Source organism: Dipteris shenzhenensis, chromosome 16, assembly GCF_047967505.1.
Source record: "Dipteris shenzhenensis isolate YYH24624 ecotype China chromosome 16, Dip_SZ_1.0, whole genome shotgun sequence".
Taxonomy (NCBI): Eukaryota; Viridiplantae; Streptophyta; class Polypodiopsida; order Gleicheniales; family Dipteridaceae; genus Dipteris; species Dipteris shenzhenensis.
The window spans coordinates 8,950,018-9,022,106 of NC_141611.1; the positions used below are offsets into that span (position 1 = coordinate 8,950,018).

The 72,089-nt window shown below is 41.1% G+C and overlaps 1 protein-coding gene and 1 pseudogene across 1 annotated transcript; both read left to right on the forward strand.

The window, feature by feature from the left end:
• The first annotated feature begins 1,656 nt into the window (after positions 1 to 1,656).
• On the forward strand, positions 1,657 to 49,810 carry LOC147892511 (pentatricopeptide repeat-containing protein At5g27110-like; annotated as a pseudogene).
• Positions 49,811 to 66,620: 16,810 nt separating this feature from the next.
• LOC147892512 (putative pentatricopeptide repeat-containing protein At3g11460, mitochondrial) lies at positions 66,621 to 69,159 on the forward strand. The gene has a single exon (XM_087387421.1). The coding sequence runs from the start codon at positions 66,910 to 66,912 to the stop codon at positions 69,157 to 69,159; it is 2,250 nt and encodes a 749-aa protein (XP_087243547.1). The 5' UTR covers positions 66,621 to 66,909.
• The last annotated feature ends 2,930 nt before the right edge of the window (positions 69,160 to 72,089 follow it).

Sequence of the window (72,089 nt, forward strand, 5' to 3'; positions counted from 1 at the left end):
TGACCTAATAACTAGGTAGGGACTGAGTATCTTTTTTTTATGGGATTTCATAGGGTAGCTAGGACTCAGTCATCACCTCTGAGCCCTAGGCTGAAATCGATTGATGCTACCTATATGTGCGAAGGTGTACATATGCGAGTGAGTGCTCGTGATACAATCTAATACTAACTATGGAAGACTTGGGGCTCCCAAATTTCCATTATTGTTGGGTATGACTTGCATGTTGAAGTATTAGAACTTTAGTCGGCTCCCATTTATTGTTGTGTTGAATTGGACTCTAGGATCCAATGTCTCCAGTAGCACAACTCCAATTGGGTTTATCATTTTAACTCTATAAGTTCCTTGACCGAGAGATTTCAGTTTGCCCTTCTGGACTTCGGTGTTGTAGAGCAGAACTAGGTCACCTTCCTTGATCTCTTTATCTTTACCATGCCTTTCTTCTTCATTTTTCTATTGTCGTGGCATGGTAGGCCACTAACCTTGTCTCTGTATGCTTTTCCAATTGATAGAGTCTTTCTTTGAGGGAATCATGGTCACCCATGCATTCTTGCACTACAATGCGTAAGCTTGGTATGACAAACTCCAATGGGACCATTGCTTCAAGGCCATACGCCAATTGAAAGGGCGTTAATCCTATATTGACCTTTAATGTGGTTCAATGTGCCCATAAGGTTGAATTTAGCTTTTCTGCCTAGTCAGATCTCTTGGGCTCCACTATTTTGGTGAGGACAATGCATATTATCTTGTTTGTGGACTGTGCTTGTCCATTGCCTTGGGGATAAAACTATTTATGTGTAAATTTTGAAAACCATGTAATAATCCGCTTCAATAAAACAGACAGAAAAAGGGAAAAGGTATTTTGAACCTTTCAGCAACTTGCAGCACAATATATATTTTATAAAAGATAAATAAATAAATAACACACCCACCCACACTCACCCACCCGTGGTCATATCGACGGGCAAACTGCCTTGGATCGGTGGGCATAGGGTCCACAACCGTGATCAACTGACGCACAACACGCACGCGCACACGTGCTCAAGCTAGGACACCAGGCCCAACCTTCAAGATTTGGACTTGTGACTTGAGAATTGGAAGCCCAATGCTCAAACCACTAAGCCAAAGACTTGGAGGCCTCAGTACAGTATCTATTGATGCACCCAAAGCTACATCCCAACTACTAGATCTCCCTGTGCAGCTTGTCCTAACAGTAATAAATTCAAGTAGCTAATTAAATCATTAACACGTTCCAAGCAATGCTTCATGAACGTGTATTAGCAATTGCTGCCCTGATAAAAAATTAAGCCTTGAGGCAAGTCCCGCATGCATGGCTGTGTTAGGGGCTTGGTATTTTCTCTACTCTTGGGTTAGTTATGGAGCAAGGAGTCCACATTTGAGGTGGCGTCGAATACAGAAGGTGGGGGGCAAGAGTTCTCCATGAGCTGTCAAGTGGGCTCACACAAAAAAACCACAAGAGTTCTCCATGAGCGGGCTCACACAAAAAAACCAGAGAGAAAAACCGGCACTCAAAACAATTGAAAAGCCAGTAATTAGCTCTTCAAGTAGCTCAATTAGTGTACTCTATTCCATTACTTCCCAATTACTTAATAATCTCAATTACATCACCCTCTTCCATCTCTTTCATTTCCACTCTCTTCTCTTGCAATCAATTTCGCAGTTCTATGTTGTCTGTCTGCGTTTCACTTTGTCGATACCCAGCCTGTACCATACAAGCTTCTGCAAAAGCAGATAGATCAAATACTGAGAGCTTATGGCACGAGTATTCCTCTGTGGTTGACAATAAACAGCAAAGTACGTGTACGACGAGAGGAACTAAATCCTTTTAGCTGTAGATTGAATTCTGACGCGTCTGCTGTCAGACACACCCAAGAGCCCCAGATTTCAAGCAGAAACTCCCCACGGAGTCGCTATGGATAGATGGCTGGTACAATCCAAGTTGGGTTAAAGGCACGCTCCAAAAAATGGAGATTGCAAACAAGACCATGCATAGCCCCATAGCACAACTCCCAGAGCTTAGCTTAGAGGAGGCACTCTGTTCTTTGGAACTCATGCCCCATCGGCCTTCGGTTGAAAACTTGATATGCATCTTACGCAAGTGCAGAAAACACAAAAATCTAGCGTATGCCCTGCGCTTGCATGCCTACTTGCGCAAAAATAGGTTGGAAGCTCATAAGGCACTCGGGAACTACCTCGTACCAATGTTGGTGGAAGCTGGAAGCATGTGTGATGCCCAGCAGGTTTTTGATAGGTTGATTGATCGGAATGAGTATTCCTGGACTTCTCTCATCACAGGTTATATTGAATGTGGGGAGTTAGAGCATGCTTTCATACTGCACCAGAAAATGGAGGAGGATTGTGTACATCCTAGTGGGTATACGTTCGTGGCCTTACTCAAGGCTTGTGCCAGCCTGAAAGATACAGAAAGAGGGAGAGAAATACATGCTCAGATTGCGAGACAGGGGTTGTTAGAAAGAAATCCCTTTGTTGGTAGCGCCTTGGTTGATATGTATGCCAAATGTGGCTTGCTTCCAAAAGCACAGGAAGTGTTCGACAAACTTCCAGTTCGAGATGCAGTCTCTTGGACTGCACTTATCGCAGGGTATGCTGAACATGACCTTGGTCAGGACGCATTGAACTCCTTCGAACAGATGCAATTGGAGGGTGTCTCTCCTGATGCGGTTACATTTGTTTGCAGCTTGAAAGCCTGTGGCAGCATAGGAGCCATAGACAAGGGCCAAGGAATACATGCTGAGATTGCGAGAAAGGGGTTGTTGGAAAGAGATCCTTTTGTTGGTAACATCTTGGTTGATATGTATGCCAAATGTGGCTCGCTTGCAATAGCACAGGAAGTGTTCGACAAACTTCCAATTCGAGATGCAGTCTCGTGGACTGCACTTATCGCAGGGTATGCTGAACATGACCTTGGTCAGGATGCACTGAACTGTTTCGAACAGATGCAATTCGAGGGCGTCTCTCCTAATGCGGTCACATTTGTTTGCAGCTTGAGAGCTTGTGGCAGCGTAGCAGCCATAGACAAGGGCCGAGAAATACATGCTGAGATTGCAAGAAAGAGGTTGTTGGAAATAAATTATTTTGTTGGTAATGCCTTGGTTGATATGTATGCCAAGTGTGGCTTGCTTGCAAACGCACAGGAAGTGTTTGACAAACTTCCAGTTCGAGATTCAGTCTCCTGGAATGCTATTGTTGCAGGGTATGCCCAGCTAGGGGAGAGTGAAAAGGTCTTTCTTATGCTTGACAGAATGAGAGCAGATGAAATAAAACCAGATGGGGTCTTATTCCTTAGCATTCTTATTGTATGCAGTCACACAGGTCTAGTGGATAAGGGCCAGAAGTACTTTGAGGCCCTCAGCAAGGACTATGGCATCACTCCAACTATTGAGCACTACCATGTTATGGTTGATCTACTTGGCCGTGCAGGGCAGTTAGACAAGGCAGTATTGATGATAAAGAAGATGCCATTCAATCCTACTCTTGTGCTGTGGCGTACTGTGTTGGGTTCTTGTCGGAAGTGGGGGAATGTGGAGCTTGGAAGGTGGGCCTTTGAACATGCAGTGGAATTGGATAAAAAGGATGCTGCAGCTTATATCTTGATGTCTAACATCTATGCAGATGCTCACATATAGGAGGACACTGAGTAGGTTGAGTCAATGAGATTAAAAGAACAATTCATTTTTGGTAGGGGATACAAGACATTCCCAAAGCAATTATATGCATGCAAAGCTAGAAGGTTTTGCTTTCAAATTAAGGGGAGAAGGATATGTACCAGATTTGCATTGGCTGTCCCAGGAAATATCTGATAATCTAAAGGAGTTCGAGTCATGTGGGCACAGTGAGAAGTTGGCTATCACTAGTCCCTGATTAACTCCTCTAAGGGGGAAAAACCTTCGGGTTGCAGAGACCGTCATTCGGCTACAGCACTTATATCCAAAGTAGAGAAGCGAACTTTTTTTGTAAGAGATCTTAACCGCTTTGAATGGAAAGTGTTCTTGTGGGGACTATTGGTAATCATATTTTAACTATAGTAGCATTTATTCCTCTTACTTGAAATGTTGATGCTAGCATGACAGCAACATAGGTGAGGCGGACACAAGACTGGGACAATGAAAGGATGAACGTGAGTTGGTATCATGTATGCTTAGTGAACAAGGTTGTGAATTTCCAGAAATCCAGTCTCCTTTTTCTCCTCACTCTAGTAGACCGCAAAAGACATTGATTTCTGCAAAGTGTAGTTTGAGAGTTTTCAGGATTTTGTTGATTGTTGTGTTTCCATTTTGTCTTATTACAGATTCGTGCCCACCATATTGAATTCCCTTGTGGACAAAGTCTTCTTTGAGGTAGTTCTAGTATTTAAAGGGGACAAAGTGTTCTCTGAGCTAGTTCTAGTATTTCGGTTACAATATAAACCTATCGTGTGAGTGTATTGATGCACAATTTTTTGATAATTATGCACTGTGCATGTTCTAAAGATGTGCATGTCCCACCACACAAATGATGTACAATTACTAAGAATCTTTGTGAGATGTCTTTGCAAATTTTTGTGACCATTGATAACGTGCACTAATGGTATAAGCATACCAATGCACTTTGTGCATGCTCAAATTTGGAAAATGGTCCATGTCACACCATACAAGTGAAGTCCAAATCTTCTAAAACTTTGCAAGTATAAATTCTATACTCATTAAAAGGTATTTGCAAGGTTTCTACAATTGGACACAGAGTTATTGTAAGAGCATACCAAATGTGCAATTTCTTTAAAATGATACATCATCCATGGTTGAAAATGAGGAAATGTGCATGTCCCATCAAACAAATCATGTATGATCCTTATGAAATTTTGTAAGTATAAGGGCCTTACTAATTTAACGTCTTTGGAAAGTTTCATAACCATCGATGCATACACCTATGGTATAGGCATACCGATGCACAATTTTTTGGCAACTACACATCGTGCATGCCCAAAATGAGAAAATGTGCATGTCCCACCACACAAATGATGTACATTCCTTATGGAAACTTTGGAATGTACATCATTTGTGTGGTGTAAAGTTTCCATAAGGAATGTATGATGTACGTTCCTAGTGGAAACTTGTAAGTATAAGGTTCTTAATTTGTGTCCCACCACACAAATGTAAAGTTTCCATAAGGAATGTCTGATGTACGTTCCTAGTGGAAACTTGTAAGTATAAGGTCCTTAATTTGTGTCCCACCACACAAATGATGTACGTTCCCACCACACAAATGATGTACATTCCTTATGGAACTTGTAAGTATAAGGAAGGTCCTTAATTATTGAAATGTCTTTGCAAAGTTTTATAACCATTGACAATGTACACCAATGGTATAAGCAACTAATGCAATTTTTGGGCACTTGAGCATTGTGCATATTTGGAAATGTACATCCCTCCATGGAAGTTTTGTGACCATTGGCAATATAAACCTATGTTATAAGCATAATAGTGCACAATTTTGTTGCACGTACTCATTGTTCATGTTCAAAAATGAGAAGATGTGCATGTTCCTCCATACAAATGATTTTTTGTCATTATGAAGCTTTGCACGTGTAAGGTCCTTAGTACTCATCAAAAGTGACCATCTGTAACATAGAGGTATGGTATAAGCATACCAACACACAATTTTTTGTGTAACTACATAGCGTGGATGTTTGAAAATGAGAAAATATGCATGTTCGACCATAGAAATGATGTGTCATCACTATGAATATTTGAAATCATAAGGACCTTACTCATTTACAAGTATTTGCAAAGTTTTATGACCATTAACAATCTACGCCTATCGTATATGCATACCCATGCACAATTGCACAATTTTTTGGAAAACAGTTAACTACACATAGTACATGTTTGAAAATGAGAATATGTGCATGTCCCACCATAAAAACGATGCTGATTATTAGAATTATTTTGAGTATAAGGTACTTACTCATCAAAATGTCTTTGAAAAGTTGTGTGACCATTGGCAACATACACCCATGGAATAAGCACATCGAGCACAATTTTTGGCATTTACATGCCATACATGCTCAAAATTTGAAAAAAAAGTACATGTCACACCATAAAATGATTTCCTAATCTTGTAAATGCTAGAAATTATAGAATATATACTCATTTAAAGGTCTTTACAAAGTTTCTTGACCATAAGACACATAGAAGTATGGTATAAGCATACTGATGCATAGTCTTTTGAAAGTGATGCATCGTCCATGGTTGAAATCAGAAAATGTGCATGTCTCACAACACAAATGATGTAATACATTTATCACAATTTTCAAGTATAAGGGACCTACTTTCATTGAACATTTGGTAAAATTGGCCGTTGGCAACATACACCAATCGTATAGGCATATCGATGCACAACTCTTGGCAATGACATAGTATGCATGTTCAAGAACGAAAATGCATATCCCATCACACAAATGGTATAAAAAATTATAAAAATGTTCAATTATGACTTTATTACTCATTGAAAGGTCTTTGAAAAGTTTCATGACCATCGGCAATATACATTTATGGTATAAGCATACCAATGCACAACTTTTTGGCAATTACACACTATGCATGTTTAAAAATGAGAAGATGTGCATATCCCACCATAGATATGATGTTATATCATTATGAATATTTTAGATTATATGGTAATTACTTGTCTAGAAGTATTTTCAAAGTTTTGTGACCAACACACAGAGGTATGGTAAAAGCATACCCATGCACAATTTTTGCAACTATAAAACATGGATATTCGCTGATATTTGGAACGAGAAAATGTGCATGTCCCATGATACAAATGATGATACATCAGTAATATTAAGCATTATAAGGTCTTATAAAATTTCATGACCATTGGATACATAGAGGTACAATATAAGCATACCAATGCATTGTTTCTTTATAGTAATGCATCATCCGTGATAAAAAATGAGGAAATGTGTATCACCATACGAATGATGTGAGATCCTTTAAAGTTTTTCTAGTATAAGGGAATTAATAATAAAAAAATATTTGAAAGCTTTCATTACCATACCATACCATACATATATGGTATAAGCATGAGGATTTCAAATTTATTAGCAATTGCATGCAATGCGTTCTCCAATATGAGAAAATATGTATGTCTCACCATAGAAATGAAGTACAATGGTATAAATCCTTGTGAGTATAAATGTCTTGTTGAAAGGTATAAAAAATTTTGGTGACCACTGGAAGTATACATCTATGGTATAAGCATAATTTTCATGACCATTAGTAATATACATCTATGGTATGAGCATTCCAATGCATAATTTTGGGGAAATTATGCACTTTGTATCTTAGAAATGAGAATATGTGGATGTCTCGCCATACATATGAAATGAGAATATGTGGATGTCTCACCATACATGTGGATGAGAATATGTGAATATTTTTTAGTATAAGGAACTTACGAATTTAGACATCTTTGCAAAGTTTCATGACAATTGGCAATATACACCTACGAAAAATGTACCGATGCATAATTCTTTGGCACTTACATCATTTAAATGCCTCTACATAGTTTCTTGATCTCATTAAAAACATAGGGGTATTCTATAAGCATACCAATACATAGTCTTTCGATTGTAATGTATCGTACATGTTTAAAAATGAGAAAATTTGCATGTCCCACAAAAAAAAGATAAAGTATCCTTATGAAAATTTGCAAGCATAAGGGAATTAATCATTTAAATTTCTTTGCAAAGACTCATGATCATCGGAAATATAAATCTATGGTATAATCATATTGATACACAATGTTTTGCAACTACACACCATGCATGTTTTGAAAAAGAGAAAATGTACATGTTCCAAAATAAAATTGATGTACAATAATTATGAAAATTTGATAAACATAAGTCTCTTACTCATTCAAAGGTCTTTGAAAAGTTTTATGACCATTGGTAACATACACATATCGTATAGGCATACCGATGAATAATTTTTTGGCTCATGTGCCATACATGCTTAAAACTGGAAAAATGTGCATGTCGCACCACAAAAATGATGTTTGAATATTATAAATATTTTCAAGTATAAGGAAATACTCATTGAAATTTCTTTGCAAAGTTGCTTGAGCATTGAACACATAGAGATATTGTACAAGCATATTGATGCACAGTTTTTTGATAGTAATGCATCATCCATGGTCAAAAATGAGAAAAAGTGCATGTCCCACTATACAAATGATGTAATATCCTTATGGAATTTTCAATTATAAGTTAATTACTCATTAAAGTGTCTTTACAATGTTTTGTGACCATAAGTTTATTCCTCATTAAAGTGTCTTTACAATGTTTTGTGACCAATGTACAATTTCTAGCATGTACACACCGTGCATTTGAACATGAGAAAATGTGCATGTCCCACCACAAAAATTATGTAATATTTTAATAAAACTTTGAAATTATAAGTTCATTACAATTTTAAAGGTCTTTGCAAAGTTTGGTGACCAGTAGTAATATACACCTATGTTATAAGCATATCGATGCAAAATGTTTTGGCACTTATGCACTGTGCATGTTAAAAAATGAGAAGATGTGCATGTTCCACCATAAAAATGATGTGAATATCATTATGAATATTTGTGAGTATTTGGTCCATAATCATTGAAAGGAATTTGAAAATTTTAATGACCATCAACAACATACACCTATGGCATAAGCATATTGATACACAATTTCTTGGCTCTTATGCACCGTACATTCTCCCCGTACACGTCACACCAAAAAAATGAGAGAAAAATGATGTCTAAATGTAATGAGAATTTAAATAATAATCGACAATGTAAAACTATGATATAAGCATATCGATGCATACTACTTTGGCTATTATACACTATACATGTTCAGAAATGAGAAGATGTGCATGTCCCACCATACAAATGATATCAAACTATCATTAATGCTTGAGAGTTTAACATGATTACTCAGTTATAGGTCCTTGCAAAGTTTTGTGACCATTAGTAACACACACTATGGTATAAGCATACTGGTGCACAATGTTTTTGGCAATTATGCACCATACATGTTCAAAATTGAAAAAGTCTACATGTCACACCATATAAACCATGCATAAATCTTATGAAACTTTGCAATTATAAAGAACATACTAATTGAAAGGTATTTGTAAGAGTTTTTGACCATCACACACATAGAGGTTTGGTATAAGTATGATGATGCAGAGTTTTTTGATAGCAATGCCTCATCCATGGTTGAAAATAAGAAATTGTGCATGTCCCACCACACAAAGGATGTAAAATACTTATGAAAATGTTATACGGAAATTAATTATTTAATTTTTTGTGTAAATTCCTTTGACCCATCTTCAATGTATACCTATGTTTAAGCATACCCATGCATAGTTTTTTGTAATTGACACAATGGCAACCCAATCCACAACACACTAGGTCACACCCTATCCACCACATCAGCAGCTTTGTGAGACTGCCACATCACTCTTAATGCACCAAGTCATCATTGACCTACCACACAACACTAATTACTGCATCATGACTCCACCTCATCTACAATGTCATCCTAACAACTCAAGTACCACATCATCACATTGATGCCTCACAACTACCACACCATCACTATTAGGCACACTTACCTCTCCATAGGCACACTGTGCATTCTGTATGTGGGCCTATTGAAAGATATGGTGCCATATCCACATAGTATGAGCTAAGGTATGGTGTTGTGTGAATTAAAGTAGCCACCCAAGAATGTGGTCTACATGAGAAGATGATTTAGAGCAAGGGATACCACTAGGAGAGATGTCGATCATAGGATCCCACATGGGCTGATATTCTCAAGGCTTTATCTATATAAGAAGCCTTTCTTGTATTGTTGATAAGTCCATTGGAATACATTAAGTATTTCCTACCTTATGTATCTCTCATGGTGCTTTGATCCTCCTTGATCATCTTGCTCTTCATGTATGCAAACTAGGCTTAGCACAATCCACCAATTTTTCACATGGTATCAAACCCTAGGTCTTGCTCTCCTAACTTAGTTTTTAGTTCATTGTCATTTATGTTAGGAGCAACATGATAATGGAGCAACAATGCGGGAAGAAAAATGTGTAGAATACACAATACAAAAAGTGCACAGAATGGAAGAGATAGAGAGGCACTGCTATATGTGATTCGCATAGTGTGGGCTATGTCCATGCAAAAACAACCAGTCTTCCTTTTTTCTTATCCAACAAGTGAGAAGATACAAGATACAAGAAATATATCCACCACTTTTCTTCATTTTTACAAATTTGACCACACTAATCATGACCCAATCGTGCACCGATTTTCATGCATGGGAGCGTTGCCCCCAAATCCCAACCAAGGTGGGCCTAATGCATGTCACCATCCCCCCTTGGAACCCCTCGATGATAGTACTAGGGGGGGTGTTGCCCCCCCTTCATGGAATGGGTATAAACACCTGTGGTTCCAAAGCACAGCCAAAAACACAACCTCTGAAAAAGATCAGGCTCCATATACAACAATTTGATTAGGATTGCTCATGTTCTTCTAGTCCTCATGTTTGTCAATAAGGCCATTCTATCTTGTATCTTTTTTCGCTTAAGGTGTTATATTTACTGAGGCATGTATCTTTGAGCAAACTTATGACATGATAATATGACGGAGAGTTTAAGAGTTAAAATGATAGTGTTGTATAAGCTGCTGTATTCCTATGGATGAATTTGTGCAACAAGGTACTTTGGGTACCCTAAGCACTACCAAGACATTCCAAAGTACTTAAGTAGCAATACCATTGAGCAGGTTTCATAAAAACCCAAGTCTTCATATGTTCAATTTTTTTGGAATGAACTTTTGCTCCTCCAGTTTGTATGAGCTAACTTCTATCTCCCATTTGTTCAACTTCCAATAGGCCTGGAGCTCAATTATTATGACACAACTTGATGGTACACTTTATAGATAGCAAATGGGCAACCTGATTTATTTGTGATCTACAAGGTTGGACATTGCCTATGCTATAAGGTTGCTTCGTTAGTTTAGGAATTGTCCAACAATCTGACGTTGAAATGCAACCACAAGTGTTCTTAGACATGACATGGTACTCTCACTTTTGGTTTGCATTACGCTTGAAAGTTGGGACTTTCACCTTCATAGTGCCAAATCTTCATTAGATAGGGGCCAACTATTTCCCAAAGAACTTGGTAGAATTCTACTAGGATTCCATCCTCACCTGGAGTCTTGCCTCTTGCCATTGCATTGCATCAACCACCCCTTTCAATTCTTCTAATAATAGACCCCTATCTAAGAAAAGCCAATCAAAAGTGGCCACCTTCTTGATTTTGACCTGTCAACATAGATCTCTGGCTCTGATTTTTTCTGTTGAGAGGATCTCTGCCTCACCTAGTAGTTTTTGGAAGTGGGACAAGACTATATCCATAATCTCATCTAGGTCTTGCACAATCTTGCCATCCTTCTGAAGAGCATCTAAAGATTCTTTAGCATGCTTCTTTCAGAGGCTTCTGAACATATCCTCATTAGCCCTATCTCCTTTACCTACCCACCACTCTCTTGTGTAGATTCTGGCTTATCTTGCTTCAATCTCTACCTCCACTCTCAATTTGTCTCTTATGTTCTGAAGTTGTATCTATTCCTGAATTGAGTTATCTCCCTTTATCTGTTCTTCTAGCTTCTAGTGCCTCATGAGTCTAGCTTTGTCTGATCTACATTTGATATCCTTCAATAAGTCTCTAGTATGCTCTATGGCTCTCACCTACTTATCTGACATACTAGCAGTTGCTCTGAAAGCTTTGTGCCAGATCCTTATAATCTTTTTTTGTACATAAGGTTACTAAAAGAAAAAAGGGCTCACCTTGAACCAAGATCTAAGAATCCTCCCTTCACCCTTCTCTAGGGAGATTAAAACTGGTTTATGATCAGAGAAAGGGAGGGGCATTAAAGCATTGCTCTTATGACAAAGTGCGTCATCCAAAATCCTTCTAGAGAAATAAGCTCTATCCAACCGAGCTTTTCTATGGAGATGACCTATTTGACTATTTAATCAGGTGAAAGACATGTCCTCTGAGGCATCAATCAAGATAGCTTGATCCCTAAGGCTATTCCAAGCAATCAACTCACTCCCCCTTATGACATTACCTATCATGTTCCATCCGTCCCTTTTGCATTCGACCATATTAAAATCTCCCAAAAGAATAGTATTGTCTTGAAGGATTTTACCACTCCAGAGGAGTGCATCCCTACTCCATTGCAACCAAAGATGGTTAGAACCTTGCCTACTACTTGAGCCAAGTGCTTAGCAACACCCTACATTGCACCCCTTCTACCGTCTTTGTGTTCTGTACAGACCCACACTCTCTTGTCATCAATATGGCTAAATTGCCACCTTAGCTTCACTCCTCCTACTTTGACTTCATAAAGAGCTAATAAATGAAGATTGAGTCTTCTATCACGCAACCATCTTTTAAAAATTGTTGGTTTTGAACATCTACACATAGGAAAGAAAATTTGTCTTGACTATGCATCATTGGGTAGTGCTTTTATTTCATTTCTTCTTAAAGTTAATTGGACTCCCTTGAGAGGAGAGTGCAAATCCTCTCAACATCCTCCTCTTTTCTCTCTCTATGGTACCTGGGTCCTTTGATTTATCACCCGAAGCACTCGAATGCTGACTTCTTTTTTCCACTTGTATAGCTTTTCTCCCTTTCATCAAGGTAAAAAGGGTTCTTCCTTACCCAATATGGCATGCTCAGCTTGTTCTAATTGAGCTTCAAAGTCTTGTGTGTTCTCTACAAATTCCACTTCCTCCTTTGAGCTATCCATCTTTTCCTCAGAGACCGCTATCGCATCATCCATCTTCTCTTTACTTACTTCCCTCCACTAAACATTATCCCTTTCGTGTGATTTACCTTTTGTTCCCGTTGTTGGAACCTCTTCATCAAGAACTTGTACAAGCTGAGAATAAGTCCATCAAAACACAGGCTTGTGGGTTCCCCCTTGGGCTTATGAACCTTTCAGTTTCCAGACCCAAGAACTATCCTAGAGGTGAATACAAAGCCACTACTTGCAGAAAAGAGAGAGTGATAGATTAGGAAACTCCACCCAGATTGGGCTTCGGAGGGAGGTGGTGAGTCATGGCTAAACGAAGGTTCCCATAGTTGGATAGAAAAGGGTTGACTTGTAATAGTTCAAGTGCCCCTCTAGACACCTCTATCTCGCCATCTCTAGATCCTCAAAAAGAAATACTATATATCCATTTCTAAGGAAACGTATGCTAGTGACGTTGAGACCTTTGCATGACTAAAAGCTCCTAACTCAACCTTCTAAAAACATAGCTAGTGGTCGACGGTCATGAATATAACCAACAACCGCATAGGAGCAAAGCCACTTGGTGGTTTCATTGAGAATACCATTATGGACCTTCACTGTTGGGAGCTTACCTTTGAGAGCGCCATTATCCATTCGAGCTTTCTTAGTATCTCCGACTCTTGCTTCTATTGAGATGCTCATGGCGGGCTTGTTGAAGACCTTTCTGGCTCTTAGAGTGAGGTGTTCCCAAGCCATTTGCTTTGGGACCGATGAGGCTTTAAACAAACTTTTGCCACCTCCTTAGATAGCACTATCATAGGACTCTCATCTCCCACATGGTCTTCCCTCTCTCGGCCTGCTGCACAAGATTCTAGATGGGGGCTCCATTGGCCGAGTGCTTTAGAGTTTGAGCCGCAAAAGACACTGCTTTCTCATTTTGTCTTCTATTCATATCCTACTTTAAAAATGAAAAGTTGTCTGGGGAAGATCTGAAATTTGCTAGCAACGTTCTGATTCCCTCGTTAGCTGTCCCTTTCTGTAAGCTTTGCATGTCCTTTTCTTCCAAATGTATGGTAAAGCTAGGTAGATTTGCTAGATCCAACTCAGTAGTCTTGTCTCATGAGAGCTTATACATGTCAACATCCTAAGTGATGTTAGCATTCGTATCAGGATTGGGCTTTTTTGCCCTGGGAAACTCTAGTTCTCTACTATAGGAGTCTCTATCTTTGCGGCGGTAGTGGGCAGGCAAGAGAGGTGGAGGCAACCAAATCAATGTATGGAGGAACAAACTCGTGCCTTGGGCAGCATGCTCGTTTAAAAAATTATCATGGGTGTATTATTGTGTGCCACCTCCATCCCAAGCCCGTCCTCCCCATGCTCCGTTGCTTGTCCAAATGTGTGTGAATCATATCTAGGTCCCACAAAGCTACAGGAGAGTGAGCTAGCTAGCTAGAGAGCTAGCTAAAGGCCATGTGAGAGCTTCTTTTGTCTCAACTTCATAATCAAGAAGAAGAACAAGTGTGCGGGGATGAGAAGCAAGTAGTAGGCTAGTGTGTGTTCGTAAATATGAAGCTCTTGCAAGCTTGCAATCTCCATAGCCAAAGCCATAGTCTCAAAATAGTCTTCGTCCCCGGCCTTCATGTGAAATCAAGCTCTCGTTTTAGCCCCTTATCTTCTTTCTTTCTTCCTCCAACCCCCTTGGTATCCTCCTTCCATTTTTCTTACACAGTTTTGAGCTCCCATGGCTATGGCTTCTCCATCACTTGTTTTAGCTCCCACCAACCCCCTCCTCCTCCTCCTCTCCCTCCCTTTTACCTCCACCTCCTCTCTTTTGCCACCAACCTTTACCCCCTTTACATCCTCATCGGTGCCTCCCTCACCTTCTTCCATCGTTCCTTCTTCTCTAGGTTTGTCATCCGTGGCCCCTCTTCTTACAGCTTTGTCCCTAGCTCTGTATGGGTTGTTGCATTTCTATATGACTTCACAAAGTTGTAGTTAGATCTTGTCAAAGGAGATTGCAAAGTCATTGATCAAGCCAATGCAAGTTAGGCCATGGAAGTAGTATGTTTGATTGAGATAGCCTTTGCAACAAGCATTGTCAATATTCAACTAGATCTAGTTGTCCACTTGGTGGAGCAAATTGGCATGTGTAAATATTGTAAAGACTCAGTGGATATTCTTCTTAGATTGTTTCATAAAGTATTGAAAGGCTTCATGAGTCAAGAGAGCACTTTAAATGCATGTTCTTCTTAGAATATTCCATAAAAGGTTTATAAATCAAGGGAGAACTTCAAAAGTATTTTTTTTAAAACAAACACTTGTTGATAGTAGATGGGCATGCTAGTCATGCGACGACAGAGATGGTGGGGAGTGAAAATTAGTAGTGACTATTCCCATTGGATTCACACTTTAGATGTCAGCAAACATTAGCTACACTATTTCCTAGGGAATGGAGGGGCAATGTTGGCACATTAGGCAATGGAGAAGGCAACTCACATTCTCCAGGATTTTGCAGCTTCCTAGCAACACAATTTAGAGAGAACCAAGAGAAGCTCATGTTATTATACAAACTACTTCATAATTGAGTAGTACGTAGAGGTAATCCTAACCTAAACAAATCTTATAGCTCTTGCCACTAAGGTCAATGGTTGGAGCGATGAGGGTTGAGTGCAAAACCATGGAGTAGCTTGAAGAGATATTCATAGCATCCAAATTGGGGAACAAGTGAGATAATCTCACTTAGCCCTTGCCACCTCTCTATGGTGATCTTCCTTGTCCCATTTTTTGTGGTTCTAGTGCTTGCAAGTGTGGCCATGCTTTTTGTCTGAGATCTACTTTGATGGAATTCATTTACCTGTTGGGAAGCATGTGCTCAAACTGCATTTAATTAAAATGTTATACAAAGGGAGCAATACCTCTATTGTTGTAATCAACGTTAAGGTGTGGCTTTTGGCCTTCAATGTCTTCAATTACCTTCTACAAGCACACTATTATTTTTGGATTACAATGCAAGAATAGCTCCAAGGGTTTGTGTATGCTTGGCTCTTACAATGGAAGTAGTTGATCTTCCAGGATTGTTTGGCCTCCCCATAGGACCGCCCTCATCAGAGTCTCGAATTCCATCTATCAAGTTTTCCATTCCTTCCTTGCATGCTTTGGTTAGCAATATGACTCATATGTGCAAAAATATCATCTGCCTACCATGCCTCATCCCTCTTCTTTAGTTTCTTGTTAGCCATTTCTTGTGCCTATAAGCCGCTTTTGGTCATTTTGCAATGTCTTTCCTCCACCTTCAGATGCTCCTCCTAGTTCTTATTCTTTTGCTTGCCATTGGCATTGCTTTTTTGCCAAACATCTAGCGTCTTCTAGCTGGGCAAGATCTGCCCTCAAGCTTTGCACAATAGATGCCTTCATCCATTGGGCATAGGACTTCAAACCATCTTCTCTCAATCTTGTCTTTGCTTGTTATAGGACATGGTTTGTACACATTGAAAACACATGCATCCTACAATCACCTTCCTAGTGTTCACATTATCAATTTTTATGGATAAATTTTTCTAAACAAAGTGTTTCAACTTTTTAAAAACATTTCTTGAGAAATTGCATGGTTTTAATCTAAATTTATAGCCTCAAATTTTGCAAATTTTTCAAAATTGAGAAAATACTTTTTACAAGTGAACATGAATTGTACATAGTGTTACGAGAAAGTATTTCTCAAAGCTCTTGTTTGAAATGATGTAAAGTGTTTATAAGATCACACCAGACATGGCAGGGTTTCTATTTAATACTTTGGTTTAGTCAAGGATGCCTAACTAAACATGTACCATTAATAAGTATCATGGGTGATGCCATTTAGAAATACTCACGTTAATGGGTAGTCATTTGTAAAGGCCATTAATTAGCATGATTGGCTAATTATTTGATGTATATCATTGCGCTAAGTATTTGACTTGGTTTGTTGAGCACAAGAAATGACATGGACGGATGGGAGTAAACATGCTTAAGGGAATAAAGGCTAAATGCCATGGTTTTATGCTAAGCGCCTTGTAATGTATTAAATGGCCAAGAGTCATTACATTTTGATAAGGGAGAGTGTTTAAAAGCGTTCCACTTTTGACATGTAATTTTGGATGAGTACCTAAGAAAAGGAGTGACAAAGAGAAAAGTAAGGTAAACAGATGCTCAAGAGAAAAGTATGGAAAAGGAATGTTCAAGAGATCAATATGTGACTTTGTATCAATGGCTCATGCTCTTATTGAAATATTATAAATACTCTTGGTGTGCGATCACGAGCCACACACCTCAAGGGGGGAGATTGTACCCAGTGATTTCCTCTTGTCTTTTCACGAGTTTTCGTGCATATTCAATTTTTGGTGCTATTGTATGTGTTAGAATTGTTATTCATGTTTCAGTGGTATCAGAGCTCTTGCTACACTCCATGAGGCCCTGAGATTGAGAGGTACTTCTCCAAAGAATTATTGGGAAGAGAGCTGAAGGAGCCATCGACTCAGATTTCAAAAAGGGAGCTCCAAATATACTTGGAGAGTGGTAAATATGAGTCAAATTTTCAAGGGGCCTTATGATTTTGATTAAAGTCTTCTTCGTTTGAAAGGAAAACAGAGAGACTCTCGTCTTTGTTACAAACACTGCGCAATGAGCCGCCTCTAGATCTCTTGCTTTGCAATCATTCTCCTCTATCTCTTGTTCCATTACATAAGCCTTTCAAAGCCTCCCTCCAAGCCTCTCCAAATAAGTAGAAATGGCTTGTGGGCAAAATTCGCTGCAAGTAACGATTCTTGTCGTGGACAGCCATGCAAGTGGAAGGGGATTTAGCCCGAAAAAAATTCGGCAATGAATTGGTCTCCAAAGCTGGTTATAGGGTTTTCAAACCCTCCGAATGCATTCCCCCAATCTGTTTGAGCTATGGTGGAGCAAACAAGCAGGTTCAAAAACACTTATCAAGGGAGAAAAGCTCACATATCATGGAAGAAGATGATAAGTGTAGTTACTTTGTGATAAGAGGATGAGAGCTTGTTTGATAAGCTATCAAAGCCCTCAACAACTTATCAAGCCCCTAGCCCTCTTTAACCCTTTTTATCTTTGTGCTATTTCCCTCATATCTCGAGCGTACAGATAGCTTTCTTCAAGCTGTTTTTTGGAGGCTCTTCTATTCCGACAACGTCATATTCAAAAACATCTAGAAGGCATAAAGATCTTGTCACTAAACATCAAGAAGGTTCTCTCACATATTGATAGCATCGTAAAATTGGTATTGCGAATCTTGGCAAAGATGATCAGCAACACTAGTGGACGCTCTCAACTTGGGTGGCGGACGCATAAGAGATAAGTACATAATTGAGTAAATTTTTGTTTTATCGAGTGTAAGAGAGTTTATTTGCTTTCACAAAATGGCATAGGATCTTCCACCATCTCCTACAATTCAAGAGCAAATTAATGCATTTCACCTTCAACTTTTGCAAGAGAGAGATCAATGAGAGAAATTAGAAAAAGTGCTTGAGAGATCTAAAAACAAGAAAAGAAAGAGACATGCGAGAGATGAGAGTACTTCAGGATCCGATTCTGAGGAAGTGATTTGTAGAGCTATTAAATCTGCATTGAGGGAAAAGAAGGAAAATAAAATTAGTGGGAAATCTTTTACTTTTCAAAAATATGATGGGAAGAAAGATGCAAATTTTGTTTTAGCAAGGATTAGTCAGCATGATGATTATTTCTAGGGTGAAAGGTTTCCTAAAAAAGACAAAATTAAATGTGTTGTTAACCATCTTGTTGACAATGCAGCACTATGGTGGAATTGTGATGATAGTGGGAGAGAGGGAAGGAGTCTCACTTGCGGCTTTCTCACAATCACAAATGGGGGAATACACACAAAGGTGGAGGCTGAAAACAGTTTTCCTCTTCTTAGTTGTGAAAGCCAAAAGAACTCTAGTACAAAGAAATAGAAGAACCCTATATGTGGGTCTCAAAACCAAACTCAACTAACTAAGGTGGCATACTAACTGAGCCACGAACTAGTGTAGATAAGGATAGCTGTCATCCAGCTATTATTCATGGGCAGTGTACCAACCGCATCTCCAGCTAACAAGTCGGTGACATAAGTACCCAACGGTCACCCTGGCATATCTCGAGTGGAGCTCGTCGATATCTCAACACTCCCCCTCGAGCTCAATCCCAAATCCTGCACACCAAGCAGGTCTCTGAACTTGCGCAGCTTCTCTGCGCCCAATGCTTTCGTGAATATGTCAGCTGCCTGATCCTCTGTGCTGACATAAACTAGATCAATAAGACCTAGTAAAACCTTCTCCCGCACATAGTGATAATGCACCTCAATGTGCTTTGTTCTAGCATGAAAGATTGGGTTCTTTGCCAAGTGTATACTGCTCATGTTGTCACAATAAATGACAACCGGCCCATCTGTAGACTGGTGCATATCATAGAGTAGCTTATGCAACCAAGCTACCTCACATGCAGCCATTGCTGCACCCCTGTACTCAGCCTCTGTGCTCGACAAGGCAACTGTAGGCTGTTTCTTGCTGCTCCAAGTGACTGCAGCACTCCCAAAAGAGAACACATATCCACTGGTAGATCGTCTATCAGAAATACTACCAGCCCAATCAGCATCAGTGTATCCATGCAACTGTATCTGAACCCCAGCCTCATAAAATAGTCCAACAGCAATGTGGACTTCACATACCTGAGTATGCGTCTAGCCGCATCCAAATGCGGTTTCCTTGGAGCCTGCATAAACTGACTTACCAACCCAACAGCATAGCTCAAATCTGGCCTGGTAATAGTCATGTAAATCAAACTTCCTACTATGCGTCTGTACATAGTAGGGTCTTCTAGAAGCTCACCTGCATCTGTGCTCAGCTTCACATTCTGCTCCAAAGGAACTGAAATAGGCTTACAGCCTGTCATCCCATATTTGGACAGCATGTCCAATCCATACTGCCTCTGTAAGAGCTGTATCCCACTTGGTGATCTAATCACCTCAATGCCCAAGAAATAACGCAGCTCTCCCAAATCCTTCATCTCAAACTTCTGCCTCAATAGCATTTTCACATGAAGGATATCTTCATCACTATCACCTGTGATGATCAAATCATCAACATAAATGACCAGTAGCATAATCCCTTTCTCTGTTTTTCTCACATAGAGTGAGAAATCTGCCTTGGAAATCTGAAAGCCAATAGTGACAAGATACTGTCCTATCTTGTCAGACCATGCTCTAGGTGCTTGCTTCAAGCCATACAAGGCTTTCTTCAACCTGCAAACAAACTCAGGATGAGTAGCATGAACATAACCTGCTGGCTGCTCCATAAAGACCTCTTCTTGCAAATCACCATGCAAGAAGGCATTCTTTACATCCATCTGATGTAAAGACCATCCCTTTGATGCAGCCATAGCAATGGCTGCTCTTACGGTTGCCATCCTTGCAACCGGGCTGAAACTTTCTTCATAATCAATGCCATATGTCTGTGCATACCCCTTGACAACTAATCTTGCCTTGTATCTATTCACAGAACCATCTGCATTGTGCTTGATCTTATAAACCCACTTACAACCAATTGCATTCTTGCCTTTAGGCAAAGGCACCAATTCCCATGTAGCATTAGCATCCAAGGCATCCATTTCTTCATCCATGGCTTTCTCCCATTTTTCATTTCCCATAGCTTGCTCAAAAGAAGTGGGTTCTGGTTCCTGTATCACTTTGACCATATAGGCATAGTGAATGGCTGTAAATCCATCATATTTCAGCCTATCCACAGGATACCTAACCCTGGTAGACCTGCGCAAAATAGGCTCACTTCCAGGTGCTCTCAAAACATCCCTGATCTTCCTTACTCCAGGTGTAACAACAGAAGGAATACCCAACTCATCATCAATGCTCTGTTCTGAGCCACTGGATTCACCATCCACATAAGAGAGACCTGCATTCACATCAAACATGGGCTGATCTACCTTCTCTTTTCCTTTTCGTGATACTTGCGTACCACTATCTGCATTGCTTTGAGGGGATTCTCCTGATCTCAATCTGCCTGTCCATGGTGAAGTATGTGAACCACTGGTAGAGGACACTCCAGGTCCACTAATATTTTGTGATTGCTGCTATGCCTTCTGTGCAGCATTACCATTTTGTGCATCTACATCAATCATCACATTTATTGGTTTATACCAGCTGCTCATCTCATCAAAAACAACATCTCTACTCACTGTGAACTTACGTGTAGAAGGGTTATAGCATCTATACCCTTTCTGCTGCAAAGAATAACCAATAAAGACGCACTTCTCAGCTTTTGGATCCAACTTGGACCTCAACTCATCTGGCACATGGACATAAGCAATGCAACCAAAAATCTTCAAATGAGAAATATCTGGTTTCCTACCAGTATACATCTCCTCTGGCGTCATGCCATGTATTGCTGCAGTGGGAGTCCTGTTCATTATATAGACTGCTGTAGCAACTGCTTCAGCCCAATAATAATCTGGTAGATCTTTTTCATTTAGCATAGCCCGAGATACTCCAATATGCCTGTTTTTTCTTTCTGCAATTCCATTTTGCTGTGGGGTATGACTGCATGAATATTGCTGCTTTATACCATGCTCCTGCAAGAACCTTGCAAACTCATTTGAGAGGTACTCTCCCCCTCCATCTGACCTTAGGCATTTTATTTGCAGGCCTGTTTCTTTTTCAACCATAGCTTTGAAAGCTTTGAAGTGCCCAAACACTTCACTTTTCTTTTTCATAAAATACACCCACAATTTTCTGCTGAAGTCATCAATAAATGTGACAAAATAGTGACAGCCTCCAATAGATGCAGCTTTTGTAGTCCACACATCAGAGTGGATTAATTCCAATGGCTTTTTACTCTCTTGAACATGCCTAGGAAAAGGTTTCCTTGCCTGTTTCCCAAATTGGTAGGCTTCACAAACCTTGTGCATTTCTGCAACCTTGAATTTAGGCAATCCTGCAACAATATTTTGGGCTTGCATTGATTTTACTCGCTGTATATTAACATGACCAATGCGTTTGTGCCAGATATCAATATCTGCAACTACACCGGTCCCATGTGCAAACATTGCTGCACTCAATTCAGGCATGTCTGCATCCAACGTAAACATCCTGCCCTTCTTCTTTCCTTTTGCTATCAAGCGACCGTTATTTTTCATATCCTCAACAAAGCATCCATGAGGATTAAATCTAACCTGCAAGCCCTCCTCAACCATTTGACCAACAGAAACCAGGTTCTTGGTGATGTTCGGGACATGAAATACATCAGACAAGTATTTCTTTTTCCCATCCTTCATAGACAAAGGAATTTTGCCAATCTGCACAATAGGATGTGCAGTATCATCACCAGTCTCCACAAATCCTGGTTTTTCCATTTTTCTTGCATCCTGCATCCATTCAGCGTGACCTGTCATGTGGTTTGACGCACCCGAATCAACATACCACTCATCATTGCTTTCTTCTGCACTTGTTACAGAATTTGTCATATGCTGCACCATAAACAAATGCTCATTTCTGTCATCGCCCTGTCTACTAGAGGATGCATAATTGCCTTGCTGCAATTTTCCACTCATAATGTCATTCTGCTTTTTATAGCAGTCTTTAGCCATATGACCCATATTGCCACAATAGTAGCATTCAACATTGCTGTTTGCATTTTGGCTTCTCTGCCATCCACCACGGCCTCTTTGGCTCCCCCTGCCTCTAGAGTTACCATGTCCTCCTGCATAGGACTGGTTTTCTTGCGTTTGCTGCATATTCTGATTTCTACCATGGCCTGCAGATCGGCCTCCTCTACCTCTGCCTCTACCTCTGCCAGCATTTGAGTAGAAGACAGTTTCTTTTGAAGTTCCTGCTGAAGAAGATGCACCCCCATTTCTCTGCTCTTCAGAAATTAGAAGAGCAATCAACTCCTCAAAATCAGGAAAGTTTTCACAGACGGCAATGGATGTCCGGAACTGTGCATAATCCTTTCCTAGACCATTCAAGGTCACAGAAACCAAATCATCATCATCCACTGGTGACCCAATGGAAGCAAGTGCATCTGCAATTTTCTTCACTTTCATGTGGTAGTCATTTATGCTCAAATTTTCTCTCTGCACATTGTGCAACTCCTGTTTGAGTTGCATTTTCCTGGCTTGTGTATTTGTGCTATACATTTTTGCCAAAGTATCCCATGCCTCCTTTGGCGTATTTGCATCCTGAATATGCACAATCATGGAGTCCGAAATACTGATAGACAGCCAGTACATAACTTTCCTGGCTCTCTCATGCCATCCTTTGAATGCCTGCATTTCCTGTTGACTGGGAACATTAGGAAGAACAGGTTCTTCTTCATTTCCTGTAATGAATTCCCAATAGCCTTTTCCCATCAAGAAATTCGTCATTCTAAACTTCCATGCCTGGAAGTTGTTCTTGTCAAGCTTTTCAGTGACAATTTGTGAAAGAGAATCAGATGCCATTACAGAACACTGCAAAATATTCTGTCACTGCAAAAAACACAGCTTTTGCCTCACACGGGCAGATCTGCAAAACTGACGAAAGTGGTATTTCACCACACAGTCACTTCCTAGTGACGATTTTGCATCAACAGGCAACAGGCATGAATCTGCAACTCCCAATATCTCTGCACACAGGCATACGATGCAATTTCTGCGGCACCTTTCCACCGACTAGCCGCGCAGTGGTCGCACAGCAAAAAACAGGGCCTTTTTCTGAGTGCCTGCGAAGAACTTCTGCCTTCAAAACGGGGGCCCCGAAACGGCCTCAAATCAGAAAAATGAAGTCACTAAGGGCTTTGCCCACTCCTGCAGCATATACTGCGCTCTCGCCACACCGCGAAGGGCGTCTCAATCTGAAACTGTGCACTCCTGCACTTCTGGCTGTGCACCTGTAGAGATTTACTCCCAAACTCGAAATAGGAAAGCAACACTGGTCCTCTTACCAAGACACCACGAACTTGGCTTGCTTTCTTGAGCTCCTTACCATGAACAAGGCTCTGATACCATGTGATGATAGTGGGAGAGAGGGAAGGAGTCTCACTTGCGGCTTTCTCACAATCACAAATGGGGGAATACACACAAAGGTGGAGGCTGAAAACAGTTTTCCTCTTCTTAGTTGTGAAAGCCAAAAGAACTCTAGTACAAAGAAATAGAAGAACCCTATATGTGGGTCTCAAAACCAAACTCAACTAACTAAGGTGGCATACTAACTGAGCCACGAACTAGTGTAGATAAGGATAGCTGTCATCCAGCTATTATTCGTGGGCGGTGTACCAACCGCATCTCCAGCTAACAAGTCGGTGACATAAGTACCCAAAGGTCACCCTGGCATATCTCGAGTGGAGCTCGATATCTCAACAGGAATTTGGTCAAAAGTAGTAAAAGATGACCAACTACTTGGAAGGAATTAAAGAAAAGATTAAAGAATGACTTTCTTCTGACACAATTCAAGTTGAAAGTCCATCAACAATGGGATAGTTTGCATCAATTAGAAAAAGAGATTGTTGCTTTGTATGTTGAAAGATTTTGCCAATCTCTCATTCAACTTCGAACCATAAATAGGATTTCTAAGAAAGAACAAAAGAGGAAATTTGTATCTGGTCTTAGGGCTAAGGTAAAAGACAAGATCAATATGTTTCATCCTCATTGAATTCAGTTCGGCTATATCACTTGCTACAAATTGTGAAAGAAAGAACGGGATACCCAAGGATGGAGAAAAGAATAAACATTTCGTTCCTTTTCAAAAGAGGGACAAGAAGTTTAAGTTCAAACCGTATTCTCACTTCACATCATCGACTACATCTTGGAAGGATCGCGACAAATCAAAAGAAGAAAAGAAGACCGACTTGAAGAAGGGAACTTGTTTCAACTATCACAAAGAGGGACATTATGCAAATAATTGTCCGAAAAAGAAGAAGGCATCGATCGCAAAGATTAACGTGATCTGGAAAAGAAGAACGCATCAACCGCAAAGATTAACGTGATTGACGAAGTCAAGCAAGAGGGTAACACTCCTAACTCAGCTAAATCATGTAAGCTTTCTCCTTATGCATTTCTCCTTATGCATTGTTAAAAATGAAGGGGGAAATAAATGAGAAAGGAATTGTTATTCTACATGATGATGGAAGTATACATGATTTCATTTTTGAACGATTAGTAAAAGCAATAAATCTTAAAGTTTCACCAACACAATATAAGGTTAAAGCTGCTTTTACTGGAACGAGATATAATTGCTTTAATCAAGTGAAAGATTTGGAATTCATGATTGATCCATACAAAGAAAATATAAATTTCTTAGTGGCTCCTATAAGTGGAAAAGATATAATTCTGGGAATGGCATGGCAACATCAATTTAATCCTGATGTTGACTATAACACTCACCAAATGTGGATCACACACAAGGATAGAAGATTTTGTTTAAAGGGATGACTAAAGAATGAAATGAATCCTTTGTTGAATCACACACAAGCTAAAAGGGCTTTTAGGAAAGGTGAAAAATCATTTTTGGTTTTGGTTAATTCAATAACGACCGCGCAAATTAAATCGAATGATGATTTCAAAGATTTTGTCTCGCAATTTTTGGATTGTTTCTTGGATGAATTACCCCTAGGTTTACCCAAGTCTAGACTTGAAGATCATCGCATAGAGATTTGACCTGGAAATTCACCTCCTTGTAGAGCTCTATATTGAGTAAACATCTTAGAAAGAAAAGAGATTCAAAGACAAATAGAAGAATTGCTGGAAAAGAAGTTTATTAGACCAAGTAGCTCCCCTTATGGTGCTCTAGTCCTTTTGGTGAAAAAGAAAACTGGCACATTTAGGATGTGTGTGGACTATATATAGAGTACTTAATAAACTCACTGTCAAGAATCAGTATCCAATTCCAAGAGTACATGATTTACTTGACAAGTTGAGAGGAGCCAATCTTAAATCTGGTTGTCATCAAGTGAGAATGATAGAAGAAGATGTTTACAAAACTACTTTTAGAATGCAAACGAGTCATTTACGAGTTTTTGGTTATGCCATTTGGTTTGACCAATGCTCCAGCTACTTTTAGTAGACTGTAGAATGATGAACTAAATCTTTCTAAAGCATCAAGATTGTGTAGTGTGTTCTTTGATGACATATTGATTTTCACAAGAATATTGAAGATCACAAGGAACATTTGAAATTGACTTTTCTCTTTTTTTTAAAAATCAATTATACATTAATTCCGAGAAGAGTCTATTGTTTCAAGATCACATTGAATACTTCGGTCATATCGTTTCAAGTCAAGGTATTAAGTAGACCCAAAGAAAGTGGAATGTATCGAAACATGGCCAAAGCCTAAGGATATACATGAGCTAAGATCATTTTTAGGCATATGTAGTTACTATCGGAAATTCGTTAGGAACTTTGCTTTCTTAGCAAATCTACTAACCTATCTCCTAAAGAAAACTACAAAGTTCATTTGAACTTCCAACCATGATAAATCATTTCAAGTTTAAAAGAAGCTTTAGTTAAATCCCCAGTACTTCAATTATGAGACTTTTCATGACCTTTCTTTGTTGTCGTAACTGATACAAGCAGAATTGGGATTGGAGCTGTGCTTATGCAAGAGACAACCATCCAATAGCATTTGAAAGTAGAAAGCTTAAGCCAACAAAATTAAATTATAGTACCTATGACAAAGAATCGATAGCAGTGGTACATGCCCTAAGGATTGGAGGCATTATTTAATGGGCTCAGAATTCTTGATCAAGACTGATCAACAAAGCATTAAGCATATTTTGATGCAACCATTGATGCTTGATAGACATATCAAATGGGCTTCTTTTATTCAAAGTTTTCAGCCAATGATTTAATATCAGGCCGGTAAAGAAAATACGGTTGTAGATGCATTAAGTCGAAGACTAGAAATCAACAACATTTCAGTTTGAAATATAGCCATTCGAGGCAATGAAAAATTCTTATCAAGATGACTCTGACTTCTCTTATGTATGGACTAAGCTTGAACAAAACAATTGGATTCCTATATCTAGCTATTCAGTTAATGATGGATATCTCTTTTATGAGAAAAGACTTTGCATCACCAATCCATTTAGATTACAAGTAATGGAGGAAATGCATCAACCCCTTATGTGGACATCGAGGGGTGACTACAAGTTATCAAAGTATTGTTAAAGAATTTCATTGGCCTTTGATGAAGAAAGATATCTCTAAGTATGTTGTTGAGTGTTTGATTTGTCAGAAGATTAAAAGTTTCAAAGGGAAAACACCAGGACTTTTAATGCCTTTGCCTATTCCTTCACAATCCTGGGAACAAATATCCATGGATTTTATTACTGGGTTTCCCTTTACTTTTAATCAAAACAACATGATCTGGACTATCCTAGATCACTTTAGCAAGCAAGCTTATTTCTTGGCTTGCAACAAGACATTATCTGCACCACAAGCGGCACACATGTATTTGAAGTATGTTTTCTTGCATCATTGATTACCAAAGATTATAGTATCAGATCGAGATTCCAAGTTTTGTAGTGCCTTTTGGAGGAATTTATTTGAAAATCTTGGCACTAAAGTGGATTTTACTTCAGCTTTCCATCCCGAGGCAAATAGACAAAGGGAGATAACCAATAATACTTTTGGATATGCAACGGATATATGTTGATTCTCAAGTTAGGAATTGGGATAAGTATTTGCATTTATTACAATTTTCTTATAACAACACAACCCATTATGCTATAGGAAGAGCTCCATTCGAAATAATATATGAAAAGTTATTACCGATTCCAATTACAAGAATTAGTCAAAAGATTGAGGCTGCTGATGATTTTACAAGAAAGTATGATCAAATCATGAGAGAAGTGACTGAAGCCATCAAGAGAGCTCAAGAAAAGTATACTAAACAAGCAAACAAGAAAAGACAACATATGATGTATAAAGAAGGAGATTTTGTCCTTCTACAAATAGAAAAGAGGCGTTTAAAGAGTGTTGATAAATGCCCTGCAGTGAAATTAGCACCAAGGTTTTTTATAAGAACACACATGTGCGTACGCGCACACACACACACACTTTTTTTTTGCTACAACACACACACATGACAACATATGAAGAGGGGAGAGGAGAAGAGTGGAGATTAGGAGAGAGGGCATAGCTAGAGAGCACACCACAAATGACTAACTGTACTCTAGATTTAGTTGAAAATGTAGAATATATATACAAACCCTTTTAGGGTTAGGGAATCTAACCCTTTCCTTTATAGCACTCTATTGGGTCAATGTTATGCACATACAGTCACATGATATTAAGCATGATTCTCAACACCTTCCCTCAAGATCAACATCTTGAAGTAGGCCTTCCCTCAAGATCGAAGAAGAACTGAGCATTACATTCCATCACATCCCTTTAATGGGAATGTCCTTCCTCTGCATCAAACCAAGATCTTGTCGGTGGAATCTCAAAAAGCTCTTTACTGAGTGGTTTGGTAAAAATGTCTACAACATTCTATTTGCTATCACAATGCTACAGTGTGATGTCACCAAGTAACACTCTTTCTCTGATGAAGTGCTCTCTAACATCAATGTGCTTTGTCTTGGAGTGATATACTAGATTCTTGGCCAATGCTTGAGCCAATTGATCATCACAGTATATTGTTGTTGGCTGCCAATAATACCTATCGTTGATAGTAGGCTTTTCTAAATCTTTAGCAAGTTTTGAACTCTGCTCCATGGGAGTGGCTACAATCTTGCAAGCTGCCATATGAAACTTCTTTAGGAGACTATCAACATATTTCAGCTGAGGACCCTGCTGGATCTTCGATATCAGAAATCGGGACATTCAAATTTTTAGCCGCAATGAATTTGTGCATAGAATATCTAATTTGCACCGATCATACATGCCTCTCATGTATGTTCTTTTGTTCCCTCGGGGGAAAGATGGTTGGCATCCATATATCCCATATAGTGATGTTCCTAATCGCACATCATTGCATGAGATACATGGACAGAGTTGTGTCACCCAGAGACAGTACTACGCATATTGTTTGCAAGTGAGATATGATACAAATGCATGTCTTTTACGTGGGGGTAGATTGCTGCAGCAATACATGGTTGATGCCTACAGTAGCATGGAAGAGTCCAGTTGGTGTGGATACGAAACAACCAAGCTTCCCTACGTGTTGAAATCTATCAAGGGTTGATGGACATGGTAAATACAACTAATGGGACATGTATCGTGCTGGGAAATGCTACAGGGCGTAGGGTGGTGTTGCCTTCTTCTTTTATGGGAGGGCCTCGGTATATGTACCAGCTATACCAAGATGCTATGGCAATTGTCAGGAAAATGGGTAAACTTGATTTATTCATTACATTCACATGTAATCCCAAATGGCCTGAAATATCTGCAGCATTATTGCTAGGGCAAACTGCGCAAGACCGGCCAGATTTGATAGCTCGTGTGTTTTTTCAAAAGCATAAGGACATGATGCAGTCAATTACAAAACATAATTTGTTTGGGAAGAGCCGTCTATCCATAGCAACTCGTTGGTGAGTTTCTGCCTAAAATCTGGGGCTCTCGGGTGTGTCTGCTACAGGTGACAGCAGATGCGTCAGAATTCAATCTACAACTAAAAATGGATTGAGTTGATCTCATCTTACACGTACTTTACCACTGGGAGGGATCGGTGTAGTACTCCTGCCATAAACGCTCAGTATTGGATCTATCTGCCTTTGCAAAAGTAGAGTAGGAGGGCGGGAGGCTGGTCCTGTGAATGCAGTTGGAAAAGTGAAACGACAACAGAAAACATGCGAAATGAATTGAACTGCGCTGTGGAAAAAAGAAAGGAGAACTCACATTTCAATGGCCAAGGTTGAAACTTTGAAGTGAAGAAGGCGAGGATAATCCGAGAGAGAGAGAGAGAGAGAGAGGGAGGGAGGAGACTCGATGGAAGTGATGCTTGTCATCATGATGGATTATTTTTGTCCAAAAGGTACTCTCTTGGAGCTGTGCATGGGTTCATACACGAGAGTGGGTTGGTCAAGCTGAGGCCACACGTCGTCCTCGCTTGGTGGTCAAAAGGTGCGTGTGCATGTTGGAGGTGTGAGTGGGTTTAACCACCAGAGTGGACCTTGGCCTACACCTCTTGCTCCCGAGCAGCATGCCCAAACATATGGACTGCCTGGGTGGCACAAGGGGGGAAGGGCGAGAAATGCCCATGATGCTTTGATATCAATATGTCATTGTCGTTGTTGCTGATAGCAAGCCACCGATTGGTTGGTTGGCATTTCGTAGGGACACTCACCGACTTGGTGTGGTCCTTGATAAGTATAGCATTGCATAGTGGGTTTGTATGTCAGGGTATTCATAACCCCGGATCTTTGCATGGTGGGAGTCATTTGGTACATCGGAATATATTGTTCATCTTGCATGATATAATGGCGTATCTGTCTGGACTGGTATAAGGAACTCTTGTGTGGCAAGGAGTCATTCGCCAAAGGGGCGTAATCTTGATCCTCCCACTCACTTGGATGGCTCCTCAATGATCACCTGGTTCATCGGGGTGATCCGAGGTGGTGGAGGTTGAGGGCCTAAAACGAGTGGTGGTAATGGGAGGTTTTGATCCCTATACTGCCCTTGGTTTGTCCCTTATCAAATTGTTTTGGTGGTGTGGGCAAGGTCAAGAGCTACCTTTGTTAGCACATTAGTTGGGGTGTAACCTGAGGATGTCAACACAATGAGATGTTTAATGATTTCCCCATCTAGCACAACGAGCACAATAGAGGGCAGGCCTAAGGTGGGGGCATTCATTAGTGGGATGGTTGCCTGTGTAGAGACCACATCACACATTATCTCTTTTAAAACATAGTTGAGGATTGCTTCGCCTTGCCTTGTTGATCCCCCCTTGAGTTGTTGGGCCACTCGGTTCAAGAGATCAGTGGCCACATCATCTATACAAGTACTGAACCCGTGCTTTGCATGGGCAAAGATGCATGACCATACTCAACCACTCCCTATCTAAGCGTGGATCATCCCTCAACTAGCCAACAAAATGATCGATTCTTAAATTGCTAATTAATTCACCTTGCATACTTGGATTGGCTTGCTGTCTTAACCCATGGCTCTAAGACCTTCCATCTCCTCCTTTCATTCCAGTGACCTTCCATCTCCTCCTTCCTCCCAAACTTGAACTTCCATCTCCTCGATTCCATTGACCTTCTATTTCCTCCTTCCCCCTAAAGCTACCTCTTGTCTTTCCACCTCCTTGCCACTCAAAGCCTACTTCTTGTCTTTCCACCTCCTAAGAGCTCCTTCTTTGTGCCACGTAGCAGGCTCTTCTTCTTCAAGCTGCCACTTGTCCTCTCTTTTTTTTTCTCTTGTCCATGGTTAATAACTTAAAGATTTGCACCCTTGGCTAGCAGAGCTGTCTCCTTTGCTTCACCTATACTAATGGTTTTACCAGCATGAAGCTAATTGCAACTTTTATGTTTGGGCCGTGTCTTTCATATTGTCATCTAAGAGCACAACAGTCTTGCTACACAACTCAAATGATGTGGGGTTCAAGGTGAAAAGATGATAATGCTGCATCCCTTAATCCAATAAGGAAGCGTGGCAACAATCGCTCATCGCTCATCCTCTCGTGAGGCTCACAACAGGAGTTCACATGTTTGATCCTCGCAATATACTGAGGTCTCGATGTCCTTCTACTTTACCTCATACAGTTGGTTGACAGGGCTCCATCTAGGACTGGTGGGGGCAACCCCCAATATAAATGCTTTTTAAAGAATTTTCTAGTTGATTTTCTCTTCAGCGCTTAGAACCACTTGCTTGCCTTACATTGAGGCTTAGCCCAAATGCATTAACCTTATCCAAATTGCCTATGTGTCTGAAGGTCTCACAAATTTTCTTGGGCCTTTTCACATGGGACATTGGATCTCCTTCTCTTAGGAATTGAGTGACGAGCTTAGACATGGTGATTGGTCTACTCCGTTGATGAGCCAGTGTCCCTTCCAACAAAGGTTGGTGGCATGGCCCCATTTCCTAGTGCTTGCACTAGGATCCTCATAGCCTCATCAGTGAGTGATATTTGTCGTGCAGGAGGAGTTGTTGGTAGGGCTAGACAGTTCCATAGCTAGGTGTTGCTAAGGGGTGGATTATAAAAGGTCATGGGTCATGTAATTATTGAATTAGTGAGTCCTAGCCCACTTGGTCCTAGAATTGGCACTCATGGTGGGCTTGGCCATACTAGCTACACTAGTGAGGGCCTAGGCATAGGCATATTCATGTTGGGCAGCACTAGCCTATAGGGTGCAGCCATGGAGTAGGGAGTGCCTTTTGGGGCTGTCACTCAAGCTGGGTACAAAGTGGGGCAAGAAGCCATTGTTTACAGGAGCATGTTTCCCCCAAAGTCTATTGTTAATTTCCTTGCATCTCAATACTAGGTAGCCAAAAGCTAGGTACCTTGGGCTCAAAGGTTCTGATGAAAGATGGCTCTCCCTCATAGAACCAAACATGATGCCCTGTAGGATTCACTACCATTGAGGTGGGCAATTGAGGTGGGCATTGGGTACACTGCACACTTCCTAATGCAGATGTTGGTGGAGGGTCCTACGGCTCCTTAGGCACTCTATTTTTCCTTGCAAAGGGGTAAACCATGTTGGGCTCAAACAAATTAGACCTCCCCATGAAGTTGGAAAGAAATTCCCTAAGCCATGAGGCTATGATTGATAGTGTGGGAGATTAGGGTTTTGATTGAGTTGGAGTTAGGAGCCAAGGAAGCCCAGGATTTGGGTTTTCACCAGGGTTTTGCATCAAATCTCATTGCATCCTCCAAGCTCAAGGTGTCTGTGTGTACGAAACCATGCATTGAATATGAGCTTAGGGTCAAGAGCTTGGAAGGAATTGACACTTCAGTATTTGCTGGGCCCGTTAGAATATTATTCGAGGCATTGTCTTCCAACAACTCTGGGTCGAGAATCCTAGCACTCTACCAGATCTCAAGTGCATGTGTTGATGATCTTGCTAGGCTGCTCCAATCAATTTTAGTCAATCACTGTTTAATTCAGGCCTTGAAGTAGCAACTTTTTTGGGTTGCTGCATTGTGTTAACCTTAAAGCAGCAACTCCCAACATGATGACTCTGATATATCAACAACTTCAATAAAGTGGTGACTTTAATCTAGCAGTGACTTCAATAAAGCAATGACTTCTTAGCGTAGTGATTGTGAAAATGTAGCATTATCCTTAAAGCAACGACCTCAATTATAGCAATGACTCCTTAATGTAATGGGTCCTCAACGCAACGGGCCGTATATGGTAACATTAATGCAATGAGTTCACCCTTTATTTGATAGTTGTCAACTCAATTAGTGCCATGTGTTAAGAAGGTGAGGTAGGTGTCTGCTGTTGCTGATAATAATTAAAACAGTGGGTTGCGGCATCATTAACGCAACAACTTCGTACAATCTCGTTGTGTTTAGCTTAATGCAACGACACCCCAATCTGGATCTCTGCTAGCTGGTTTTTAGTGATTCTTGCAAATTTTTGAGTTTTTGTGCATGGTTTGTAAGCTATGGGGATGCTACTCTGCCTATTCTACCAACTCAAAACAAAAAACAATTAAAAGCAATTACGACTTAAGAGTGCAAAATGAGATGTTTGCAAAAGGGTGACCGTCAACACACTCAAACCACTTCTAAATCTACTTGTAACTTCATTTCTTAGTGCTTTTTGTGTTCTTTGATTGAATACAACACTTAGCAATCACGTCTACTGCCTATTCCTATCAATCAACACCAAATAACAAGATTAATCAATCAAAATGCTTGAAAAATAGAAAAAGATAGCTTCTTCTTTTCTACACTCAATATCTGCTCACACTTTACCTATACTCCACTATCTTAATCTTAAAATAATGAGCAATGGGTGATTAACAGAAGAAGGCTTATGCATTGCAAAAGCATTCCTCGCATTCCCCAAAAATGGTGCCAAAAATGTGTTGTCTCCGGAGGTTGTTGAGATATGGTGCCATAAGCACATAGATTAGAGGCTAAGGTATGTGCGAAGCAAAGAATCAAAATAGCCACCCTAGGATGTGGACTACATGATGTGGAGATGTGGATTGAGGATATCCACAAGGAGAGATGTGGATGAGAGGATCCCACAAGTGTTGACTATTCAAAGGGCACTCTCTATATAAGAGGCCTATGATGTATCGTTGAGAACACACATTGCAAGAGATATAGATTTGCTATCTCCCTCTCATGTCTTATTTAGTGTGCTTTGAGCCACCTTAGTTCTTCTGCTAATATTGTGTGCACTAGGCTAGTACAATCCACACTTTGACATGGTATCAGAGCTAGTTAGCTAAGCCTAGAATAGCTAACTAGAGTCCTAGAGAAATCTCTATCGTGCATTTCCTTTCATTAGAGATTTCTATTTCTGCCCACTCTTCTTCTTAGAGAGTTTGAGAGTGTGAAAGAGAAATTTGTTTTTTCTTCGTAAACGAGAGAGAGAGAAAGATTCTTTGAGTTGTTCATTCAAGTCATTGCTTCATTTTAGAGAGAGGGACTTCGGGCTACAACTTTTTTTGCCTCCTTCAAGCTCCTTCCTGCCAAGACCGAGCTCACAGACAACTCGGCAACCTCAAGAAAGCCTCCGCAACATTGTACCAAACTCAGCAATGCAAGCTTTACATGCAAGTTCACTCTCTGGTTCAAAAAGTAGGGGTGTGCAAGATCCCAATTCGAATTACTGATGCCACTGCAGCAGCAAAAATAGAGAGTCCATAATAGGTCGGTTCAGCATGCCAAAAATATGTTGGAAGTTCAAATCCAAAGTACTTAGCAGAGCAAAGGATTGTTGGCAAAGCTCTCGCTTCAACATTGCATTCCGAAATAAGCTCATCCAAAGAGAAAGACAACCAATCTATGGCTAATTCTGGTCCAACTCTCTACAATCCAGTACGCTGTAAGGGAGATGGCTTGCACATTATCACAAAAAGGCCAACCTACTATCTGTTCTCATTCATCGTCTCAACTGCTGCTGTTGGCTTTATTCTCCTCATCTCAACTCTTCCCAATTCCATTAGGCCGAGTCCATTAGTGCAGTAAACTAATGGCGGCAACGAGCATCAGAAGCTATGGCGCAGATCCACCTGAAGAGTCCACCACAACACAGGCGACTCGATGCTAGCGAGTAGACAGGACTAATGAGGCTAACTCAGAGGTCGTGACCAAGCACTCCAACTACTTCCAGCACCACCCGTGGCTGCTCCACGAACAGAACTCCTACAACAGGCTCAAGCGGCACCTTCCAAGTTGTGAGTAGCACCTTCCAAGCTTCACAACTGCAATCAACTTAAGCTACAGCCTCTACAATAGTCGCCATCATAGCACAACCCATGCAGCTCACAAATCTATTGCCTTCTCGCAGCTTCTCCAAATGGGCTCCTCTCAACACCAAGCTCTCAGCCTCTATCTTCACCTAAGCTCACGATGCGCACACGAGCCACGGGCTTCTTCACTGTGCGACCTTCTCCAATCAGCCGCATCGCCATCCTCTCTCAAACCTCATCCACAAAGTCTCCAAGGTCTTTATTTTTATTTTTATTTAAAAAAAAAGCCATGTGGTAGGATCAAAACTAACCGTGGTTAAGTTAATCTAACCACCACAGTGAATCGTGGTTGAGTTTGTAGTCACTAGGGTTAGTTCAACCTTGATCAATGGTCAAGCAACCCAAAAGAAACCATGGTTAGGTTAACTCACCAGTAATAACCATGGTTAGAGTAGTATTATTTAAGTGCCACCTAAGCACATAGCCCTTGCCAAGCACAGTTTGGAATTCAGCATGTGAATCCCTATGCCACATCAAGGCCCCCTCTTCTTCACAAAAGCTTCGACAAAGCGTAACTTGCAATCCACGAGGAATTTGGCCACACTCCAAAAAGGAAAAGTGATCATCTTTTTGAGCTCTATGCACCTATCAAGTCAGCATCATTGTTAGCAATTAGACAGTACCAATATTAAAAGAAATTAATTGGTAAGACCTTTGCAACAAATGAAAAAGCAAAGCATGAATGCACACATCGCTGTCATAAGCATGCCAAAAGCACAAGTGCATGAGATGACCATAGCACAGAGCATGGAATCCACACATAAAGCATCAAGGCACATGGAAGAACAAAGCATTGTCCATCAAGCTACATCAAGCATCAAGCTACATCAAGCCATGAGTAGAATGACAAGAACAACATGTATTGAGAAGCAACATCCTTGCCACCTTCAGCCCATATGTTTGTAGATCAAACCTGACCACCTGAGAGTAGCTATGAAAGCACCTAGGGGAGATATTGACATGTTAAAACCACACTTGACCACCTTAGGTAGCAATGCATGCACTAAGGGGAGGTGATGGAATGTAAGTCACATCTGACCACCTTGTGGTAGCCAATGGATCATGGCACCAAGGGGAGGTGTTGAGATATGGTGCCATGAGCACATAGATTAGAGGCTAAGGTATGTGCGAAGAAAAGAATCAAAATAGCCACCCTAGGATGTGGACTACATGATGTGGAGATGTGGATTGAGGATATCCACAAGGAGAGAGGTGGATGAGAGGATCCCACAAGTGTTGACTATTCAAAGGGCACTCTCTATACAAGAGGCCTATCATATATTGTTGAGAACACACAGTGCAAGAGATATAGATTTGCTATCTCCCTCTCCTGTCTTATTTAGTGTGCTTTGAGCCACCTTAGTTCTTCCGCTAATCTTGTGTGCACTAGGCCAGTACGATCTGCACTTTGACAGAGGTGACACGTATTGTGGGGATCTTGAAGGAATGCTGAGGGTACTCTCCTCCTCCTACTCATTGTGGAAGCAATGCAAGCACGACCCATCCTTAATTGTCACACTCAAGACTTCCAGATTGTTACATTGTCTCTCCATGAGAGAGAGAGAGAAAAGAGGGAGGGGAAGTGACAGGATGAGAGAGGAGAAGGCAAACACAAGGTCACTACAATGGAATCAAGAGAGAACTCAAACACTTGGAAGAGAAGAGAGATCTCTATTTCCAATTTTCTACAAGAAACAATCAAGACCAAAGTCAACTTTGGTTTTTATACATTCCACCTTTTGAAGGGCGGGCCAACCCTATCCTTTCTTACCTCTCTCTCTCTCTCTCTCTCTCTCTCTCTCTCTCTCTCTCTCTCTCTCTCTCTCTCTCTCTCTCTGTGTCTCTCTCTCTCTCTCTCCAAGCACTTGGGCCCATACGGCTCCAAAAAGGATCTTGTATTGGCTACCTCTCATCCTCTCCTACTTCTTCTCTCTATCTTGCAAAACAATTGGTGCTTGCATGAACTATTAACCATGGTGGCAGCTAGTAAGGTCTTTCTAATTGGCTTTCAACTTTACCTCTACCTCTAGCCATGTGGGTACAGGAGGTGACAGCAGGGAACTGTCCTTGGAGGCATTGCCATAGTCATTGGTGGGCACTAGGTTCATGGATAGATGAGTGATAATCAGCATTTATAATCTGGGGTTGCCAATCTTGTATTGGTAATACCCATACACATTCAACAACTCCCCATAGAAACATTCTGCCCAATTGGTTTCCTTGGGCATGTACAATTGTGCCAGCAGGTTTGGTAGGATCACATTGTGATGCTCCGTGTATGCAACTGGATGCAAGAAGGGTGACTTCCCTGCCAACCTTGGAGATCCTCCAGTTTTGTGTCAAATCGATTGGCACCCTACCCCTTTGGATGTTTGTGTTGTACTTGACAAATCCTAGGATATGCTTGTCCATTTTGTGCAATATTTCATAGGGCTTGAAGATGAGGAGGAGGCAAAATGTCGTGTATACTATGCTAGCTATGAAGTGGTTGTGCTTTAGAGTGCCATCCGCATGTACCCAGCCTATCATTCTAGCAGCATTGTTGAACTTGCCCATGAATTTAGTAAACTTTTTGAGGCTGAGGTAACATGGGAGGCAATCTACAATTGACTGGAGGCCCATGGCCTGAATCAATGGAGCCATCTGTGGATCCTGGAAGGCCTGGGTAGCTGGCACTGTTATGATAATAAAGGTTGAAGTCTTTTGCACCATAATAGTATTGGGAGTTCACCACCACTCCTTGAACACTCTACAGGCAATCTATTCCAAGGGGTGAGAAATGGGTGGTTTGCATCCTGTGCTCTATGTGATTGGTAATGGTTTCTGAATCTACGAGGCGGCGCTTCTTTTGGAAGCGAGAGGTTGATTGTTGAGCGGGATTCTTAGGCTCAAGGTTGGGTGGTAGATCTAATGGTTGCGTCTAAGAGGGGAGGGGAACGGAGATGGTGCGGGAGCTAGAGGGAGTACTAGGGGGCGGGAAGAAGGAGGAGGCTTCATGGCATGTGTATCTCTCTCAAAGCCAAAAACTAGCACGTCAGTAGAGAAAAGGTCATCTACCCCCATAGAGCATGTGGAATCGTCTGACATAGGATGGGGCAGCAAGAAGGCAGTTTGGAAGGCAATTGGAATCTGTGGGAAATTTGCCAAAATTTTGGCAACAATTCGATGCAACTATTAAAGCAAGAATTGCAAATTGAAATGACTCCTTATATAGAAAATCTGGTAATGCAATGTGCCAGTGCTACTCATAACGCGATAGCATAGTGGGTCAACATTATAAAGCGAGTTACGAGTCATTGCATTGTTTGTATCACTTTGTCATCATGTTAGCAATGTTGTTGTGTTAGAAATTTGTGGCGTTAGAAGTCACTGTGTTAACCTTATCGTAGTGTGTCATCGTTATATCATAGTGGCTTCTGAGCCACTGTGTTCCTCGTAAAGCAGCAAGTTCAAAATCACTGCATTAGTAGTAGTCATTGCATTAGCCTTAAAGCAGTGAGTTGATTTTTTTTTTTGCCTATTTAGGGCTGTGACTGGCATGAGGCTAGCATGTTGATCTTCCTAGACTTCACCATTTGTGAGGGCATGGGGAAAGTTTGCTAACACTATGGCTGACCTTTGTGGTTAGAACAAGCTACATGACATTAAGTGTGGATGGGGATGAGCTAGGGACTCTAGAACTTGAACTTTTGCATAATCTCTAACCTAGTCATCTAAGCTGCCATGTGAAGTGTTGATCCACTTATTATGGGCTTGTAGTGCTCAAGTTTACCTATGACTAGGTAGTGCATGCTATTTTCACCTAAGAGCTAGGACTTTGTTAAGGCAACTTCCTATTTTCACCTATCCCTCAAACCTTCTATTTTCACCTAGTCTCTATTATTTGATAAATGAAATCAGAATTGTGGGTGCTTGGGGTAACTTGCCTCCTTCCCAGCCATGTATGTGTTAAGTGTGTCTATAAGTAGGTTGGATAGCAGTGCCTTGGAGTTGTGATCGAATGGCTTTGTCCACTTATGGATGTCAAATTGTGTGGTCCCATCAAGAGCATCCAAGGAGCATCCACTAGAAGTAGTGTGGCCTTGAAGTCTTGGTAGTCTCATGTCTTAGCTCGATCTTGTGCATCCCCTTTGTGGATGGCTACCTTGGAGGCTAGTAACTTTAGAGTAGGAGTAGCAGTAGGTTCTTGTGGCACCACCTTTTTAGGAGCAAGTCCTTGTGGCACTACCAAGCTTGATGTTGATGTAGAAGAAAAACCAGAGGCAGGACCTAGGGGTTTTCCCTTGGGAACCCATTGTGGCTTGCCATGTGATGCAATGCATTTTTACTTGCCATGTGATGCATCAAGTTCTTGTGTATCTGCCACAATCATTGATGACATTCTCGCTTGAAACATAAGGATTTGGGGGTATAAAGGGCTCGATTGTGACCTTGCTAAAGTGGTCCTTTCCTTTGATGGGTGAACAATAGGTCCTTGTGGGGATACCTCCTTTTTAGAGGTAGTTCTTGTGGATCTATTGCTGTGGTATCACTTGATGATGCTAGATCTTGCCCCGCGCCTTTAGGGGGGTTGATGGAAGCTGGAGTAGCTATGTGTCAAATCTTGGGTACCAAAATGTACACATTACCTTCATAGTAGCCTTGAGCTTATAATAACCACTTAGGGATCCACCTTGGGTGACTCCTTTGCTTCATTGAATGTCTTCTTCGTTGGGGATTCCTTCATCTAGGAGCTTGAACCGGATTTGGAGTGGGAAGTAAGAGTGGAAGTGTAGCCATATGTTGAAGCTCTCTCCTTGGATTTCTAATATCATTGGCTTGGAAAGAAACCTTGGGAAGCGACTGGCATCCTTCCTCCTATCGGTTGTGCTAGTAACTCAAACAAGCAGAGCTTTGGACCATTGGTTAGTTGCTATTTCGGTTTTCCCTCCGAGTGCCTTAAGCCTTGACATCCTTGAAGGATGGAAGCACTTCCATGGTACATGCTTTCCCATTTGGAGAAATGGCTGTGGTGGGGGCAGCCCCAAATCTTGCTAGGTGGGTTTCTTGTTGTCTTGAAGACTTGGGTGGATGCTATGTTAGTCTTGCATGTTGGGGAGATCTTTGCCTCTATGAGTTTCGAACAAAGTGGGGTCACATATGTGTAACCACCGCTTGTTAGCATCGTGGTTCGTGCACACCATTCAATCTGACAATTGATAGCCCAACTCCATGTTGAGGCCATGTCCTACCAGGTATTACTTGCTCATCATAGCATCTCTGGGCATCACATAAAATCAGCTTACCACACTATGGTTTTTCACCAAGATTTGTACTTTCACATACCCCATTTCTGCATGCATTGACCATTGGTAGCTTGTATAGTGACAAGGGTGGGTTCCGAGGTTACCTCTGATAATAATTGATCATGTACCTCTTGGGAGATGGGTTATGGCTTGTCCAAGGGTCCATATTAATGCTTTGGTGGAGTGGATCATTTCCTTTCACCCCTAAAATCTCATTGGCAATCTAGTAGGGGCAGTAGTTAGGTCTTCAAGAGGGTCTAGCCCTTCTATTGTTGCCTTGCAAATTCATATTAGCCTAAATTTTTTCATTTTGTCTTGGTAGGCTTGGGCCTCTTCTATTGCTTGCCTCTTCATGCAAGTAGCTTCCTTTTGAGTTCTTTTTCTTGGTGGATTGCTTGTAAGGTTTGGAGGGCCAAGGGGACATAAAACAAATAAACTCAAGAGGAGTGAGGGAAATCCTATAGAGTGACACCTAAAAAACTTCTAAGGTATTTGAGGTAGTTATCCCATGCAGAATGTATGCATAGGTTATCCAAGAAAACCTTTAGGAAGTCTTTTAAGTACTCCTTGAAGGTTGTGATCCTTAACCTTTGAAGTAGCCTTGAATAGCCAGAGCATTAGTGAGCCCATAGAGCATCACTCTGGAAGTGTAGACTCCCCATTCCGCTAATGCTACGGATACCTCATTATACCCATAGAATCCATCAAGAAAGCTATAGGCTTCTTTTCCTAAAACTCTCTCTAGCACATGCTTCGTTAAGGGTAGTGGGGAAAATGGTCCTTACGCATAGTAGCATTGACCTTTTTTAGATCAACACATACTCAGATTTTGCCATTATTTTTCAAAACAATGGAAATGGGGGACACATAGTCTATATGTTTGATCTCAGAGATGAATTTGGCATTGATATTTTTTGTATTTCTCCCCTCACAATCATCACATAATTGGGATTCATGGGAAAGGTTCGGCAGTTGGATGTCATCCATAATTGGTTTGGTATGTTGAATGACTTTGGGAGGCACAACCTTCATAGATATATACTTCCAAGCCAATCACTCTTCATATTCTCTAGGAGAGCAATCAAGGCCTTCTCTTGCTGGATTGTAGGGTCTTCGGCTATATAGACTGGTTTAGGGTCTTCATCATCAGATGCAAGGTCTTCTTCCTTAATGTTAGCTGTACCATCATAGCCATACTAGTTTCCCTCCTTGACATCTCTCTTGGCTTGCTTGATAAGTATCTTGCGGTCTTGGACCGTGTAGGATATACAGTGCTTGGGGACCTGGCATATGTCAGCATCTTCTTCTTTGTCATCCTCCAAGCCTTTTGGTTCATGTTGCTTCTCCTTAGAAGTAGTCTTCTTCTTTTTTTTTCCCTCAAGAACTTATCATCAAGTAGGCTCTTAACTTCTGGGGGAGCCTTAGCCTTTGGTGGTGGGGCTTCCTCTACCTTTAGGGACCCTAATAGAGCCTTTATCCTATCCAACCTAGCTCCCCTATTAGAGGAAAGCTCGTGGTGTGCTGTGATAGCACCGAAATACCTCAGCCAATGGAGGTCAGTCTTGACCTTTCTTATCCCCTTTATTTCTTCAAGCTCCCTTAAGATATTAATCATATACGGTGGGATCATAGTCACGGGCACCTTAGAGTCATATGCCGCCATTTGTGTTCTTATCTTGTTGACTGCATCTATGGTCGCAACAAAGTGGCTCTTTAAAAAAATAGTGGAGGGCTTGAATTTCTTCCTTCTTGGCTTGATTCCAAATAAAATTATTAGAAATATTAATATGCTTCAACTTCATGTGGTCTTTTTGAATCTTTGTTGGAGCAATTGTGCTTGCATTCTCACAGAAGATCATATTAGCTTGCCCTTGGATGAATAAAGTCAGCTGGAAGACTTTGCAACCATACTACTTACTTTTCTTTCAATTTATAGAAAACAATTTTGTCTTCCTTCTTGCTTGACAATACTAGGGAATGCTAACTGAGCAAGAACGTGGAATCAAGTACTAACTTTAACTCCACCCTAGTTTACATCACACAATCCCATAAGCTATTGTTTCTTAATTGTATTATTCAAATGTCAAATTTAAGATTCATTGTATCTTTGAGGTATTTGAAGATCCTCTTCAATTATTTCCAATGATGCTCACATGGGTTTGCCAAAAACTAACCAACTAAACAATAGCTGTCTAGTCCAATTGTTGTCATCAAATTAATTAGTATGCCAACTACTGCAACTAAAATAATGTAGCATAATGGATCTATTCACCCATAATTTTAAAGGTATTATGACCTATTTCAATTGGGCTGATGTGACAAGTTTATGTTTTGGCATATCAAACTCCTATAGTTCTAGCCTTCATCATGGTTGAGTCTGCCCTTCACCTTCTACGTGTTGGCAGAAGCTCAGTACAAATATTTTTGTATATATGGATTCTCAAGTGTGCTTAGGCATGTGGATATGTATATGTGAGGACATTTGTAAATACTTTGGTCTACACCCACACTTAGGCACTAGGCATTGGTGGGGATGTCATAGTAGCTAGTCCCAACTATGTGTGATGGAGTTTATTGTCTTCAACCTTGTGAGTGACTATCATGATATTCAAGTTGCACTATTTAATCTATTTTCAAAATATCTTCAACCTTGTGAGTGAATATCATGAGATTCAAGTTGCACTATTTAATCTTTTTTCATCTTGGATCTCTCTCTCTCTCTCTCTCTGTCTCTCCATGCATGTGTGTATGTGCGTGAGCACGTGTGTGTGTGTGTGTGTGTGTGTAAGATTTGACAACACCCCTTTGCATAGTGGAAAGACAAAAGAGCAATGCAAGACAATGGAATAGGACTAATCACATTAATGGAAAAGTTTGTATAAGTCGATGAGACCCTAGTTATAAAGGAAACCAACAATGGGCCTTTTTTGTAGAAATGACTTTGTGGAAATTGTATAGAAGTTGAGCTTGGATAAGTCCTGGCAAGCATCACTTTCATTGAAGAGGGGAGTCTGCCTACCTGTAACCATCCAACAAGCAAACATGATAAGAACTAGCTTAGCTTTGGTTGGGAAGATAGGTGCCATAAACGTCCCTCCCTTATTATCGGGTCACAATAAAAGCTTTGCCATATACTTAACGTGGTTGATGTAAAAAAAGTGTAGTGTGAAAAAAGTTTAATTTAGCAGGAACTTATAGACAAGTGGGGGAAAAAAGGGGGGAAATTTTAAGGAAGAAAGAAAGGGTTTTGGGTAGAGGGGAAAACTTGAATAAGGCAATAATTAGAAGGGGTAGGTGGGAGAAATATATAGGAGAGGTTTTAAACAATATCTTGCGAACTATCAATTAAAGAAACAAGGTGGGGGAGGGTGATGCATTATAATAGGGAAGGGGAAGGTAAAAAGACAAACTAAGCAAGGGGGATTTTTACTTGTGTGAGATGATGAAAAGAGGGAGAAGTGAAGGGGTATAGGAAGAGTGAGGAATTGGGTCTATTATTAATGATAATAATTTGAGAGAGAGAGAGAGAGAGAGAGAGAGAGAGAGAGAGAGAGAGAGAGAAGGTGTAGTAGAGAATAAAAGTTTTGGAATAAGATAGAAAGTGAAGAGGACGGGGAGCAAGGGGGGGGGGAGAGAGAGAGAGAGAGAGGGGAGGGAGATCTTTGAGAGAAAAGGTTTAGGGGATTGACTAATTAGAAGGGAAAGGTGGGCAGGGGGAGGAAAGAAATCATTGAGTGATTGTTATAGAGAGGTGGGGATTTTAATCGTGGAAATTGAAGGGGTAGTTTAATTAAAACAAGAATTTTATTAAAAATTAATAAAGTTTGAATTGATAAAGGATAGGTTAGTGAGGGACGAGAGAGGGGTTAGTGTAAGGGAAGGGGGAATAGGGGGGGAGGTAAATGTTGGGGGGATTAAAGAAAAAGAGACATGTGTAAGAAGAGGGTTCAATGTACCTGTGAGTGCATGGTTCATGGCGCAAAGGGCACAGGATTGTGTAGAGAGGATGGCGGCCTCTAGGAGTCTAGGTAGTGTGTAACGGCAGGGCTGAGGGGAGGATTTGGTGATGGCACGAGATGAAACGGAGAAGGTGCAAAAGACAAGGAAGGCCTAGGCAATGAGGAAGGTGTCAACAGTAAGGAAGGCAGAGATGGTGAGGAAGGCACAAACAACGGGGAAGGGCAGACACAGATGGAATGGGGAGGTAGAGAGAGGAAGGCGCAAACAGGGGGAAGTCACAAATGAGAGCAAGGCTCAAAGTAGGCTATAAGCCTATTTCATTTCCTTTGGAGCAGAATGTGAAGTTGAGCGTAAATGCAGGTGAGCTTCTGGAAGAACCTACTATGTACAGACGCATAGTAGGAAGTTTAATTTATATGACTATTACTAGGTCGGATTTGAGCTATGTTGTTGGTTTGGTAAGTCAGCTTATGCAAGCTCCAAGGAAACCGCATTTGGATATGGCTAGACGCATACTGAGGTATGTGAAGTCCACATTGGGGTATGGACTATTTTATGAAACTGGGGTTCAAATACAATTGCATGGATACACTGATGCTGATTGGGCTAGTAGTATTTCTGATAAACGATCTACCAGTGGATATGTGTTCTCTTTTGGGAGTGCTGCAGTCACTTAGAGCAGCAAGAAACAGCCTACAGTTGCCTTGTCGAGCACAAAGGCTGAGTACAGGGGTACAGCAATGGTTGCATGTAAGACAGCTTGGTTACATAAGCTACTTTATGATATGCATCAGTCTACTGATGGGCCAATTGTCATTTATTGTGACAACATGAGCAGTATACACTTGGCAAATAACCCAGTCTATCATGCTAGAACAAAGCACATTGAGGTGCATTATCATTATGTGCAGAAGAAGGTCCTGTACTCAGCCTTTCTCGAGCACAAAGGCTGAGTACAGGGGTGCAGCAATGGTTGCATGTGAGACAGCTTGGTTACAGAAGCTACTTTATGATATGCATTAGTTTACAGATGGGCCAGTTGTCATTTATAGTGACAACATGAGCAGTATACACTTGGCAAATAACCCAGTCTATCATGCTAGAACAAAGCACATTGAGGTGCATTATCATTATGTGCGGAAGAAGGTTCTAGTAGGTTTTATTGATCTAGTTTATGTTAGCACAAAGGATCAGGTAGCTGACGTATTCACAAAGGCATTGGGTGTAGAGAAGCTGCGCAAGTTCAGAGACCTGCTTGGTGTGCAAGAATTGGGATTGAGCTCGAGGGGGAGTGTTGAGATATCGAGCTCCACTCGTGATATGCCAAGGTGACCGTTGTGCATTTATGTCATCGACTTATTAGCTGCAGATGCGGTTGGTACACCACCCATGAATAATAGCTGGATGACAGCTATCCTTATATACTCTAGTTAGTGACTCAATTAGTATGCTACCTTAATTAGCTGAGTTTAGTTTGAGACCCACATATAGGATTCACCTATTCCTTTTGTACTTAGAGTTCTTTTGGCTTTCACAACTAAGAAGAGGAAAATTATTTTTAGCCTCCACCTTTGTGTGTATTTCCTCATTCTGTATGTGAGAAAGCCGCAAGTGAGACTCCTTCCTTCTCTCCCACTCTCTTCACATGATGCTGGGCGACATAGAAGGTCTACCCTCCACGTTATGCTGGCCCTTCATCAGAGCGGATGTGTGCTTAGCTACTTGGGGACAAAGAAATTAGTTGGCTTTTGGAAAGGGAGGCACCCAGGCTGGAACAGCCTCAGTCCTAGTCACGGACGTGACTGTACAACTCCAAGTCATGGCATTGGCTGCCTTACCCTCAGATGATCTAATGGCTGTCTATCTACGGAATGTGTCCTAGTGGCTCACATAGGCTGTAATTGCAAATCTGTGTAGGCCCAGGGTAGTTAGCCCCTAATGTAGGCCCGTTTTTGTATAGCTAAGGTCAGGGCGGGACCCCCCTCTAATAAACTCGGCTTAAAAAATTAATTTTAAAAAAAGAGAAAAAAAAAGATGAAAGGTGCTATCAAATGCTAATTCTATTTTATTCTATTACACTAAATTCTTATCAAGTGCTCCTCCTCTATTACACTTCATTTCACATGTCGGCTCACTTTGGCAATTGCCTTCACTCCTCGTGCACTCCTCCGCCTTTGAGCGTCAGCCTGTACCATACTTATGGGAGTACTTCACCAATCCCTCCCAATGCTTGAAATCAATTCTTTTTTTGGTTGTAGATTGAACTCTGATGCGTCTGCTGTCTCCTGTATCAGTCACACAACAAGAGCCACAGATACAAGAAGAAACTCACCAAGGAGTCGCTATGGATAGACGGCTAGTACAATTCAAGTTTGCTTGAAAGCATGCTCCACAAAACGGAGACTGCAAACAAGGCCATGCACAGCCCCATAGCACAACTTCCAGAGCTTAGCTTAGAGGAGGCACTCTCTTCTTTAGAGCGCATGCCCCATCCACCTTCGATTCAAAACTTGTCATGGATCTTGCGCAACTGCAGAAAACACAAAAATACAGCGTATGCTCTGCGCTTGCATGCCTACCTCCGCAAATGTAGGCTGGAAGCTCATAACTACCTCATCCCAATGTTGGTAGAGGTTGGAAATATGTGTGACGCCCAACAGGTTTTTGATAGGTTGGTTGATCAGAATGAGTACTCCTGGACTTCTCTCATTACAAGTTATATCTCTTGTGGGAAGTTAGAGCATGCCTTTGTACTGTACCAAAAAATGCAGCAGGATTGTGTATGTCCTAGTGGGCATACATTCGTGGGCTTACTAAAGGCTTGTGCCAGGCTGAAAGATACAGAAAGAGGCCAAGAAATACATGCTGAGATTGTGAGACACGGGTTATTGGAAAGAAATCTTTTTATTGGTAGCACCTTGGATGATATGTATGCCAAGTGTGGCTTGCTTGCAAAAGCACAGGAAGTGTTTGACAAACTTCCAATTCGAAATGCAATCTCGTGGACTGCACTTATCGCAGGGTATGCTGAACATGAGCTTGGTAAGCAAGCACTGAACTGTTTAGAAGAGATGCAATTGGAGGGTGTCTCTCCTGATGCGGTCACATTCGTTTGCAGCTTGAAAGCTTGTGGCAGCATAGGAGCCATAGACAAGGGCCGAGAAATACATGCTGAGATTGCGAGAAAGGGTCTGTTGGAAAGAGATCCTGTTGTTGGTAGCACCTTGGTTGATATGTACGCCAAGTGTGGCTTGCTTGCAAAAGCACAGGAAGTGTTCGACAAACTTCCAGTTCGAGATGCAGTCTTGTGGACTACACTTATCGGAGGGTATGCTGAACATGACCTTGGTCAGGACGCACTTGACTGTTTCGAACAGATGCAACTAGAAGGCGTCTCTCCTGATGTGGTCACATTTGTTTGCAGCTTGAAAGCTTGTGGCAGCATAGGAGCCATAGACAAGGGCCAAGAAATACATGCCAAGATTGCAAGAAAGGGGTGTTGGAAAGAGATCCTTTTGTTGGTAGCTTCTTGGTGGATATGTATGCCAAGTGTGGCTTGCTTGCACAAGCGCAGGAAGTCGTTGACAAACTTCCAGCTCGAAATGTAGACTCATGGAATGCACTTATCGCAGGGTATGCTGAACATGACCTTGGTCAGAACGCAATGAATTGTTTCGAACAGATGCAATTGGAAGGTGTCTCTCCTGATGCAGTCACATTTGTTTACACCTTGAAGGCTTGTGGTAGCATAGAAGCCATAGACAAGGCCCGAGAAATACACACTGAGATAGCGAGAAAGGGGCTGTTGGAAAGAAATCCTTTTGTTGGTAGCACCTTGGTTCACATGTATGCCAAGTGTGGCTTGCTTGCAAAAGCACAGGAAGTGTTTGATAAACTTCCAATTCAGAATGCAGTTTGCTGGAATGCACTTTTCGGAGGATATGCTAAGCATGACCTTGGTCAGGATGCACTGAACTGTTTCGACCAGATGCAATTGGAGGGCATCTCTCCAAGTGTGGTTACATTTGCTTGCAGCTTGAAAGCTTGTGGCAGCATAGGAGCCATAGACAAGGGCCAAGAAATACATGCTGAGATTGCGATAAAGGGTTTGTTGGAAAGAGATCCTTTTGTTGGTAACACCTTGGTTGATATGTATGCCAAATGTGGCTTGCTTGCAAAAGCAGAGGAGGTATTCTCGATGAACTTCCAATTCGAAATGCGGTCTCCTGGAATGCACTTATCACAGGGTATACTGAACATGACCTTGGTCAGGATGCACTCAACTGTTTCGAACAGATGCAGTTGGAGGGCATCTCTTCTAATGCGGTCACATTTGTTTGCAGCTTGAACACTTGTGGCAGCATAGGAGCCATAGACAAGGGCCAAGAACTACATGCTGAGATTGCAAGAAAGGGGTTGTTGGAAAGAGATCCTTTTTTTGGTTACGCCTTGGTTGATATGTATTCCAAGTGTGGCTTTCTTGCAAAAGCACAGGAAGTGTTCGACAAACTTCCAGTTCGAGATGCAGTCTCCTGGAATGCACTTATCCTAGGGTATGTCCAGCTAGGAGCGAGTGAAAAGGTCTTTCTTATGCTTGAGAGAATGAGAGCAGACGAAATAAAACCAGATGGGGTCACATTCCTTAGTTTTCTTACTGTATGCACTCACACAGGTCTAGTGGAGAAGGGCCAAACATACTTTGAGTCCATGAGCAAGGAGTATGGCATCTCCCCAACTATTGAGCACCACACGTGCATGGTTGATCTCCTTGGCTGTGCAGGCCAATTAGACAAGGCCATAGTGATGATAAAGAAGATGCCTTTCAGTCCTACTCGCGTGTTGTGGCATACTGTGTTGGGTTCTTGTTAGAAGTGGGGAAATGTAGAGCTTGGAAGATGGGCCTTTGAACATGCAGTGGAATTGGATAAAAAGGATGCTGCAGCTTATATCTTGATGTCTAACATCTATGCAGATGCTCACATGCAGGAGGACGCTAAGTAGGTTGAGTTCATGAGGTTAAAAGAACGAGCATGGGGCAAGCCAGGACAAAGTTGGACTGATGTTGGTGGAACTGTGCATTCATTTTTTGTAGGGGATATAGAACATTCCCAAAGCAATTATACATATGCAAATCTAGAAGATCGTTCTTTCAAAATAAGGGAAGAAGGATATGTACCAGAATTGCATTGGCTATATCTATTAATCTAAAGGAATTTGAGAGATGTGGATACAGTGAGAAGTTGGCCATTACTTGTTCCCTGATTAATACACCCAAGGGGGTACCTGTACATGTTGTAAAAAATCTATGGGTTTGCAGAGACTCTCATTTGGCTATAGCACTTATATCGAAATATGAGCAGCGAACTGTTCTGAGATGCTAACCGCTTTCATGTTTTCAAGAATGGAAAGTGTCCTTCTGTGACTGTTGGTAATTCCAATGTGACTACGGTAGTGTTTATTCCTCTTACTTGAAATGTTGATGCTAGCATGACAGAAACATAGGTGAGGTAGACTCAAAACAGGAGAATGAAAGGATGAAAGTGAGTTGGGATCATGTGTGCTTTAGTGAACAAGGTTGTGAGTTTTACATTCCTATGGATGAATTTGTACAATCCGGTATTTTAGGTACCCTAAGCACTACTAAGACATTTCCAGAGTACTTTAGCCATACCATTAAGCAGAAATCTATAGGAATATTACATATGGTTATGTAAACTAAGTCTAGGTAGGTTAATCTAGCTACATCAGTTTGGGGTTTTATACATAACGTAAGACTTAATATTTTCAATTGTTGCCAAATGAAGTTTTGCTCCTCCAGTTTGTATCAACTAACTCCCATCTCTTGTTTGATTTGTAATAGGCCTTGAGCTCAATAAGTATGGCACAACTGAACAATTTGATGGTAGACTGATAGTAAGTGGGCAACCTGATTTATTTGTGCTCTATCAGGTTTGACATTGCCTATGCTACAAGGTCTCTCCATCAGTTAAGGCATTGTCCCACAATCAAACACTGAAATGCAGCCAAAAGGGTTCTTAGACATGTACATGGTACTCTCACTTTTGGTTTGCATCATGCTCGAGATTGGGACATTGACCTTCGTGGGTACACAAACTATGATTGGTCAAGGACATTTTGAAACATCCCAATCTGGTTTCTTCTAGCTTTACATTGAATCACGGGCACAAGCACTAAGTTTATCCTCCCAGCCAACCTCGGTGGTAGCAAGCTTTTCTACTGAATCCAGAAGAATTCATTTCATGAAAGCTTTCTGCTTGCTTAATTCCAACGAGCCCCAAAACTCCCTAGATGGATCTAGTATGCTAGCGTCCTTGATGATAAAGTCTGGGAACACTCTCCGTAACTGGTATACGGATTCCTAGGTAGCTTCTGATAGAGGTAGACCATGCCATGCAAGCAACACCGTGGGTATCTTCCGATTGCGTTCTTGCATTGTTCCTCGGTCCAAGATTCCTGTTGGTTTGCGTCTTGCATTATCCTCTATCTCCTGAAACAAAACAACACCCTCGATTAGTGAGTCACCTGTATGCAAAAATTTCTTTAAACGAGAAACATGAAACACTGGGTGCACCTTACAACCCTGTGGCAATTCTAATTTATAGGCTACCTTGCCTATTCTTTTTAGAATCAACCATGGCCCATAATATCGAGGTGATAACTTAGCACACTCTCCTGCAATCAAAGACTTAGAGTGCGAAGGAACTCTGAGAAAAACTTTTTCTCCTTCCTTAAATTCTCTAGCGGATCGGTTTTCATCCGCATACGTCTTAGCTCTATCCATAGCTTGGTGGATGTTAGCTCTCACAAATGCTAGCATCTCCCGCATCTGAACCACAAAGTTCGTGGCACTAAGCACTCTCTGAGGTATTCCAAATATAGTTGGATTCGCTGTCCTATAACCATAGTTCAGCTCAAACGGACTGAACCCTATAAAGGAATGTTTTCTATCATTGTAGGCAAACACTAACAATGGCAACCACTTGTCCCATGTATGTTGCCTCAATGACACATATGCTCTAAGCATATCCTCTAAAATTTGGTTGATTCTTTCCATCTGACCATCCATTTCTGGATCATCCTCACTACTCATTCCCAACTAAGTCCTTAGTGTCTCAAATACCGCAGTCTAAAAATGACCGGCAAATTTGACATCTTTGTCTGACACTATGGACTCGGGTAATCCATGCAAACGAAATATATGTCTAATAAACAAATCCGCCACTTGCGGGGCACTAACAGACTCTCTAGTTGGAATAAAGTGAGCCATCTTGGTAAGACGATCAACCACCACAAGGATAGAATCATATCCACCTTGTGTCGTAGGCAGACCTATAATAAAGTCCATGGAAATGCTCTCCCACTTACCTAGTGGTATCTCCAAGAGCTGTAAAAGTCCGGGTGGCTTCACCCATTCTACCTTACTTACCTGACACGAAAAACAACGTCACATATTCATGAATATGCTTTTTCATCTTTGGCCAAAAGAAATCTCGTTTCACGAGATCATGTCTTCTCGACTCCTGGATGTCCCGCACAGGGGCTATCATGGCATTGTCGAATGACTCTCTACCTGAGATCATTCTGATTAGGTACTACTACCTTGCCATTTCTTTTCAGCATACCATCCCTTATGGCATATCTTGCATAAGTTTGGCCTTTTCTGGATGCCAAGTCATCCTTTTCCCCGGGTTTTAATACATGAGTCTTAGGCCAAAGGCTCTGGATGAACTCGTCCATCTTTTGAGTTTCTCCAATCTCGGTCATTAGAGCACTCTCTAATACCGTGAAACTCATATTATGCATAATGCATGACAACGCATCAACAACTTTATTATGCTTTCCTCTTCGGTACTGAATCGTCAAGTAAACTCCTGCATGAGTTTTGCCCACCTAGCTTGGTGGCCTCTCAAGTCAGGTTGTTTACAAAAATGTTTCAGAGTATCATGATCAACATCAACATAAAACTCTAACCCATAAAAATAATGTCTCCATGTTTTCAGAGCATGGACAACAACATACAAACTCTAATTCATGAGTTGGCCAATTTCGTTGAGAGGGAGAAAGCTTCTTGCTTTCAAAGGCTAGTGGTCTTCCCTCTTTGAGGAGAACTGCTCCTACCGCAATGCCACTTGCATCGGTTTCAAGGAAAAACGGTTTCTGGGGATCAACTATTTTTAACACCGGTCCTGAGACCATAGCTTGTTTTATGGTGTTAAAACTTTCCTGTTGATTTTGTCCCCATATAAAAGGTACTTTATCTGAGGTCAGATCAGTCAATGGCGATACTATTTCAGAATATCCTTTGATATGCCTTCGATAAAATTAGACAAATCCCAAGAATGATCGCAAAGCGGTCAGACTCTGAGGGATTGGCCAAGTCAGTATCGTAGCCACTTTCTTTGGATCCATTTCTACCCCCTCAGGAGTAATTATGAATCCTAAATATTCAAGTCTTACCATACACAGTATAGTTTTCTTTTTATTTACATAAAGACTGGCTTTCCTCAAAGTACTGAATAGTATTTTTAAGTGTTCATAATGCTCAGTAATACTCTTACTAAATACCAAAATATCATCAATAAAGTGTACTACAAACTTTTCGATATACGGATGTAGTAAATCGTTCATAAGCATGACGAATGTAGCTGGAGCATTGGTAAGTCGAAAGGGCATTACCAAAAACTCATAATGTCCAAACCTGCTTCTAAAAGCGTGAACGCATGATGAATGTAGCTGGAGCATTGGTAAGTCCAAAGGGCATTATCAAAAACTCATAATGTCCAAACCTGCTTCTAAAAGCGGTTTTATGCACATCCTCAGCTCTAATACGGATCTGATGGTAGCCACACTTAAGATCTATCTTACTGAAAATTACGGCCCCATGTAATGCATCTAGCAAATCATCGATCCGAGCCATCGGATACCTGTGCTTAATAGTGATATTATTCAATGCTTTGTAATCTATACAGAGACAAAAAGTATCATCTTTCTTCTAATATCATTGGCGAAGCAAAAGGTCAAAAACTTGGTTGAATCTTCCCCAATTTGAGGTATTCTTCCAGTTGTCTTCGCACGTCCGCCTCTTCAGTAAAACTCAACCTATAGGGAGGTCTATTTACAAGTTCTACCCCCGGGATTAGTTCAATCTTATGCTGAACATTCCGCTCTGGAGGTAACCCATAAGGTAGCTCATTCCTAAAACAATCAGAGAACTCCTTTATTATTTGATCAGCCAGCTTGGCCATCTCTCTATTTTGAGCAACATCAGTGCTAGTTGAAGAATCATCAATCGGCTCTACCGATGCTGTACAAAGAAACAAAAACTCTTCTTGAGCTTTTTGAATTTCCATCACGGAAACCAACTGTCCTTGAGGTATATCCCTTTCACCTTGTAAGACATACAGCACATCATTCATCTTGAATTGATAAATGTGCTTTTTCCAATCTATGGCTGGATTCTTCCTAGAATGCCAAGCCTTCCCCAGGGCTATGTCTGCATGAGCAAGCTTAGTCATTTCAAAGTCAAGCTTCTCAGCATAGTCCTGAATTCAAAGCTCCAACTGGGTAACCCTTTGGTCCCATACTTCAATTGAACTTCCGTCTGCCATCCTGACTGTATATGCATAGTCAGATGGGCTAGTCTTTAGTTTCAGCCTCTTTACGAGCTTGGAGTTAATTAAATTGTGCATTGATGCTGAGTCAAACAACACAATGACCTGATGATTAGCTACTTGCCCTTTCATCTTAATTCACTCCGTATCATTAAAGGTTGTATACCCCGTTGCTGCGAGCTTTGACAGGATATTATCAGGTGCACTAGTTACTAAGCAACAGACACACATAACAAAAAAGGTACTGACCTTTGAGAAGATCCCGCTAGCTGAATCTGCATCTATTCTGCTCTAGGACTTCCCTCCATTTCCACATCGCATTCTGAGACCACCATCTCAGCCATCCAACGATCTTTGTTTCGTGGACAATCTTTCCACTGATGAGGCTGAAGGCAACCAAAACACAAGCCTTCTCTCCTCGCTTTTTCCCTTTGCTCTGGGTTCAAAGAGGACCAAGCCCGGGCTGCCATTGGTGTTACCTTTCTTTTCATTCCAATGGTGGTACTTGATTTAGGAGTCTCAACTAGTTTTGCTTGCTTGGCTTGACCACTAGGCTGTGAGGCACTCCCTTTGCTAATCCACTTCTTATTAAACCCAGTTTTCCTTGGGTACCCATCCTGAGTCCCAAACTGCACAAACCCACTTGGTCTGTTCCCTTTTGCATCCTCATAGTTCAGGGCTATGGCAATTGCTTCATCTAGCGTGTTCGTATACTTAGCCCGAACTTCCATCTTTATCCGATCATTCAATCCAAAGATAAAATATTTTACTTGGATTGACTGAGGTAGGGGTTCATCAACCTTCATTACACTTTCTCTAAACTTATCAGTGTATTCTGCCACTGATAAATATCTCTGACGAAGGTTTCGATACTAATCCCAAGCTCGAGATGCTTCATCAGGAGGTAGGAAGTGTTTTCTAAATTCGTTTTTAAACCCCTCCCAGGTAGTGGATGCTACTCCATCTTTCGGCTGTTTTATCCACCACCTATCCACTGCCTCATTAAACATATGGGTGGCCTCGTGGATTTTCTTCATATCATTCCTGATTTCACAAATGGCGAATGCTTTGTCTCATTTGTGTAACCAGGTGTCAATGATACCGGAACTATGGTCAGACATCCGACCAGAATACTTATTTGGCCTATAATTGGCAATATTAAGCAACTTAGCCCTCCTAGGCTCGACTGTACGAACAGTGGACTCCGGTTCCATCAGAGATTTACCTTTCTCCTCATGAGATGGTCTGGCAGACATACTATGCACCATTTTCTTGAGCTCAGACTGCCCTACATTTGTCTGTAACTGCTGTGCTAAAATATGTTGCAAGGCATCCTCTAACATTGCAATTCAGCCAGATAGTGTATGACTTGCTGGGCGCGATACCTGCTGGGTCGGCCGGACTCCTGACTCTACGGCATCCATCCTGGAAGCTTCTTCTTCTACCTCCATTCAGGTCAATGGGTGTATGTGTGTGTGGGGTTTTTTTTTTTTAAATAAAAATACCGCTTGCAACTGTAATTACAAATTGAAAGTCCAACCTCCAATTTTACAGCTAACCAAGTATATATCACACTGTAACTAAAACTACTTTTCCCTATACTAGGGAAACTCCTACAACCCAAATTAACTCAAACACGGAAGCAACAAACTTAGAACACATAGAAAGCTCCCTGGTCATTCACGTAGCATAGAGAGATCATGTTGTTCTTGCTGTGGCTCAGCTACCCCCTCGTCGGAGATCCAATTTGTATTTGTAATCTATCCTGCATAACTGATTTTGGATAAAGACCTTAATCAACGGGTCCTCTATCGATCGAATTTTTCCACGCAGCCACAACGTTAATGATCTATTGCGAATAAAAAGAAATGTGATCGTTTGTCACGTCCGTAGGTCTTTCACCCAACATCGATTATCATGTTGAAGGACCTCCATGTAATGCAAGTATCAAGGGCCAAAGTTCCCTGGGGCCCTAAGCTAGCTGTAAACTAGCGGGTGTCCAAAAATTGCTTCACATCTACCTTCCGAGATACCAAGGTATGTACCTGCAGTTTAGTTGTATTGTCGTCTGTCTCCTATTTCGTCACTAGCTTATGTGAATCGTACCATCGTCCGTCTCCTAATTCGTCACCAGCTTACGTGAACCCAACCCTCCTGTGACAGCTAGTGCCGTGACCAGCACTATGATGACATCCGTGAACCCACAGTTGCGCCATCACCTGCGGCAACTGATTCCATGACCAGCCAGTAGTCCTCGTCGCACGTTGTTCATCCATGCTACCCAGACTTACAAACCACCAAATTACCATCTACGTAGAGTTTGGGCTCCGTACTGTCCGTCGTCAAATGCCCAGCCAAACCGCTCGGAATATAACATGCGCTCTGATACCAAATGAAACATCCCAATCTGGTTTCTTCTAGCTTTATGTTGAATCACAGGCACAAGCACTTAGTTTATCCTCCCAGCCAACCTCGGTGGTAGCAAGCTTTTTTGTTGAATCCAGAAGAATTCATTTCGTGAAAGCTTTCTGCTTGCTTAATTCCAACGAGCCCCAAAACTCCCCAGATGGATCTAGTATGCCACATGTCTTAAATTTAGGGTCCTTCCTTAATTCATTATTTACCCCTCTCTTGGGATATCTTTGAATCATTTGCCCCTAGGAACATTTCATGCATTTAGGTCCCTTAGCCTTAGATCCACCTAGTCTAGTGCCATGTCACCCACACCAAGGACCTTGACCTTTATTCCTTTTTGATCATTTACATGAAGTCCAAACAAATATAATACAAACATTGATCCTTTAGAGGAAAATGCCGACTGACCCTTCCGAGGTCATGTTACCTCGACTTGAGCATAACACATTTGATGACTGATGATCCACTTTTGGCTATTGTTTCTCATTGAGTTCAGCTTGCATTTCATGGTTAAGGAAGCTAGGTTCTCTTTGTTATTTAGTGAAGTGATATAAGGCAACAAATGCCACCACTGGAATGCATGTGGTTGAGGAAGTGAAAACATGATCTACATCATTCAAAAGACAGTGTGGCCACTCCCACTTACTCTAACGGTCAAAGTAGCATTTCCATAGCAAACAATATCGTCTTTCAAGCATTGAAAATCATCAGCATTACATTTAGGTTTGTATTGAGGATACATCCACTAACCTCACAATTGCAAAAGTCTTCACCAAAACCCTTTCCATCAATCATTTGTACACCTTCATGAAGGCATGGGAATGAGAGATCTACAAACAGTGTTAATGGGGGTTCAAAAATGACATTGTTTTATTTGCACTCCATAGGTTGCTATATTGCTAAAGATGAATTTTCACAACCATGGTCCTTTAGGTACACTAGGTTCTACTAAGACATTTCCACAAGCCTAAAGCCATACCGTTAGCAAAAAAATTGTAGGAACATGCAATGGTATGGTTGTGAAAGGTTGTCTTAGTTTAGTTAGCCTTGAATCAAGCTCTTTTAATGAATACACTCTAGTAGTCTTGCTTTGTACTTTGCAGCTCTCCTCCAATCTATCTATCTACATCTATATGAATTATTTGTATCTGCACATGTGACAATCGTTTTATGATTGTCTGCATGCACGGGACATAGATTGTCCATCCCTCTTGTCATATAATGATGTCTGCTGATGTCTGCAATATTGAGTCCCTTTCATTGGGATGTTTTTCTGTAATATGATGACACATGGATTTCTTTTTTTTTTTTAAAGTGTGTGATTGAGAAAGAGAGACGGAGAGAGGGAGGGAGAGGGAGGGTATGTCATAGTCTGCAAAAGACCGAAAGATCTATAAGACTAAAGACATAAAAAATAAGGAGTGAGAGTCCATCAAAAACAAAATGTTGGTTAAGGACCGAGCGCTCATCCCAATATCATAGAAGACTTATTTATTACATTAGTTAGAGACTAAGTGTCTCCACATGTACATTTGGTGTCTTAGGCAATTTGAAATATTTAATGAGAGCAATGTCTTCACGATATACTATTCACTTTACCATTGTTTTGAGCTTCATGTACTTCTTTAGCCTTCATCTTAAGCTATTGAGCATTGAGATCTTTTGTTATCTGTATCTTATTGCCTTGCAAGGATTTGGTTTAGTGAAGGATTGCCAACCTATAATACCCATTTCACAAATATTGGGTGGTATGCTCTTCAAAACAATTTTTATAATTACTTTGGAATAAAACCTAAAAATTTTAGAACCCTCTAATTAGAAAAAAATCTTGAAAAAAATAGAAACGTCTTTTAAAAGAACTCTCAATTTCAATAAAATTGAAAGGTTTTTAGAGGAATTACAAGTACAATTATAAAAGGAGTTGATAACATTACATGAGATTTATTTATTATGACAGTACTCTAAAATCTCAAAGACTTAATAATGGTGTCAACAATGAAGCGACTCGAGTCTATGTATTGTCTTCTAACGAGTTCAAAAAGCAATAACTGCTAAAATCTCAAACTACTTTATGGTCATGTTACAAACACCTTGCAATAGTTACAAGAAGGCATCTCTATTAGTATCTCTGCTTGCTCCATATCATAGTAGTCAATATAACCATAATTATTAAAGAAGAAGCAAGGAACTAGAGATTCTTTAATGCAAATATTTTAGTCATTGTACAATGGGTTTCATATGCCGGATATGGCCTATAATGAGTGCAACTCATAGAAAATGTACTAAAAATTTTTGCTAACTCCTGCTCTATTTGAAGACAAAGTTCTTAGTTCTTGTTTGCAATCTTTTAATTTCTCGAGTTCTTCCTTCTTCTAGAACTTCTATGCAACAAAGTCATCTTTGGCGTATTGTGTCAATGGCTCGCTTGCACTCCTTGTGAACTATTTGTCGCTCAGCACCTCCATCTGTAATTCTTTATTTGAAATTGCATAGGTACAGATTGCATCTTTGATGCTTCATTTGAGCTTGCAATATGTGATGACAAGAACCTGGAGTTTTTGAGTAATTTTGTGATGGGCCCTCCTAGCTTCTTTCACACTATACCTTGCACTCAACATATCAACCAAAAGTAAAGGAGATGGAGAAGGCACATTAGTTGTGTCTTCTAGAGTTGTGGCCTTCAGTGGCATAGTAGGAACTGAAGTAGAAGGGACTACTAGTAGATTTGTGGCCTTCATTCATGTAGTAGGGACTGAAGTAGTAGGGATTGCTTCCCTTTTTTTTAAATAGAAAAAATGAACTTTCTATTTATGCTTGGTAAAAATCAACCATAGAAGTCAACTATCTCAAGAGTGCCAACCAAGGAAAAATCTAAAGCCTAGTGGCATAAGAAAGCTTGCATCATGAGAGCCTAGCTTATTGCCCGGGGTATATTAGGGATAGGGGCTAACAACTAGGTCAGGGGACCATATAACCAATGAATCCCTCGTAGCATAAAAATCTAGAAAAAAAATGTAGGCCATGTCTTGCAAAAATGCTCCCACCTCTTGACAGTCACTTTTGAATTTGATAACCATGTTTCCAAGTGGTGCATAGAGTATAGATGATGTCCTACCAACAGATAACAACCAGCATGGTCGTTAGTGGAATATGGTGCTCTCCCATCACTAGGCTACAACTCGCAACCCAAACATTCCATGCCATGGTACTGGCCATTGTCTTCCACACACTGTCCTCAGGAGAAGCAAGAGGACGCCATCGAGAAGGAGGAATTGCCTCATGTAGTTCAATTTGGTGAATGCTCTGCCCATGTATCCTATAAGTTGGGGAAACCCCATCAATGTTAGGAATGCCCCCCCTCTATCAACCAAGCTACCATGCCCTAGGTGAAGTCTCAATGAATACTTTGCCAATTGAGCCATGATCTAATAGAAGCCCAACCAGATCCTCTGGGCACTCGAGCAGCTCCAGATGCAATGTGGGATCTCGTCTCAAGGATGCCATTCATGCAACTATGGAAGAGCACATCCACCCACTTCTGTTACAACTAGGGGCCTATAGGTAATGCCCCATGGGCAGTCAACTAGAAGAAGTACGAGATCTTTCATAGTCAAAGATGGACCATGATAACTTTCTGTTCCAAGCTCCGTTTTGAATGAAACTGATATCAGAATCTTCGTCTTTTTTAGATCTATGTTTCGTCACAACCGTCCCATTCAGCCAAATCAGCCCTATTAATTCATGCCTTTCACATCAGTTCACATTGTGTTGAGTCAAAAGATGTTCTTCCAACAACAGCTCGCCCTTACTTTTGGGTTTGACTGATTAGCTCAAATCAATGCTTCCCCTCAACCTTTCTTATTTCCAATGCTAGAGTATGACCTCACCTTTGACATCTATATCTTTGTTTTGATCTGAGAAGATAGAGAGTGAGTGTCTCTTTAAACTTCATCTAATGCCCAAATCTCTTCTCTCTTCTTTAATTTGTGGGTTGAGACGTGACCAAAACCAAACCCCCCGTTTTGTGTCACACCACATCCTTTTTGGCATGGGATTTTCCTCTAGAATTGCTTCTAGACTTGCTTGTATTTTTGTCCTAGTATTTCCCCTGGAATATGACCTCCCTCTCACATTGAGAGCACTTGAACTTTTAGTTCCAGCATTGTTCTTTCTATTTACATCCTCAGCAAGAAGGCTACTCTCAACATCACTGCTTGTCAGGCCTCCTGCACGGGCTGAATTGCTTATAGTAGTCCTAAAAGTGTCCCAACTTCCAGAAAGGGTGACCAATAAGAACATTGCCTTAACTGAGTCATCAAAGGCAATTTTCTAAACTGAAAGTAGACTGAAATTTATGTTAAACTCATTTCAATGACTAGACTTGAAGTCCCTTCTTCCATGCAAAGATCTATGAGTTTCTTCAGCCAATACACTTGACAAGCGGCACTCTTCTTCTCATAAAGATCATGCAACTTTGTCCACACACCATAGGCACCATCTGTAGTATCTCTTACATTGAAATACACTGATTTTGAAAGTGTGAGCATGATTGTGGAGTGTGCAAGCTCATCCGATTCCTTCCACTCTTCATCATCCTCCTAGTCCTCTGGCTTTATGCTTTTGCATTTTATAGGCTTTACTTGCTTCTTCTGTACCAAAACATTATAGATTTGCTCCTTCCAATAGGAGAAGTTTGTGCCATCTAACTTCTCAATGTTAAACAATGCATTCTCTGATGCCGAAGCCATCACAATGGATGACAGAACAACCAGGATACACTGCACTAATGTACCAAACTCAAGCCCAAAAATATCAACTGCAATGACAATAGCCACACTATCACTATCACAAATACATGTTCTATTGTAAGTGACCTTAGGGCATCCTTAGCCAATAGCTTTTGCATGGTAGCTCTGATGCAAAAAGTGTAAACAGAAAAATGTATCTTGTAGGAAACTCTCTGCTTTTGTCTCCGTGCTTGAAGTATCGTCTCGTGGTGTGTCTGATTGCCTCATGAATGAAACCTACCAAGTCACTTGTGGGCTTAACCCACCTAGGTGAGGGGGGGTTAGGACTTTTTGGGCCCTACCATGGCCCTTTCATTAGGACTACCCCATTTCTTAATCCATTCCTTATGAGGCCCTTTTGAGACCTCATTTCTCCCCTAATTAGGGAAAGAGTAGATAGGATTCTAATAATTTGGAAACTTAGAATGAAAGTGTGGGAGAGTACTCCTCCACCTCTCTAACCCAGAAAACAGTTAAGCCTACTAACTTAACCTAACTTTGGTCTTTACAACAAGCTTGCCCAAAAAAGGGTTAGCCCTCAAAGGTATAGTGATGGCTGTCCATTGAGGAGCCGTAAAGACATCAATCATGTTCACCAGTTTAAATTAGCTAAGGAATCAATTTATGATGCTCTTCAAGGGCGACTGAATATGACCTCATTTACTATATGTGGTACCTAAGTGAAAACTTATACATTTGGACCCATGTGTAGCATGAGGTAGGACACATGAAACATATGTGGATCATAGGTGTGGGTCATTTTTACATTTTGGGGGCAAAGCTTTCTTTCACAAATTTGAATGTAAGAAAGATAAGAAATTAGGTGATTTAGACCTAATAGTAATAATTGGAGGAATATTTGGTACAAAAAACCCAAAAAGGGAAGGAATTGTCATTTATTATAATTAGTTTTATTGTCAATGAGTGGCTTCATGTGCTCCAAGATTATTCAATGGCTCAACAGCCTCCCTATGAAGCTTGTCTGAAATAGTATGGTTGTAGCAGCAAGCTTCTTAGTGCTATACTTGTCGTAAACCCATACTTAGAAGATTTGTACCATGTCACCAAGTGTAGAACTAGCCAACAAATGACGTACTATTGTCCCTGCTATAGAATATGCTTGAAATACTATCTACTAGGAAATCCATGTAGGAAATAGTGCACAAATAGGGGATTAGGTGTTGAACATCAGCTTGACTAGGTAAAACAATAAAGTAAGCTCCTATCGATCTAGTGATAGTGTACTAAATACTCCGCTGACTACTACCATTCATGGACGTGACTGTAGTATGTTACATGCAACGCTAAGGATGTTTCCATCCTATTCCAAAAGATGCAGTTTTGCTATGAGTCTCGTGTACTGTAGGGAGTTGTTCAAATGAGCTACATGAAGTGGACGGGAAGTATGTGGTGTGTAGCAAGACACTTACTGTCAAAGAAGGATAAGTGTGAGATATCCATGTAGAACGCGAGAGAGGCTAACTAGAAGACCATGTGAAACTTCAGCACCCACTAATTGTGAACCGCACAAAACATGTAGCCATCAACCACTATAAACATACTGCCAAAAAAGCACATAACACCGAGGAAGAACACTGGGAGTGCAATGGCCCTCAAATCCCGAGAAGTAAACAAAACCAACGCCATATGTAGAGTCGTAACGGAAGGTCCACTCATCAAACCAGTTGGACGTTATAGACTACCGTCCACAGTAACAATAGATCCCTTATAAATGACTTGCAGTAGCTACCACTCCATCCACCTGACTTAGGAGGCTATGAACTATTGAATGAAGAGAAGGAACAAGAAGCACACCCACCAAAGCAGCTAGCACATGACTAGCAGCTAACCAAAAGTGACTAAGAAGTAAAACATGAAAGAGCCTAACCTACAAGGAAGCATAGACCACGAGCACAAGGAAACATTAAAGGCTACGAGGTGGGACTTCACAAAGCACAACCATTGTCAGTGGTGTGAAGGCCAGGTGCCAGAGAGGTGCTAGGTCATCTAAAATGTTGTGGGAGGCCAGGAAATGCAGAAGCATTCTATTACGTTGTAGGCGCAAACCCTAGAGCATCGCACAACCACTGAGAACTCACTAATCATGACACAATTTAGGTACGTAGGCCCATGCAGTAGGCCACCAGAGAACCGACTACATACTGACGAAAGGGCATGGCATCAATCATGAAGGTAGCCAGGAGCAGGACAGAACATAGTGAGCAAGAACTTGATTGAGGCCAAGATGATCGTTGATGGCGCAAGAAAAAATAGAGAACAAGGAGGAACGTGACAGAGAGGTCATGCACCCAAGGCTTACCTCCAAGCTATGTCGAGGATATCAGAGAGGCCCTTCAAACATACAAGTGACCAAACACCAAAGGAACAAGTAGATAATCAACAATACATACCTGAGTAGCCGCCATTGGATCGCGTGAGCAAGGGAGGTGCAATGGTCCAAAAATTTGCTTAAGCAACAGATGAACTATCACCCCAAGTGGACGATGGCGTACGGGATGCCAAGATTTTCAAAGCATATGCACAGCTGCTCGGTGTGGAGTAGGGTGGAAGGGATTGCACACAACCAAAAAAATGCAGATGGATGGAGGAGAATGCCAATACGAGAAGCCAGTGCCACAATACAAGGATCATGAGTAAGCACATAAATCGCCATAGATTTAGGGAGAGCACCACCAAAAGCCATAAACCGAATCTTATCACCACCTACATTATAAGCACATTGTACCAACTACACATTATCAATCAGACTACCAATTCTGATTGTAGCATTGGCCAACCTTATGCCTTTGATTGCTGAACTATTGTAAAAGCTAGCGTTTGTATAAAATATCAGGTCCATCAGGTTAGTTATTAAGTAATTACTTTGCAATGTATAGTGCAGAATTGCAAGGCAATGTACCAAGAAACCGGAGGTCTTCAAATTATTATAGCTAGGAGCCCAAACTAGATATCCTTAAAGAGTTGACCAAAGAACCAATACAGTGGTTGAATAAAATTCGTGGATAATTTAATCCAACAGAACTCCATCATACATGAGTTTTGCCTCATAGATTTATTACAATACAAGTCCAAAAACCATAATAAGTAATGAAACCCATACCACACTTATAGAATGTCACTGCACTATATCATAAAGTGACAAAAAAAATACTAAATACCTCTTGCCAAAACCATGTAGAAGGCATCCCTTCTTCATGTGTGCCATCTTTAATAGATCATACATCCCCCAAATTAGTGGTGCCTTGCATTACGCATAACATAAACATTGTGTTGTAAGTGTAAGTATGGATAATTAAAATACGCATACCATAGCATAAGAGGATGCAAGCAATGTATAAGTGAATTTATTAGGTATTAGCATGTAGTACTAGTGAGATGATGATGCGTGTGTGTGTGTGTGTGTGTGTGTTCATCCTATTTCTCTACTTCTTCTCTGTTACTCATATACAATCTACTCCTTTAGGTACTAGCAAGTAGTACCAGTTGATGATGTGTGTGTGTGTGTGTGTGTGTGTGAGTGTATAAGCATGTGTGTAAGTGTGTGTGTGTGTGCATGTGCAAGTGCATGTGCGTGTGCGTGTGCATGTGCATGTGCATGTGCCATGTGCATGTGCGTGTGCGTGTGCGTGTGTGTGTGTGCATGTGCATGTGCGTGTGCGTGTGCGTGTGCGTGTGCATGTGTGTGCGCGCACGCGTGCGCGCGGGCGTGCACGTGTGTGTGTACATAGTATGACCATGTGACTAAGATCTAGCAACCATACCTCTATAAGAGGAGAACCCAATGCATAATCGGATGAAGAGATAAGTGATAAGCCTGGTATGAATTACCTATCGCCTAGTACCTTGCCTTTCTAGTGACTATAGGTAGGCAACAAAGGAAATATAAAGCCAGCACGAGGAGAACCCAACGCATAATCGGATGAAGAGATAAGTGATAAGCCTGGTATGAATTACCTATCGCCTAGTACCTTGCCTTTCTAGTGACTATAGGTAGGCAACAAAGGAAATATAAAGCCAGCACCTTTAGCATCTTTAGAAAAAGCAACACTAATGCATATTTAAAATTTGCTCATGAATCATCGTATGACCGCATACCTTTCTCAAGGGAGGGCGGTACTCAGGGAGTTATAGTGCTTGATGCGCCTATGATTTATAGATCATTTGTCCTCTGCAAAAACGAGAAAACACATGACTCTCATCTATCGTTACATCATGTGTGGCTAACCAAAATCCATCTGAGCTTTCTAGATAACAAGAATCCATCTGAACTTTCCTCCACGATATATCCACGACTATGATATGGAGAATCAATATGCATCTAATCCATGTTTGCCATGAGTTGAAATTCCTCGTGCATGGTGACCCTCACTACCTAGTTAGAATCCATGATCCCATGTGCCTAGAATCTATGGTACTGGTCAACGACAGTATCACTGTTATAATTTGTAACTTGATCCTATTCTCTTCCAGCACAACTCTCTTAGGCCGGGTTCACACTAATTCCCCAGGTGCTAGAGGAAGAAAATGGAAGGAAAATGGGCCCATTGGTGAGTTCACACCACCTGGTAAAGATGCTTTAAGTAAAGAATTACATCAAAGGGTGATTGGCTCAGTGGTTGCAAACCAGTGTGATTCGTGCCTTTTCGAGTTGCTTGCCCAAGTCCTTGGGCGGCCCCCTCAAGCTGAACATCTATTTTTTTCTCTTTGTCCAGGGCCTTGTCATCTATTGGTCCACAAGGACGACAAACGTGTAGATTATTTTTGGATGGTGTGCTGGCAGGCGATGTCAACCCGCCCTTAGAGCATGTTCCCACGTTCTGCTCTACAAGCAGAATCGCCAGGGAATGAAGGTTCCCCCGCAATGAAAGCCTCACTGCCACGCCCATTTTGGGCGCTGCTCTGCGCTGGAGACATATTTTTCTATCCTCTCTCTGGGCTTAGTGGTGCCAGCACTCAAAAAAACCTGCTCCAACCGGTGGAATAGCCTCAACTTCAATGCAAATGAGCAGAGGTGGTGATGAGGGTAGCAGTTCGTTGACCTGCGGTTGCAAGTTCCCTCTTCAGTGGTGTGCTGACAAACATGGACAGTGAATGGCAGCGCTGAGTGACGCGTGGGAACATGCTGTTAGAGGGCATTTCATGTATGCTCTATTTCTGTGCTTAATATCAACGATTTCTGCAATTTTGACGGGACCCTCCTCCAATGGCAAATTTCGCATGAAGAAGCTATTCATCAGTCTGCCGTCGAAAATGTGAGTTCACGGAGCCATGTGGCCTTCCCACTCCCCCTTTGAGCGTCAACCTGGTACCATACAGCACTTCTGCAAAAGCCGATAGATCGATACTCAGCGCTTATGGCAGGAATACTTCACCGATCAGTGGTTTGACCATCGACACAGCAACTTACCTATACTTCGAGCTTAACTTAATCCTTTTTTTGGCTAGTAGCTTGAATTCTGACGCATCTGCTGTCACCCGTAGCAGCCAAACCCAAGAAGCCCCAGATTTCACGGCTGGTACAATCCAAGTTGGGTTAAAGGCATGCTCCAGAAAATGGAGACTGCAAACAAGGCCATGCTAAGACCCATTGCACAACTCCCAGAGCTTAGGTTAGAGCAGGAACTCTTTTCTTTGGAACGCATGCCCCATCCGCCTTCCGTTGGAAACTTGATATGCATCTTGCTCAAGTGCAGAAAACACAAAAATCCAGCGTATGCCCTGCGCTTGCATGCCTACCTGCGCAAATGTAGGCTGGAAGCTCATAAGGCACTCGGAAACTACCTCGTCCCAATGTTGGTGGAAGTTGGGAGCATGTGTGATGCCCAGCAGATTTTTGATAAGTTGGTTGATCGGAATGAGTTTTCCTGGACTTCTCTCATCACAGGTTATATTGAATGTGGGGAGTTAGAGCATGCCTTCGTCCTGCACCAGAAAATGCAGGAGGATTGTGTACATCCTAGTGGGTATACGTTTGTGGCCTTACTAAAGGCTTGTGCCAAGCTGCAAGATACAGAAAGAGGCCGAGTAATACATGCAGAGATTGTGGGAAAGGGGTTGTTGGAAAGAGATCCTTTTGTTGGTAGCACCTTGGTTGACATGTATGCCAAGTGTGGCTTGCTTGCAAAAGCACAGCAAGTGTTCCACAAACTTCCAGTTCGAAATGTAGTCTCGTGGACTGCTCTTATTGCAGGGTATGCTGAACATGAACTTGGTCAGGAAGCACTGAGCTGTTTTGAACAGATGCAAGTGGAGGGCGTCTCTCCAGATGCAGTCACATTTGTTTGCAGCTTGAAAGCTTGTGGCAGCATAGGAGCCATAAACAAGGGCCGAGAAATACATGCTGAAATTGCGAGAAAGGGGTTGTTGGAAAGAGATCCTTTTGTTGGTAGCACTTTAGTTGATATGTATGCCAAGTGTGGCTTGCCTGCAAAAGCACAGGAAGTGTTCGACAAACTTCCAGTTCGAGATGCAGTCTCGTGGACTGCACTTATTGCAGGGTATGCTGAACATGACCTTGGTCAGGACGCACTGAACTGTTTCCAACAGATGCAATTAGAGGGTGTCTCTCCTGATGCGGTCACATTTGTTTGCAGCTTGAAAGCTTGTGGCAACATAGGAGCCATAGACAAGGGCCGAGAAATACATGTTGAGATTGCGAGAAAGGGTTTGTTGGAAACAGATCCTTTTGTTGGTGGCTTCTTGGTTGATATGTATGCCAAGTGTGGCTTGCTTGCAAAAGCACAGCAAGTGTTTGACAAACTTCCAGTCCGGGATGCAGACTCCTGGAATGCAATTATCACAGGATATGCTGAACATGACCTTGGTCAGGACGCACTGAACTGTTTCGAACAGATGCAATTAGAGGGCGTCTCTCCTGATGCAGTCACATTTGTTTCCAGCTTGAAATCTTGTGTTAGCATCGGAGCCATAGACAAAGGCCAAGAAATACATGCTGAGATTGCTAGAAAGGGGTTGTTGGAAAGAAATCCATTTGTTGGTAGCACCTTGGTTGATATGTATGCCAAGTGTGGCTTGCTTGCAAAAGCACAGGAAGTGTTCGACAAACTTCCAATTCGAGATGTAGTCTCATCTACTGCACTTATCGCAGGGTATGTCCATCTAGGAGAGAGTGAAAAGGTCTTTCGTATGCTTGACAGAATGAGAGCAGATGAAATAAAGCCAGATGGGGTTACATTCCTTAGCATTCTTACTGTATGCAGTCACACAGGTCTAGTGGAGAAGGGCCAGACATACTTTGAGTCCATGAGCAAAGAATATGGCATCGCTCCAACTATTGAGCACTACATTTGCATGGTTGATCTCCTTGGCCGCGCAGGCCAATTAGACAAGGCAGTAGTGATGATAAAGAAGATGCCGTTCAATCCTACTCTCTTGTTGTGGCATACTGTGTTGGGTTCTTGTCAGAAGTGGGGGAATGTGGAGCTTGGAAGGTGGGCCTTTGAACATGCAGTGGAATTGGATAAAAAGGATGCTGCAGCTTATGTCTTGATGTCTAACATCTATGCAGATGCTCACATGCAGGAGGACGCTAAGCAGGTTGAGTTAATGAGACTAAAAGAACGAGCATGGGAGAAGCCAGGACAGAGCTGGACTGTTGCTGGTGGAATTGTGCATTCCTTTTTTAAAGGGGACACAGGACATTCTCAAAGCGATTGTATATATGCAAAGCTAGAAGATCTTTCTTTCAAAATAAAGGAAGAAGGATATGTACCAGATTTGCATTGGCTGTCCCAGGACATATCTAATAATCTAAAGGAATTTAAGTTATGAGCTAGTTCTAGTATTTCAGTTTTGAAGTTTGTTTTGAGGTATCTCTTGTATCTTCTTTTGCTTAAAGTGTTATATCTAGTGAGGTATGTATCTTTGATAAAACCATGATAATATGATGGTATGATGGAGAGTTTAAGAGCTAACATGATTTTGTCATTTATTTGTACTTCCATAGGTTGCTATATTCCTATGCATGAATTTGTGCAACAAGGTACCTTGAGTACAGTGAGTACTAGTAAGACATTTCTAGAGTACTTTAGGTATACCATTGAGCACAGATTTGCAGGAATATTACAATGGTATTGGTTATGTAAATTAACTCTAGTTAGGTTCATCTCGTTATGTTAGTTTGGGGTTTCGTACCTAACCCAAGGCTTCATATTTTCAATGTTGTAGACAAAGTTTTGCTATTCGAGTTTGAATGAGCTAACTTCCGTCTCTTGTTTGTTCAACTTCCAATGGGCCTTGAGTTCAATAGGGACACAACTGAATAATTTAATGGTACCCTTTATAGATAATTGGGCGACCTCTCTATTTGTTCTCTACGAGGCTTGATATTGTTTGTGCTACAAGGTTGCTTCATCAGTTTAGGCATTGTCCCACAATTAGACATTAAAATTTAGCCAAAAGGGTTCTTAGACATGTACATGGTACTCTCACTTTTGGTTTGTATTATGCTCGAGATTGGGACATTCACCTTCATTGGTACACAAGCTATGATTGGTTAAGGACATTGATGACTGACAATCCACTTTTGGCTATTGTTTCTTGTTGAGTTCAGCTTGCATTTCAAGGCTTAGCAAGCTAGGGTCTCTCTTTTCATCCAGTGAAGTCAAATATAAGGCAACCAATGCAACCACTATGGAAGGCATGTGGCTGAGGAAGTTAATACATGATCTACATCATTCCAAAGGTAGTGTGGCCACTCCCACTTACTTTGACAATCAGAGTTGTGTTGCCATAGCAAACAATATCGCCTTTCATGCTTTCTCAAAGCATATTGAAAATAAGCAATTTATTTGGGGTTGTATTGAGGGTAGATCCATTGACCTTACTATTGTCTAGCCAAGGACAATGTGGTAAACATCCTCACCAAGACTCTTTCCATTGATACATTTGTACACCTTCAACAGGACTTGGGGATGAGAGATCTACAAAAATATCAATGGGGGGTTGAAAATGACATTGTTTTATTTATTTGCAGTTCTTTAGGTTTTTATATTGCTAAACATGAACTTGTGCAACCATGGTACTTTAGGTACACTGAATACTACTTAGACATTTCTAGATTCCTAAAGCCATACCATTGAGGGGGGAAATTGTAGGCAATGGTATGGTCATGGATTTTGTTTGCATTTTCACATTTATGTTAACTCATCTTTCATGAACGTCATATGCGGTTCACAAATAAATGAATAACATGATCACTTTGGTTACTGGTAACCTACAAAATTCACCGGTGAATCAAATAAATCTAGGGTAATGGGCGTAATACTAGTGGTAATAACTATAATACCAGCCGTAAAAGCTCAAATGCATACGGTTTTGAAAATTGCTGCTAATAAATGCCTATATACTATCGATATAAATATTAATACCGATTGTATATTTACAAGGACCAACAATATTTATGGCTGGCTTTCTTCTCCATTTTTTGTGTCTAGAAAGCATGCGAGAGCTGTGATCGCTCTTCATTCGACGAGATTGTAGTCAATATGTCTTGCACTTAGCATGGTGGGGTAAGGTGGACCATAATTGAGTCATGAGAGAGCGAGTGCTTATTGGGGTTGTTGAAGGGGTCGATTGCTCCAATATATAATCTATTAGGGTAAGGGTTAACTACTACAAAAGCAAACCAATGAATGCAAAAGGGGTCAATTGCTTGAATATCTAATCTATTAGGGTAAGGGTTAACTACAATAGCAAACCAATGAATGCAAAAGGGGATTATATGAGGTATCGATATTCCAAGAGGATATTTTTGCCCAATTTTTTGGATTGGAATCCTGGTACAACTTGCCTTTATATTTTTGTGAGGTGCCAATTATATTTGGAGAGATTGTGTTGATACGTATCTATGCTTCTGAATGTTTTATTTGGAGAGAGTGTCCATTGTGTTTTGCAAATGTGGTCAAGTGCTTTGATATCTAGTGTACTGGGGTAAGGGTCAACCATAAATACAATCCGATGAATGTGAAGGAGATTGTGTGAGGTAATGAGATTTCCAAGAGGTTATTTTTGCCAAATTTTTTGGATTGGGGACATGGCACAAGGTAAAAGTTGTACTTTCATTCTTTTCTATTTGGTGGAGCTTCCTAGCAGAGTCAAGCTCTCTTGAGCAATATGATCTAGTAGTCTTGCATTCCCCTTTGTGACTCGTCCAATTTATCTATCTATCTCTATCTATCTGGATCTTTTATATCCACATGCATACACATTACACATGATGCCATGACCTCATCACCCTTATCGGTCTCATATGCAAACATCATTGTGGAATTATGCCAAAATTATTGGCCATCAACCCACATTCCAATATCATAAAAGGAGAACATCAACATATACTGCAAGTGCATCCTATAAACATCAAACTAACCAAGGCAAATGTACGCATGTTTGTGTGTGTGTAAGAGATAGATAGATAGAGATAGAGAGAGAGAGAGAGAGAGAGAGAGAGAGAGAGAGAGAGAGAGAGAGAGAGAGAGAGAGAGAGAGAGAGAGAATTTTGTAGTCTATGAAAGACTGAAAGGTTTATGAGATTAAAGAAACAAAAATCACTTAAAGACTGAGAGTCCATCAAAACCAGTTAAAGATGAGATTCCATTTCAAATCTTGAATGAGAGCAATGTCGATATACTACCCACTTGCCATTCTTTTGAGCTTTCATACTTTCTGAAGTTCATTAGACTTCATTTCAAGATGTTGAGGGG

What these genes read in the sequence shown, in the direction of transcription:
- LOC147892512 (XM_087387421.1), top strand. Translation starts at nt 66,910, where the DNA reads ATGCTCCAGAAAATGGAGACTGCAAACAAGGCCATGCTAAGACCCATT.